Below are 72,089 nucleotides of genomic sequence, written 5' to 3'. Positions count from 1 at the left end.
CCACTGGGACCGATAAGCCCATTGTAACTTCTAATGGAAACCAAAAGGTTGGTGTTAAAAAAGCTCTGGTGTTCTACAGAGGTAATCCTCCCAAAGGGATAAAAACGAATTGGATCATGCATGAATATCGCCTTACCGACAATATTTCCACTTCAAAGCCTCAAATTGCTGATCTACCCAACAGAAAAGCTTCTTTACGGGTATGTGTTACAGTCCCATAAAACTATGTTTGTATTCATATCATTCACTGATATCAGTGAGTTTTCTTTCTTATCTCCTGTTGTTGTTTCAGCTTGATGACTGGGTTTTATGCCGGATTTACAAGAAGATAATGCACAGAAAAGGTACAACAGGGTATGGGCATGCTTGCGACACTGCCAACTCATAGCAATCAAAATCCAAGCGTTCTTACATCAAAAGCTACGGGTTACGGGTCATTTCTGCAACATGAAGATAATAATTTCTTCGAAGGGATATTATCAGACCAAGGGATGCGAAGCAGATCCAATATTTCACAGCTAGCAGCGTCGTCAAGCTCGAAGCAAAATTTTCCCATGGCGTTTACTGTTAAACGAACGCTTCCTCCGCAGTACTGGAACGAAACGAATTTAATAGCTTCAGAATCCGGCAAAAGATTCCAGCAAGATGATCTCAACTGTAATAGCAGAGGTGGCAATTGATGATACCAATTCGTTTGTTTCTTTGATCAACCAGCTACCTCAAAACACTCCGTTTTACCCTGCCACGATCGTTGGACTTGGATCCCTTGGGCAACAGTTTATACTTCCTGGTCCCTAGAATGCTTTGGAAGTGACCATATCTATAGTATATACAATTAATGTAATAATCCTCGGTACCTACTTAACGCGTGAACTGATTTAAGCAGGTGTAAGAAAATGTATTGTGTTGGAAATATACAAGCAATTATTATATAATAGAGAACAATTAATACTCTCGATGAGGGACGTAATTATTATGGCGGCTTTGTATGTTCTGTTGAAATTAGGGTAGCTTCTGCAACATTTAGCGTCACATACAAGAAAATCATACACCTTCTGATGCTAGAGAATCAAACATAAAAGGAATCTTGAATATTTATACTTCTTGTTTCAGACTAATTCGGGAAGATCGTGGTGAACGGTGACGGATTATTCGTCGTCGTCTCATCTCAATAATAGTAGTGGAACCTGGAGTTTTAAGAACTTATATCCTTCAGTTCAAATTTCAATTCCTATTAACTTCTTGATCAATATCACTTAATAATTATTAAATATGTATTATTTATATTTATAACTGTACTAAATAATTCATGAATTTCATTATATCCAAAAACAACAAAACTACTGCAACAAAAACAATAGCCTATGACATGTGTACCCAAGCCCTACAAAGGTTTTGTTTACAGAAGTATTCCTTCTATTACAGTATATATATATATATATATTTATTATATATATATATATATATATTATCATTCTATTCATTCCATTCGTTATGTTATGTTATGTTTTTTTTTCTTTAACAATTTAACAATGCAATTCAAGCGTTAATTTCAATACTCAAATTATTAAAATATAGAACAGTATGACAAAGCACGTAGCTTATCTGGTTGAAGTTGCTCTCTATCTTGTCAGGAGATTCAACATTGGTTGATGTGCTGTTTTACTTATTAATAAAATTGAATTTGAGAGGGGAATCTTCATGTAAGCTTAAGTTGAATGGTATTAAGAAAAAAGCCAAGAAAAACTAAACGAGAAATCGATGACATCAGAGATATCTGTTGGAGCCGTACTGTCCCAAATGCTCATTCGAGACCCCAAAGGTCATAATCAACCAACTCAATATACAACATGAAAAAAATGAAAGGATAAATCCTTTATGGGTTTCAAAAACATGAAATGATTTTCTTACCTCATCTCATGCTTCTAATGTTTCGACCAGGTATTGGCTTCTCATAAAGCAGTCTTCCTAGTTGTCTCCCCCACTATATACTCCCCTTGGGTCCATCGTGTCCTTTGATAATTGCTTTTCAAAAATCATAATAAACCAAGTCTTTACATTACATATCTAATCATCATGGATTCATGTTTGTACTCAGCAGGGGCGGATGCATATGGTACCATAGGGGCTGAATGCACATCCATTATTTTAGATTAGATATTAAATACAGTTTAAATATTAAGGAATAAAAAAAAAGAAATTTAGAAACAAATATTGAAGCTCCCTCTATATCATGTCGATGGAGAACTTGGAGAAATCGAGTCAGGAACACGATCAATTAACCAGAAGTACAAAGAGAATAAAGAATCGGCAACTGGTGAGGCTCCCGTTGATAGGGCTTATGTGGTAATGGGTGATGTGTCTAGATCCTCTGAGTCGGAGGCTAAGAAGATGTCTTATAGAAAAATGAAGCTAGGTAAAAGTATGATTAATGGGTACCAAGATGATGATGAGTTCGGACCCTTAGACAAGAATGATGGCTTGATCTCAGTTTCTACAAAAGAGTCTTGGCCGTGATTTGTACCTCGACAAAATTCAAAGCAAGCCTACATATTTGGTGGACCAATTGTCTCATTTTGAAACTTTTAGGGAGGTCGATCGGTTATCGGGTTCTTGACTAGCGCATTAGGAAAATGTGGATGCCTAAGGCAGAGTATGAATTAATTGATGTGAGAGATGGCCATTTCCTTGTAAAATTGAAGAGAGACCATGGATCATCTATGGTCACTATCTTACGGTTCGTAAATGGTTCCCGGAGTTTCATCCCTCAACGATGACAATCGACTCCACTACTGTTTGGGTGTGTTTCCCATGTCTTCCGGTCCAATACTACAACGACCGTGTTCTTTTTGCTATGGGCATCTCTCTAGGTCGTGCTTTAAAGGTTGACGCGAATACAAGTTTTACCTCTAAAGGGCTATTTTCATGAGTGCGCGTGGAAATAGATTTGGAAAACCTTTGATGCCGAAGATTGAGGTCGACGGTCGACGGTACCAGATCGAATACGAAGGCCTACCTTTAATATGTTTTAAGTGTGGAATGTTTGGCCACAAAGATTGTTCGTTCATATCAGCTTCTTCGAGTAAAGACCCAGCTCAGGTGGACGATGCTATGGGCTATGATACTGGAGGGGAGGCTTGTGAAACGGTTGACTATGCATCTCCTGTAGTCGCCGATGAGGCTATACTATTAGTTTTCGGGCCTTGGATGGTTGCCCAGCGACGCAAATCAATGAGAAATTCTAGTAGCAAGGGGAGAGTAATGGGAAAGTGCTTAATCAGGGAAAAATAATGGGAGCTCCAAATTTCCCCTGTCGTAATCGTTTTCGTTCGGACACGAAAATTTTACTCGGCGGAAAAAGTGATGTGAATAAATGGTTTTTAAAATGTTTTTAGAAGTCGCCATCGGTCTTTTGAGTCAGGTAGGTCGAATACCTAAAAATTATCTTTTAAAAAAAATTTTAAGAAAATATCTGTTAAAAGATAAACTGATTGCGTTTAACCAAAAATTCATTCTTTTTAGAAATAAAAAGGATTCGTGGTCGGTTACGTTTAGGGAAGGATTACACCCTACAACGCCCAAAATTGGTACTTATTAATTATAAATTGTCTCTATTGTTAGAAATAAAGAATTCAAAGATATTTAATTTATAATTCGGTTATTTCAAATTTATAATTTTAAGAAAATATATTAATTTAATAAGATATTATTTATTTAGAAATATCATAAAAGGACTTCTAGGTGCTTTAAGAGAGCCTTTCTTAATATTAAAAAAATAAATAAATATTAATAAAAAATTTCTACTAATATATATTTAAAAGTAAAATATTTATTTAAAAATATCAGAAAATAGATCCAGTTGCTTTAAGATTGTCATTTCTTAATATTTAAAAATAATAATTTTTCTAATAAACAATATGTGTTTTTGGTTTTTATAAGTAAGATATTTATTTATTTTTAAAGATTAGAATAGGACATCTAGTTTTAAGACTGCTCTTTTTTGATATTAAAAATAAATAAATATTATTATTTAAACCAAATATATATATATATATACACACATATATATTTATATAATAAAAATAATAATGAAGGTAATAATTTACATATATATTAAAAGTAATAATAAAATAACATGTAAAATAAATAAATGAAATAAAAAAACTATAGTATTAAAATATAAATTATCTAAATTAATGAACATAACTTGAAATATAATTAATAATAGTAATTTAACCCTTAATTATTAATCAATGATTAAAATATCGATTATTAAAATTAAAAGCTAATTCGAAATATTATAAAACATAAATATTAACAATGTAATTTAACCTATATAATATACGGGATTAAATAAATATTAATTAAATAATAAGGGACTAAATCAGTTATTTACCCTAAATGTATATAAATACAGTAATGGCTAAAATATTAAAAAAAATTTAAAAACTAAATTGAAATGATTAAAAGTCAATTTCAGTGACTAAATTGCAAAGTGCAAAACTTGGAGCACTACGGATGGGGTTACCCCTATGAGAAATTACAGAAACACCCTCATCAAACGATGCCGTTTTGATGAGGGTATTTTACCCTAAAACCGCCCTAAAGGCCATGATTTCTCATTTTTCCTCTTTCCTTCTCTCTCTAAACGAGAGAATGAATTTTCCCTCTGTCTTCTCTCTTCACCGGAGGGATTCCTGATTTCCGACGACACCGTGTTCCAGCCGATTGCTGCCGCCGGCCACCGCGGTGGCCGGAAATTACAAAATCCACCCCAAATCGAAGCCGATTTCCCTTGTCCTAAATCCAAGCGTTTTTCCTAATAACTCTTGATAACCCTAGATCTAAAATAAACCGAGGGTTTTTTACCTTCGATTAAACGGCAGTTTGACGATTTGGTTTCCGACGCCGCTTGGTAAGTCTCTTCACTCTTCTCTCGGTTATTTTTCGTTGCTTTCTGTCTGTGTGTCTTGCTTGTCTCCTCCTTTCTGGTTTCTGTCTCCTCTCTTCCTCTCTGTCTTTTTTTTGCAGGTTCTCTATGGTTTTATAAGCCTCGACGAGGCTCTCATCGGACCAGTCCAAAGGGGTTATCTGGTGAGTCACCAAACTATGTGGTGACTCACCCATAGCTGCGACGTGGACGGCCGACGTGGTGTTTTGGAGTCTTCGAAGAGGGTGGCTTCGTGGCTGCTGCTGAATGGATCATCTAGAATCATAGGCGACAGTTGTTTATTGTCGATCTAAGGCGACGGCGGCGCTGGATGAGGCAGTTTGGATGATAACCTAGGGTTAGGAAACCCTAGGCTTCTTTGCTGGAACCATCTGGATCGTTGGATCAAAGCCAGATCCAACGACTGTGAGCTGAGGCGGCTGGCTGCTGATGAAAAAAACCTAATTAGGTTTAGGGTTTCCTATGGGCTTCTGGATCTGGGTCGGTCACTGTTGGGTAGAGTTGGGTATGGGCATGTAAACGGGCCTCCAGTTTTGTAATTTATATAATAATATATATAATAATAATATATATAATAATAATAATAATAATAATTTTAATAAAAGTTAAAAATTAGTATCTACAGCTGCCCCTCTTTGCTCATCTTGTGTTACAAGAATAGAGCAAAAGAAAAAGACAATAATTTTTCATTCGCTTATTTAAGTTGGAAATATGAAAACATCATGAGGGCTACAGATGACCCTAAGGTTTTAAAACATCATCCGAAGGCTTTTTAACAGGCTGCTACAGATGACCCTAAGGCTTTGAAAACATCAAAAAGCTCCCGAAGGCTTTTTGGAAACATCATACACTGCAGGACTTACAGATGACCCTAAGGTTTTGAAAACATCAAAAGCTCCGAAGGCTTTTTGGAAACATCATACTGCAGGACTTAAGATGACCCTAAGGCTTGAAAACATCAAAAAGCTCCCGAAGGCTTTTGGAAACATCATGCACTGCAGGACTTACAGATGACCCTAAGGCTTTGAAAACATCAAAAGCTCCCGAAGGCTTTTTGGAAACATCATGCACTGCAGGACTTACAGATGACCCTAAGGCTTTGAAAACATCAAAAAGCTCCGAAGGCTTTTTGGAAACATCATGCACTGTAGGACTTACAGATGACCTAAGGCTTTGAAAACATCAAAAAGCTCCCGAAGGCTTTTTGGTAACATCATGCACTGTAGGACTTACAGATGACCTAAGGCTTTGAAAACATCAAAAAGCTCCCGAAGGCTTTTTGGAAACATCATGCACTGTAGGACTTACAGATGACCCTAAGGCTTTGAAAACCTCAAAAAGCTCCCGAAGGCTTTTTGGAAACATCATGCACTGTAGGACTTACAGATGACCCTAAGGCTTTGAAAACATCAAAAGCTCCCGAAGGCTTTTTGGAAACATCATGCACTGTAGGACTTACAGATGTGGCAAATAGTTTACTAAGTAAAAAACTAAGGAAATCGTTTTCTTACTTTTCAACAATTTCAATTTTAGAAAAGATTGAATGAGAAACTATGAAATCGTTTTCTCATTATTTTTCGAAGTAACATTGATTGGGTAACATGCCCCAATCTCAAGATAATGCTCATTTTGTGGATTAGTCCATCTATTCTTAGATGTTTACGTGATTCCTGTATTTGCGGTTTTGAATACCTTCTTCTTGTAAGGTATTGTTCATCATAAATCTTCTTTTCATATGAAGATCTGCAAAACCTTATGTTGAATGCAATCATATGTATCAATGTAATGCATTTTCTATTGTGTAAATGATATTCTTATGAATGCATGAATGTTGATGCAATCTTCATTTGACTTCAAAGTGTGAATTAGGTCTTCCTTTACTTCATCATTTATTTCCAGGGTCACCTCTGGATATCAGTGTAGCAACTTATGCTATCAAGCTTGCATTTCTGTAGAATCATCTGATCAATCTGTATTTTGGTTTCTTCTTTGCTTCATTTAAGTCTCAAGAAGTGTTTCATTTGTGGAACTCTTGCCGTAGTCAGAACTATGACTTTGATGCCCCATTTGTCTTGGTAACACCGCTTTCTTTGTCTGGACTTGTGTAGAAATCCAATAAAGCTTTCATCTTGAAAATAGAATCTATCATCTTTAAAAAAGAATCTATCATCTTTGAAAAGAGAATCTATCATCTTTGAAGAGTGTAGATGTAGATATGCCTGACTCAGCAGGGATTAATTAGGAGAGTAAGTTTGTTCTAATTTAACTCTTGAAACACATCACAAGGAAGATTTATTCCAATTCCTTTCATGTCTCCACATATAATCAGATCTCGAATAAGGCAACTTGGACCATATCATGTCGAGATGTAACAACCTGTCGTTCAACCTTAGTTGGCGCCACTAGTTTTTGTTGTTAAAATTCAGCTCTCATTCTGTGGAAAGAAATCTTCATGATATCTCATTTCTAATCTTGGGTTGAAGAAAACAGACTTCTTGGATCAATAGATGGAAACCATATGATCACAAATTGGTTTAAGCACCATAATTACTGGTTCGTATTTGACAGCACATTCACCCTTTCTGTGGCTTCTGCTTGGATTGCTGGTCAGAAAACTCTTTGCACTGTGTTTAAAGCTTTTGTATGATGCACAAGACCACTGAGAACAAAATGACCAAAAAGTGGTCAAATCCACAAGATATGCTAGTGTCGAATTGAATAAGAGATACCAATTGATCTTGATATCCTCTCGGCAAGGGCAAATATGATATTGATCACGTTTTCTTCTGTAATGAGCATTGCAAGAAGTAGAAAAACACCCACTATAAGAGTCATGTATGGAAAGATATCCGTAGAATTCTTGACGCTGGGGATGAAACGCACATGATAAACCAAATAGATGAAAACTCAGTTCAGTCTAGTTGGCAATGATAACCCCAGTAACATCGGGAAATGGCAATATATATGATTCTCTCTTCAATGTCATCAAGTAAACAAAACTGATGTGAAAAATAGCTTCGTAACCTCAACAGTATGGTTGAAACTAACTGACATGAATCTCAAAGAAATATTTTCAATTATCACCGACACACAAAAGGCCAAATTCAGAGTTCGAGGTCTCGAGGAATTGATCCTTGGATCAAATGGTCTACAAGGGGACCATCTTTATTCATGCAACCGTGATGCTTAACAAAGAATACACTATCATGTGACACATGGTTTAAGAAGATTGGGTATTTGAAACCATACTTGTTGAATAAATATTTATTCAACAACAGGACCCTAATGCAAGTGCCAAATGAACGAAGCAATTATGTGTAGTCATTGACTGTTATGTTTCACCATTTTCATTCTTCATATCTTTCTGTCTCATTGGAAATATCTGCTCAAGTCAATGATTTTTAACACATGATGATGTGGCTTTCATCATGCCCCAACATTTGCTTCTACAGATTCAAAATGTACCAACGTTCCTGATTCTGATTGAAAGGGGCTTTAGCATGCCCCAACATTGGTTTCTTGTTAATCTGAGTCTTCAAAATTCCCCACATGTATCTGTCTGAAGTAACTTTCAAAAACCCCAACATTTGCTGATACATATGTTAAAAGTATGCTCAACATTACTTCTTGCTGAGAAAAGCCTCCCAGCTATGAGCTTTCAAAATGCCCCACCATTCTATTTATGGTTGAAATGGGCTTTCAAGATGCCTCAATATTCTGCTTCTGATTCACTCTTAATGTCGGTTTGATGGTATCATGATCCGAACGAGGTCCAATTTTGACAATGCACTGTTGTATGTACTTGTAGCTTTTTCATGCCCCGAATATGTTTATCCTTAATACTCTCATTATGGTGTCACTAAACAACAGTGTTGTCAAGTAACTGGAGGAATTCTCTTCACGTTGTCACAAACTTAAGAAGCAATCAATCATTCTGATAGAAACGCCTCAGATATGTGCATCTGAATGAGGTGCCCATTTTTTGGATCTGGAGGGATCTAGTCAGACAGAGTAGTATAAATTGCTTGGTAATTCATTCCAGGCTGACATAGTGAACCTTGTTTTCAGTGAAGGCTATTTCTGGAATATACTTTTCTGTGGGAGAGAAACCAATTTATGTGAATAGTAATCTGATGCAATAGCAAGACTACATATACAGTGGTACAGGCTTTTGAAAATCTGCACCCATGCAACATGTTGATTCTGATAACTACTCATCTGATTATGAAGTGATCTTTCATGATGGTTTCAAAGATATTGATAGTTCTTCTGATACCGAGGAAATCCTGAATTTTGATTCTGATGAGGAGATAAACTGTTATACTTGACGAAAATGGGGTACTCAGAGGCTGAGGCTTCAATAACCATGGAGAGATGTGGTCCAGATTCATCAATTGCAGAATTGACAGATTTTATATGTGCTGATCAAATGGCTAAAGTTGCTGACGCATTTCTTCCAGTAGAAGGTAGAATTCATTATGCAATGACCCCAATTACAAGCAAAGGCGAAACCTGGGCTATGATTTTTGAAAAGGAAAAAGCAGAGGAAGCTTGAAAAGAAGCTTCTTAATAAAGACGATTATGCAGTTCATCTTTTAATTCCAATGATTGGTTATGGGGTTCCTACCGAACCAGATCAGATAACTCAAAGAACACTTCCAGAAGATGCTATTGGGCCTCCTTATTTACTATGAGAACGTGGCGCTTGCTCCAGTTGGTGTTTGGACCAAAATGTCACGGTACTTATACGATATAGAGCAGACTTTGTAGATTCAAATATTTTTGTATTACTACATGGAAAAGGGCTACATTTATAATCTGCCAATTGAGAACAGATTTCCTCTTATTCTGCTTTCTCTTGCACCATACATGATGTTTTTCCATTGACAACAAACTGGTGACCTTCCTGGGATCCAAGAACAAAGTTGAACTGTTTACAAAATGTACAGGAAGTGCCAAATTGACAGAAATATGTAAGGCTCTTGAAGTTATGACGATGAGGCACCTTCGAGTGTCCAGAAGTATGTTCTTGATGAGTGCTGAAAATGGAATCTGGTGTGGGTTGGAAGGAATAAAATTGTTCCACTTGAACCTGATGAGGTGGAAATGCTTCTAGGTTTCCCTAAAAACCATACATGAGGAGCTGTTAGAGACATTCTCCGGTGATATCAATGTCCTTTTTTTTTCTAGGATCAGTGATGCAGAGGTCGCCTTCTACTGTCTTAGCATATCTTTGAAAACAGATGTGCAAGAACTGAATGATGATGGTTGGAGCAATGAGTAGATTTTCGAATTCGACCTTGTTGTCAGTGGCATCTAGCGTAACAACCTTACTGAAGAAATAAACATCATCAGGATGAACTAGAAGATTTTTGTTGGTGCATTTTCTTGCAATGACTGCTACGACAACTGTCTCTTCTGCTGCTCCAATATATCCCACTCTTTTCGAATCATGGAACGTTTAGTTGACAGTAAAATTGGTCATCTTCAACTTTTGTAATCATGTAACCAATGTTACCCTATATAAAAGGCCTATAAGGGTAGATTCTGTTCCAATGTCTTATTCTGTGCCATAAGTCCTCAAATTCAAATTCAGCAATCTTCTGAAGGACATAATGGATATCATCTTGACAAAGAAAATGATCGACATAGAAGAAGTAGCAATGATGTATCAAGACTTGAGCCAGCATCACGGTATAACCAGAGTGCAGGTAGTGACTTGTTCATGGCTCTATGATGTAATCTTCTAGAAACATGAATTGATGGTTGGGGAAAATAATCTGGTGATGCTTATCACCCTCAGCATGAGATAAACGATAACCTTTCTTGATAAATTGCTAATGATGTCATATGAGAGCATCACAAGTTCAATTCTCCAGACTTTCTGGCTTCTTGGACCACTTACTTTCAAGAAAGTGAAATGCTTCATCATTCTGGCCTTGCTTTCTTTTTCTACAATAGAATAGAATAGGCAACAATTACTTTAAGGACATTCCTCATTTGAGTCTGTCTTGTTTGAAAATGTTTTTCTCTTTCTTCATCAAAGAATGAAAGAATTTTGTAAAATGTTGCCTATCACAGGTTCACAATAAATCAAATCATAAGCATGAATTCAAAGAATATAAAAAGAATCAATAATTCTTTAATGTTTGAGAATTATAGTTCTTTGACAAGTATCAAGATTTGGTTGGTTTCAGGATGGCTTTCCTATTTTCTATGGTTACATCTATTTAAGATGTCACTCATATATTGCTCTTTGTGAACTTTTTCACTGCCTCACTTTGAGGATTTGGTATTTTAACCGGATACGTACAAAATGACGCAACTAGGATTGCCAATTACTAGACCTTCTAGAGTCCTTCCATTTCAATTCTCTGGAATTTTTCATTTAGACTCATCTAATCAAAGTAGTGCAAAATATCGGTCTAAAAATGAAATTTTGAGTGCTTGTGTGAAGTTTACTATAACAGGTGTTTCGTAACTCCCTTAGTCCATTTGTTAACACATTTGCCATTTTGGCTAGCTAAATTCAGCTTTATTGTATATAATATTATAATCACCTTTATCAGGTTAATTAAAACTTATCCATAAAGTCGGGGTGATTAACCAATTGCTCTAGAGGGACAGTTTATTGCATAATAGTATAAATAGATTAGCTGAATATTATCCATAAAGCCGGGGCAATTAACCATTTGCTCTAGTGGGACAACTCAAGCTTTATTGTATATAATAATATAACATGGGTATTCAAATCCAATTCTTAAGCTTGTTAAGAAAACCTGTTATAGTCTAGGTGTTTGGTGGAATTCAGAAAATCTCTTCGTTAGAGTTCAATTCCCAAGCAACTTAAACTAGATTTACCTATTTGTAAAAAAAATATGTTCATCATCGAACATCATCAATAGAAAATATTCTAATTGGTTTTGTAATGTAATACATCAACGATGCCCCATGTTGTACGCTCCTATATATAATACCAAGCCTTTTTGTAATTTCTTTCAATAGGAGTAGGATATCTCATATTTGTAATAGGATAGTGTTTGGGTGTATTTCTTCTGAGGTAAGGTCAATGGTCCTTGTTTTCTGGTTTTCAATCTTGATATCCTGTCAAAGATTATAACTCTAATCATGAAGAGCTTTTTAATCCAGTTGATATTCAAAGAACTACAAGATTGCAAAATTACTCAATGCTCATAACCTTAATAAGCAACACAAATTTATTATTGCACAAAAGGCGGAGAAAGGAACAAAAACAAGTTTAAACAGGATGCTGAAAATAGAAAAATACTTCAGTGGTAGATAACAACTTCCACTTGTTTATTTAACCTACCCCATCATTCCAATAATGTTGGTGTGTAATTGGCCCAAGATTTCCTCATTTGCCCCCCATTTCTTGATCATCTTTTGTGTCAACTTCTTTGGGTAAGCCTTCAGATACATAACTCTTTACTTTATTCTGAGCAGTCTCCATCATCATTTTCTTCTCTGGCTGGTAATTGAGCTCATTTTTTGATTCAGAACAACTTTTACTAAGGATGATAGCCTTGTCCTGATTCTGAACACATATTGTGGCTGTAATTGGAGTAATATTCACCAGACTCTTTGTATCCAGACTCTTTTCACTGGTCTTCAGAAAATTTGATACATGCGTTTGAGGTTTCTTAGAGTTTCATCTTTCCCATTCATTCTTAAACCTATGGGCCATCTCGAATTACCTCTCATTTTACTTTTTTATCATTTATAATCAGAGAAGTATTGAGAATTGAACGTTTTATCTTTGCTCAAGTACTTTGTTTTCTTCATTTTCTGCGGCATGTACTTTACTTGTTTTGATACTACCAACTCCATTTGATGTTTAATTCTCGATTGTTTGACCAAAACAGACTGGTCATCCAATTCTATGATTCCCTGAACCAAAAGGTCTTGAACTCGTTGTTTGAAGCGACCACACTTTTCAATGGAGTGTCCTTGGGCTCTAGCGTGATAATCACAAGAGAGTTTTATTATACCAACTCGGGTATGGAAGCAACAAAGGCTTAGCTCGATATGGAGTAATAATCTGGGCTTTGAGTAACTCAAGATATAACTTGTTGCATGAAACTGAAGGAAACTTGGGTAGAATTTCCCCTGACATCACTGTCACATTACAATTTACTCTGATTTCTTGAAGACCTTGTGACTGTTTGCTTTGTTTAGCTTTCTTCAATGGTACTAAATTTCTTCCACGCTTCTCTTCAACTGATATTTGTCTCATTTTCTGGGGTCATACCGATTTTTGGAGATTTATCAAATTTCCATATTCCCCGACAAAGTCTTGGTCATTTGTTTCCATTGTATCAGCTACATCATTTATAATCTCATTCAAATCTTTCACAACAGGATTCTCTAAAGGTTTCTCTCTATGGATTACAATATTCAACAGGTCCATCAATTTGTCTTGTTCCTTTGAATCATTCTGGAATTTTTTCACTTGATCAGTCATCTTTTGTTGTGTCTCGATAAATTGCTCTTGTAGTTTCTATTCTACCAACCCTTGCTAAAATCTCATTCATGGCTATTATCCTTCTTTAAGAAGACCAAGTTAACTCCACTTTGATTCTGTCATGGAATTCTCCACGAATTATTCCACGTTGTCATGATTAAATGCATGTAGAATAATTTGAAATAAAATGTAATTATGCAAATATGCAAATGCAAAAATGAAAATATAAATATAAACGTAAAAATGAAAAAAAATGCTAAATGTAAATGCAAATGTAAATATGTGAATGTAAATATAAAAATGCAAATTGTGCAATACAAAAGCAAACATAAAAGTATAAATGAAAATGTAAAGATGCAAAAATGCAAATGCATGTATGAAAAGGTGTTACTCAAGAATGATCATCTTAGAACAGATTTCGTTGAACACAAAAGTTTCCTTGCATCAAACAAAATTTTACATATAGAGGACAACTTTCAATCCTAAAACCTTTACATATAGGAGATAACTTTCCTATTTTCTTCTTGAAAGCCAAGTTAGTTTATCAGCTTATGGGCCATATTGCTTGTCTGGATTGCAGCTTTTTCCACGTTATTCTCTTCATCTTTTGTATCAGTTCTTGAAGTTGCTCATTTTCCCTTGTAAGAGAACCTTTCTGTCCAAGAAGTTCTTGGATTAGATCTTCATATATGTTGCAGTTCTTTTTCAGATTGGTAACCCCTGTTATCCACTCTTCTAGGGTATCTCCTATGCCAGCATTTTGAAAGCTTGACTGATCTTTTGGAAATTTCATGCATGGTTTCCACTTCTGTGCTCAATTTCTTGTTTTGGTCATTCAAGTCCTTCAAACATGCTTGAGCTTAATAAAAACCTCCTCTACTCTGAATGCCCTGACTGATACTCTTACCATAGACTGCTTTTGGCATCAATCTGGCATGATCTTTGTGGAGTAATATAACAGGATCTCTGTATGCATTGCTTGCTTCTATCCTCGGAGTTTCCTCAGGATGTCTTTCCTTGACCGCATCATATTTTGTTTGATCATAAAACTTTTGTCCATTTACGATTTCTTTCCAATTTGATGAACAGTCTTTCAAGTCAACACCTTTTGGTTATGCCATGACATGTAATGCATGCACAAAACAAAAGAAATCAATATAAACAAGTTAAAACAAAACAAAATGTATGAAAAAAAAATAAGAAAGGAAATAAATAAATTGGTAAGTACCAATTAATGAAAGAAAATATTCTACCTATCATGGATATAATATATCTAACCTCGTGCTTTCTAGTTCCATGCTTTGTTTGGAAAAATTAACCTAACATCATGATTACTAGTTCGCAGGCATTTATTCAGAGAGAAAAATAATAAATTAAATAAATTAAAGATAGAGCTTATTCTCCTTTGTGTACACCTATAAACAGAGGTTCAGTACTGCCTTAGATCAGGTGAATTTCTAGGGTTTATTATATGCAGAGTTTCAGTTCTAGGAGTAAAGGTACTCGAATTGTCCTTGATGCCCCCTTGGGCTGTCAAATCCTCAATCCTAGTCCATTACAGACTTAACGGATCGAGTTCAATTCGAGGGGATACATTTTCTCTATGCCTGACACGGAGAATAAATTCTCACGAAGACATAGAGCATATGAACCCCGAAAGTTACTTGCTAGGTCTAACACGGAGAATAAATTCTCACGAAGACGCTTTCACTCCCACTTAAAAGGGACAAGCTTGATTAGAAGCTTATGTTATGCAATGCAAGTGTTGTGTGTGAGGAGAAATATTCAAACCTTTGACAAATAATTAAATAAAAAATTAATATCTGAAAATAAAGTAAAAATAAAAATATAAAAATATTATGAAAATCATAAAAATTTGAAAGAAAAGAATTAAAAATTAAATAAATGAATTTTAATTTCTATTAATAGAGTAATTTATAATTAATTTTAAAGTTTACAGTCCCCAGCAGAGTCGCCAAGCTGTCGTAACCGGTTTTCCCCGGGCACGAAAATTTTACTCGGCGGGAAAAGTGATGTGAATAAATGGTTTTAAAATATTTTTTGGGAGTCGCCATCGGCCTTTTTGAGTCGGTAGGTCGAATACCTAAAAATTATCTTTTAAAAAAGTTTTTAAGAAAACGTCTATTAAAAGATAAACTGATCTGCGTTTAACCAAAAATTCATTTTTTAGAAATAAAAAGGATTCGTGGTCGGTTACGTTTAGGGAATGATTAGCACCCTACAACGCCCAAAATTGGTACTTTATTAATTATAAATTGTCTCTATTGTTAGAAATTTAAGAATTCAGAATATTAATTTATAATTCGGTTATTTCAAATTTATAATTTTAAGAAAATAAGATATTATTTATTTATAAATATTAGAAAATGGCTTCTAGGTGCTTTAAGAATTTCTTAATATTAAAAAAATAAATAAATATTAACAAAACATTTCTACTAATATATATAATTGATAAAAGTAAAATATTTAAAAATATCAGAAAATGGACATCCAGTTGCTTTAAGACTGTCTTTCTTAATATTTAAAAAATAATAATTTTCTCTAATAAAACAATATGTGTTTTCTGGTTTTTATAAGTAAGATATTTATTTTTTTAAAAGATTAGAATAGGACATCTAGTTGTTTAAGACTGCCATTTTCTTTGATATTAAAATAAATAAATATTATTATTTAAACCATATATATATATATATATACATATATTTATATAAAATTAATAATGAAGGTAATAATTTACATATATATTAAAAGTAATAATAAATAACATTGTAAATAAATAAAAAATAAATGAAATAAAAAAACTATAGTATTAAAATATAAATTATCTAAATTAATGAAATAACTTGAAATATAATTAATAATAGTAATTTAACCCTTATTTAATCAATGATTAAAATATCGATTATTAAAATTAAAAGCTCCAATTCGAAATATTATAAAACATAAATATTAACAATGTAATTTAACCTATATAATTATACGGGATTAAAATAAATATTAATTAAATAATAAGGGACTAAATCGGTTATTTACCCTAAATGTATATAAATACAGTTAATGGCTAAAATATATTAAAATAAAATTTAAAAACTAAATTGAAATGATTAAAAGTTAACTTCAGTGACTAAATTGCAAAGTGCACAAACTTGGAGTACTGCGGATGGGGTTTACCCCTGTGAGAAATTACAGAAACACCCTCATCAAAACGACGCCGTTTTGATGAGGGTATTTATACCCTAAAAATCGGCCCTAAAGGCCAATGGTTCTCATTTTCCTCTTTTCCTTCTCTCTCTAAACGAGAGAAAAAATTTTCCCTCTGTCTTATCTCTTCATCGGAGGGATTCCGGTTTCCGGCCGATAACCGTGTTCCGGCCGATTGGCGCCGCCGACCACCGTTCACGGTGGCCGAAAATTACAAAATCCACTCCAAATCGAAGCCCGATTTTCCCTTGTCCTAAATCCAAGCCCCGTTTTTCCTGATAACCCTATATCTAAAATAAACCGAGGTTTTTTTACCTTCGATTAAACGGCGGTTTGACGACGTTTGGTTCCGACGCCGCTTGGTAAGTCTCTCACTCTTCTCGGTTATTTTTCGTTGCTTTCTGTCTGTGTGTCTTGCTTGTCTCCTCCTTTCTGGTTTCTATCTCCTCTCTTCCTCTCTGTCTTTTTTTTTTTTGCAGGTTCTCCATGGCTTTTATAAGCCTCGACGAGGCTCTCATCAGACCAGTCCAAAGGGGTTTATCTGGTGAGTCACCAAACTATGTGGTGACTCGCCCTGGTGACTCGCCCCATAGCTGCGACGTGGACGGTCGGCGTGGTGTTTTTGGAGTCTTCGAAGAGGGTGGCTTCGTGGCTGCTGCTGGAATGGATCATCTGGAATCATAGGTAACAGTTGTTTATTGTTCATCTAAGGCGGTGGTAGCGCTGGCTGAGGCGGTTTGGATGATAACCTAGGGTTAGGAAACCCTAGGGCTTCCTTTCCTGGAACCATCTGGGTCGTTGGATCAAAGCTAGATCCAACGACTGTGAGCTGAGGCGGCTGGCTGCTGGGATGATGAAACAAACCCTAAATTGGGTTTAGGGTTTCCTGTGGGTTTCTGGATCTGGACTGGTCACTGTTGGGCTAGAGTTGGGTCTGGGCATATAAACGGGCTCCAATTTTGTAATTTATTTATATAATAATAATAATAATAATATATATATATTAATAATAATAATAAAAATAATAATTTTAATTTTAATGAAAGTGAAAAATTAGTGTCTACATCCCCATTAGTTGATATCTTAGTAGAATGAAACAAAATAAATTTGTATCGATTCCTCAAGATTGCACCTCCCGAATGGCAAAGAGAATATTAAGGCAATGAGATAGGTCCCACATGGCAGGCGTGAAAATATCGCTGTTGGTAAAACAAAGCCCCCACTTAAATCTTCCAAAAGTCAACCTACAAAGCAAGTGGTCCCCGTTACGTCGGCTACGTTATCCATGTATGCAACTCCCTCAACAGTAAATAATGAAAATCTATGTACTGCTTGGGTAGTTGGTAGGGTCCCCCATGCTCCTTTTTCGAATGGTGATGAAGTAATGGTAGAAGTGGCCAATGTTACGTCTGCTGCCGAGGACTCCAGAATTTTAGAGCCACTTGAAACACTTCCCTCACCTCTTGGACAGCAGTGTTGAAACAAATGGGTCTTTTATTGTTGAGGGGACTCCACAGGAAATTATTTCGTCTGATGATAATGGTCGTACTCTCTCAAGTGGGCAGTTTCAACTTGAGTCTTTCTATCCCATTGCCCAATGAATATTATTGTATAGAATTACAGGGGAGCGGGGGAAAAGTCGTTTTTGTATAATGCTAAGGATGTCATTAGCATACATAAGCCGAGCATTTTTATTATGGTTGAACTGAGAATTGCAGGACGACATACGAGGGTTGTTGCTAATAACCTCCCGTTTGATAATTGTTTTATTGTGTATCTTGATGGTTTCTCTAGTTGTATCTGGATTGCTTGGGATGATTCAGTTATTTCTGTTAATGTTATATCTTCCTCCACACAACTTGTCCATTGTGTTGTGTAGGGTGTAGATATAGAACCTTTTCTTCTTCTATAGTTTATACGAGTCCAGTTCTCGAAATCAGGAGACGACTCTGGATAATCTTGAGGAATTTGCAGGCACGTCTAGCCTCCCTTGGATTATTGCAGGTGACTTTAATGATATTCTTGACTCATCGGAGAAGAGTGGTGGAAGTCCTCATTCTCTTTCTCGTTGTCACAATTTTTATGAACTAATTCGACAGTGTAATCTTATGGAATTAGGCTTTCAGGGACAGTCGTTCACTTGGTGGAATATGAGATATGGTATTGTTCGGATTCATGCTCGGTTGGATAGGGTTATGGCTAATGCAGGTTGGCGTGCTTTGTTCCCCGAAGTGCTTGTTTTGCACTTACCTAGACTCCATTCGGATCATTGCCTCTTTGTCATCCAATGTATCACAGTAATGTATCGATAGATCAAAGTGACATTTCCATTTTCAAGCGATGTTGTTAGAAAAGGAGGGTTTTGGGACCATGCCAACTTGGTTGATGTTCTTTGGGTGACGGCTTTGTTGCTAAAACAAAGGCTTTTGCTACAGATCTTATGGGATGGAATTGACGCCATTTTGGAAACTTGTTTGGCCGAAAAAGAACTTAAGAGCCCGTATTGCTGGACTTCAATGTATTCCCGTAAACCAGCGCTCTCATCAATTAGATTTACTTGAGAATAAGCTGATAAATGATTATAATGCCCTGCTTCGTCAAGAAGAAATCTTTAAGGCTAATAAATCTAGAGTACAGTGGTAGCATTATGGTGATCGTAACACTCACTTTTTATATCTTTCCACGGTGACTCGGCAACGATGAAACAAGATTGCGATGTTAAAAGATTGCAATGGGAATTGGATCTAGGATGATGGCTTGTTGCAAGGCATGGTATTTAACTACTTTCGGGAGTTGTTTCAAGATGAGTCCTCTAGCAACGTTTCTATCCCTGTGTTTAACTGTCCAAGGCTAAGTGATGAAGCTTGTTAGTTAATGTCAAGTGCGGTAATAGAGTCGGAAGTCCATCGAGCTTTGTTTATGATGAAACCTTGGAAATCCCTGGGAATTGATGGTTTCCAGGCGGTGTGTATCAAACCTTATGGACAACTTTCTGCCCGTCTTTGTGTTCAGTGGTAAATTATGTGTCAGAATCGGGCTCCTTTCCTGCAGAGCTTAATGAGACTTTTATTTGTCTAATTACGGAAGTCACTCATCCAGAATCGATAAAGTATTTTAGGCCTATTACCCTATGTAATATTGTTTACAAATTAATTACCAAAGTTTTGGTAAATCGGATTCACCTGTACTTAGACAGCTTGGTGCCTCCCTTTCAGACAAACTTTATTCCAGGTCGTCAAGTTTCGGATAACATCCTTCTTGGTCAGGAGATGATTTATAGAGTGAGAAGGTGTAAGGGGAAGAACGATCTTGTTGCGATAATATCGATCTTGAGAAGGTACGACAGAGTTTGTTGGGATTTCCTTGAGGAGACTCGTGTTCTTTGGCTTTCCACGCCTTTGGGTGGATCTTTTGTTGTTTTGTGCTCAAAGCACGAAGTTCTCGATTCTATAGAATGGCGAGAAAACTGAATTCTTTAGTCCTTCTAGAGGCCTTCTTCAGGGGGATCCTATTTCACCCTATCTATTTGTTCTTTGCATGGAACAATTGGGTCATTTGATTCAACAGGGGGTGGACATCGGGAACTGGAAACCGGTGAGGCTTGGTAAGAGTGGAACGAGAATCTCACATCTATTTTTTGCTGATGATTTATGTTTTAGAAGGCTACAGAGAGCCAAGCTCGTGTTATTAAGCAGGTTCTCGAGTATTTTTGCAGTGCTTCCAGAGCCAAAGTTAACTATGAGAAGTCCAAAATTTTAATTTATCCTAAAGCTAGAGGATTTGGGACGGATCCTTCACATGGGGTCTATGAAGGATTTGGGAAAGTATCTCGGAGTACCATTAATACATGGTCGTGTCACTAGAAACACATATCATGAAATCATTGATACAATGACTCTGAAGTTAAGCGGATGGAAATCGAAGGCTCTTAACATTGCGGGGGAAACCACTTTGATCAATTCGGTCACATCTGCTATTCTACGTATACTATGTTGACTTCTAAGCTTCCAGTGGTCACAACTGATAGCGTAGATCGATTAAATCGAAATTTTTATGGGGAGGTTCTGATGAAAAGAGAGTGTCGCATTTAGTCTCCTGGGAAATGTATTGCAAACCGAAGTGATATGGTGGATTAGGTCTCCGATCGATGAGGTTACACAACAATGTTATCCTAAAAAACCAGCTTGATGATTTTTTTCAGCAGCCTGACAGCCTTTGGGTTCGTTCTTTGAAAGCTTTATATGGAGTTGGTGATGGCCCTATTGTTTATGCTAGAAACCAAACTCGTGTGTTACCGAATTGGTCGCATACTTCAAAATCTAGCGAATCGCATGATTCGACGAAAGCTAGTCCATTCTGAATTCTTCGAGGGAAGTTTGCTTGGCCTACGCACCACCTGAACGAAAGCTAGTCCAGCAGTGACTTGTGCCATGAGAATCATCGGCGAGGGGAAAGATTAAGATGAACAATCACGGAGTGAGCAATGGCGATCATGTAATTGTTGGAGCTGGTGGAATTTTTCGAGATGCAAGAGGCCATTGGATTTTAGGGTTCTCGACGTATCTCGGATGTTGTTTGAGTGTTGCAGCTGAGCTCCATGCTATCCGAATCGGTCTTACAATTGCTTGGGAGAACGATTTTCGGGATGTTATTTGTAAACTGGATGCCCTTGTGGCTATTTATTTGATTGCAACAGGTCATGTTTCTATACATCCCTCGGGCTCTCTTATAGTAGATGTTCGTAGTCAGCGTGATCGGGAGTGGAATGTCTAATTCCAGCACCAATTTCGCGAAGGAATTTTTGTGCTGATATTATATCAAAAATGGGTTGTGAAATTGATGAAGATCTTGTTATTTTTACCCAACCGTCGGACAAGGTGAAGTTCCTCCTCGAAGTTGATTGCAGGGGTGTTCAATTCCCCAGGGGTTTCATTTTACACTAGTCATGTCTTTCTTTATTTTCCTCTTTGTAACTTTTTTTTTTTGCATACTCGTTATATAGAGAAAAAAGGAAAAAAATTTTAACTATATTTTTAAATTTTTGGATCCGTCACTTATCCTAATACATATAATTGATTTCAATAATCCTTAATTAGTTTTTTTTAATGATAGGGTTGTAAGGATATGTCGAGATGCCATTCTAATTGAACTCATGATTAAAGATAACATAAGAAAGTAAAGCATATCTCATTAATTCATTAATTAGATTGTCAAAGTCGTATGAATTAGAATCGTCACCCAGCAAATCATCTGGGCCAGTTTGATATAATTTTAAAAAAGTGACTTTTATTTATTTTTAGTAGAAACCGCTAATATTATTAAAAAATAAAATATTCGAAATTGCAATAAGAGTTTACAACTATCACCGTAAACTAAATATATAATTTGAACTTTTCCTATAACATTGAAACTAGAAACTTTAGATCATATAAGGACCATACATGAAAAATGTTAAAAACCCTAAAATATATATGAATAAATCTAATTGCATCAATAAACGAATCATAAAAGAGAATTAAACTATTGAAAGACCACCGAGAACTGCAGATCATAGTCGAGCGTCATGAGAAACTATCCACAAATGCAAAATCACATATCCAAATTCAATACAAATGTCCATAGCATGGAAGATCAACAAGATTTCGAAAAAGTGACATCTTGATAAGTCGTGGTGTCAGCAAATCCAACCCTAAAAAATATAAATAAAAGAACGAAAAAAGATCGAGAAAAAAAACGTGCCACAAAGACAAAGATAACGTGTCACAAAGATAAAGATAACGTGTCACAAAGGCAAAGATAAAAGTGCAACACATGTAGAATTATTTTTATTTAAAAAAAAAGAAAAAAATAGAGAACCGGCGGTCGACAACTATCATCAAAGCCAGTGACACCGCTGGCTAAAGAAAATCAAAGAAGAAAAAGTTGATATGATCAATAAAAAACGATACAAACTTAAAGAAAAAAAGAAAAAGAAAAAAAAGAAGACAAGGAGAGAGAGAGAGAGAGACTAAGGAAATGGTGAGTGATCAGGGTTTATCGTTCCCAACAAATTAGTAAAGATATAATAAAAAATAGAGGGAAAGAACATTGACGGTCATCGACCAATCGAAAAGTGACTTTTAAAAGTGTTATAGAAACGAATTTTTAAGAGTGTTGTACATAAGTGTAGTTTAAAATTTAATTGTTTGAGATTGTTGTTAAAAAATGAGTTTGAAAAGATAAAATGTCTTTTATAGATCTTATTGTAAATTAAAATATAGCGTTTAAATTATATTTACACTTATATATGAATTATATCAACTTAAACTATAACAAAAATATAAAATACAATAAAAATATATTTATATAATTCACTGTTAATATTTTAATATATAAATCATAAATTTTATTTTTTAAATAATTAAAATAAATTTCCAAAAGCAAAATATTCTTTAAGGATGTTAGTTAAATTAAAATAAAATATAATACATAATTGAGTATAACTCATGCAATAGTAAGGGTAAAATTATAATTATTTCTAAACGCAAAGTTGAAAATGAAAAGCTAGAAATCCTAGCTTTTGATGTTGGTTTGAAACTATGTAGAGATGGCAAACTGGTTTATTCGAATCGGGTTTATTTCGGGTCATTTCGTTTAGAATTAATTCGGGTCAGGTTTGGGTCGGATCGGGTCATTTCATGTTTCAGTTTTATTCGGGTCTATAGTAAGTCAGTCTCGAGTCATATTAGATCAGTTCATTTCGGATCAGGTCAAATCGGATCGGTTAATTTCAGGTCAATTAATATCTGATCATTTATTTTCGGTTTGGGTTAACTTTGGATCTTTAAGTTAATTCATGTTGAGTTGGGTATAAGAGTTGGGTATAAGTTAAATTAAGTATATATAATTATTTATATATTTTTGTAAGAAATTGAGTTGGGAAAATTAAATTTAGGTTAATTTGGTTCAAGTTATTTTCAGTTCGGCTGCTTTTGGTTTGGGTTACTTTTTTTGGTTTCGGTTATATTCGGGTCGTTTCGGTTCGATTAGGTTATTTTCGATTCGGGTTACTTTGGTTTGGCTGAAATTCGGGTCAATTTGGGTTTTTTGAATTTCGGGTCTATGTCGAGTCTCGTTTAGGATAATCGGATTCGCGTCAAATTTGTCAAGTCTAAAGCTACGGTTCGCACCGTAATTTTTTTTAATTTTATCTGTTTGACATTAATTTTGAGGTCAAAATGAACTTGTTAACTAAAAGTACTTTTAGAAAGCTTTACCAAACACATATTTAGTAATCCATGTAATATATTATAATTAAATTAATGCCATTAACAGTAGCAAAACTCAACAATAATTTTTTTTGGGAGTCATTTTAAAAACAATTATATATTGATCAAATATTTTTGCATCATTACTAATATAAATTATTATCATACTAATAAATTTTTTTATAAACTTTAACATTATTTGTTCATTAAAATTTAAAGAAACAAAATTCGTCTAGTCTTTTTCGTTTGCCCATAATTTCACACAACTATATATATAACCATAAAATATATTATTTTAATTTCATGATAATTTTACATAATATACAGATTTAGTAAATTTTAAATTTATATTATATAATCAAGATATTTAGAGATATATATATATATATATATATAATATTTGTGTCTAATTCTTTTTTATTTTAGAGATGAGAATTCATGAACCTACACAATAAATATATATATTTAAAATAAAATTATAAATATTAATTGAATTAAAAATATTTTAAAAAGCTACCTTCAAATGAAATGAAATAATTGATAACTTTATTGAAGTCCTCAACTCAAATAAGATTTAGAACCAAACATAAAAAAAATACAAGTAATTTCTTTCGTATCTTAAAATAAAAAATAACAAAAATATATTTTTATTTATTTTAAAATAAAATAATAATACAAAAATAGATATTAACTTTTAATAAATGATTTAGGTAATTTTTAAATTTTAAAATAATTTACATATTTTTAGAACAACCAAATTTAATAATTTATATATTTAAAAATAAAAAAAGCATATATATATATATAATATATATATATTATTTTAATATTTCAGGAGGGCTATCGCCCCGTAGTCCTAAATAAATCATTATATACTCCACAAAACAAAAGAATTTTGTAAATGTAATTCAATATTCTATTGATTTTATAATATTACAAAGGTAAAGATAAAAATTTAACCGAACACATTATTATAGATAGTGAAAATAAACAATATTAGTACTAATAATGTTCTAAATAATAATAGAATATGATAATATATTGATAAATGATTTATCAATGTTTAATATGAAATATATAGGGTGACTACGAACACCTGTCAAAATGAGTGAATTAACTGGAGTATTCAAAATAAAAAATAAATCAATAAGATAATTAAATAACTCCAATTAAAGAAGTGTTGATAATTTAAAATAGTCTTATGGTATATACATATAAAGCCCATTGGTATACTATTGGACTCGGATTTTTCTGTTATAAAATAATGGAGCATTTATGTTATTTGCATTTTATATAGCGTGGAAATCAGGTATAATTCTTCGTACCCTTAAATTCAAAAACCTTGATAGTAGTAACAATTAGTTAACCCAACTAATACACATTAAACCTAAGGGTTACTTAAAAAAAAACTAAAGGCATTTGGAGAAAGATGTGGCTTGTCCAATTATGTGTAATGGGCAGATTAATTTTGGAATGGAGCGGGCTATAACAAATAAAGGGAACATGGTTGAGTCTACAGAATGGAGCGGGCCTATTTAAATAATTGGATCAATAAAAGACGATGACGGAATGCGCGACGGTTTGGGGATTCAAGAACACGGCTTGATGATATTCCCGCAAATTTAATCGGTCGTCGCATTGATTTTCGTGCATTATGAATTGGACCACTTCAATTGTCATATGCCAACAAAAATAATATAATATTAATTGGTTAAAAAAATTTAATGTATAAAATTCAGTGAATAAATTAAAAAATTAAAAGTACAGTAAAATAAGAGAGATAGTAAAATTTATTTACCAAATGTTTAATTTACATGAAAAAAATAAATGTAGGGCCAGCTGTCAAATTTTAAAGGGTTGGGTTTATACTATAGATGAGTGTACAAGGAAAAGATACGGCCAACGTAAAACACGTTGGGGCTAATAGCAAAGGTAGTGAAGGTGTGCTGGTCTCTGTCCCATGAAAACGCATAATTTGGTCATTCAGCGTTGAATTTTGTCTATTGTCTACTTCAAAAGAAAATAATGCACCATATATCTGTGCACGTGAATAACGTTGCAAGTTGCAACAACAACCTTCATGTGCGGGAGCTTTCCTACATAAATAGATTTCCAATTGGCACCACTACTTACTCCTAATATCTCTTCTGTCTGAGAATATTACTGAATTGGATTTTAACTAAACCTAAAATGGGGCGTTCAAAGGTTTCAAATATTGAAGCTTCAGTGAAGGAGATAAAGGAAGAGATGTTATCGGACAAGGACCCATACTCTTTTGTTTCAGCTTCTGCTTATGACACTGCCTGGTTAGCCATGATTCCAATCCCTTCCGACCAGACATGTTCCATGTTTAAGGAATGCCTGGAATGGGTGGCCAATAACCAGAGTGACGAAGGGTACTGGGAGACTGTATGGGCGCCCATGGCGATCCCTCCATCGACTCTCTTCCTGCTACTCTTGCTTGCTTAATAGCACTACACAGGTGGAATGTTGGAGCAAACTAATATCAAGCGAGGATTATTATCTCTCTACTACGTACCTTAATTACATTCTTTGATTGATTTTAGTCATAATTTTGAGCAACTGTGATCAGGACTGGACTTTGTTCAAGCAAACGCTGAGAAAATCCTTGGAAAAACCTACGACGACCTTCCTCGCTGGTTTACCATTGTTTTCCCGGGGATGATTAAACTTGCACGTGAAGCTGGGATCGAGCTTGCCTTCCCTTCCCAACTAAATGGCATGTTGTTCGACATTTCCAAACGGCAAAGCCTACTTGATGCGTAATTGCACTTGATGTTTAATTAAATTTTTTTCATGTATTGAGATCTAACCAGTAGCTAGCTATATAATTATACGTGATACTTGTTGCAGCGATGGACTTGTTGGCAAATAGTATCCTCCATTGCTATCATATCTTGAAGCACTGCCTTCATCTTACGATATTTGTGAAGAAGACATAACCATGAACTTGAGTGGCGATGGTTCATTGTTCCAATCTCCCTGCTGCACGTGCTTTCATGGCTACTGGAAATCAAATGTGTCTATCCTATCTGCAAATGGTTGTGGGAAGATGTGGTAATGGAGGTCAGCCAAATTAAACTTTCAACTTTTGTCCTGCATGTGCCTAGTTCCCCAAAAGTTATTATTATTTACAAAACAGCAAGCTCAGACACCAACTATAAAAACACTCCTCAGCAAAAGAAGCATTAATAGAAAGACCACAGGAAACATCAACCCAGATAAACAACCCTCGAGAAACTCAAACCACGCTTTTAATCCCTGATTTAGAAAGAGCATCAACAAGGGAAATGACATCTCTATAAGCATGAAGAGAAGAATCGGAAGAAATCTCCTCAAGCCTCTCAATACACTCCTTAATTTGCATTTAATTTTTTAAGGATTTACATTTGGTTTATTCTAAGCTATTAAAAAAATTAAAATTAAAATTCAATTCATTTTATTTTACTTCTATCCTATGACATCACATGGATCACGATTGCTTCATAAATTATTATTTTAAAAGGAAAAAATAATTTTTTTATGCAGTTCCACCAACTTTTCCCATGGATGAAGACTAATAAGGCTTTGTTTGGTCAATCAACTACAAAGACTGGGGTTAGCTGACCATTTTACGCGTGAAATTGAAGACAATTTGGCCAAGATTTACTGGTACGTGAGAAAATTCATAAGCGTAACATAATATTCTTCTAATAAAAACCAAAGGCTCCCCACGATTAATTAACATCCTAGCCTTTGATGTCAATCTATGTTTAAAACTTTCAGGAATTACAAAACTCAAGAGTCACCAGGAAAGTCAGGCAATGGTGCGGATGTGGCAATCCAGTTGCACAAAGATTCTTTAGCATTTCGACTACTCCGCATGCATGGCTATACCATATCGCCGGGTACGATTCAATTAAAAAAAAAACTTCGTCTTGATTTCTTTCATACCATATAAGATAAATATGATTACATATTTATGTTTTGCATAACAGGTCAATTATGTTGGTTCTTGAATAATGACAAAGTTCGAGCTCATATCGAAGAAAATCAAGAATACTTCTCAATCACCATGCTCAATGTTTACAGAGCCACAGATCTTAAGTTTCTAGGAGAAGATGAGCTCGAGCAGGCGAGATCATTTTCTAGGAAAGTGTTGGAGAAAATTGCGTTGAAAGATACTAGCTTTGGATGCAGCGGGCTGAAGAAAATGGTAATCGAACCTGTCCCGCATCATATTGAACAAGCTATATAAAGAGACAATTTGTGGTATATTAATATACCTAAAATTGATTTCCTTGTTTGTGAATCGTGTACTAGATGGAAAATGACTGAGATTTCCATGGATCGCTCGACTGGATCGTCTGACCATAGAGCATGGATCGAAGACAGCATATACCAACATTTGTGGGTAGGCAAAACCTCCTCCCACAGGTATATATATATATCAGCTTAGCTTGACATCAATAAAATGATAAGAAAACGAAATGTATCTTCATGGTCAAATTATTAAACATCAAACCTTTTGAAAGCAGGTTGTCAACCCGTTAAATAAGAAGATAGTGCAACTTGCTGTGGCTGAGTACGAGTTTCGACAGTCAATATACAGAATGAGTTGGAGGATGTGACACGGTGCATCTTCTTTTATTATCATCATCTTTTTTTTAGCACAGCAATATATCACCATCATCAGAATACAAGATTAAGTATTCAATCTTAATTATAGAAAAAGAAAAGACTAGCCAGCCAAATAACTCTGTATAAATTATATATACAGGTGGTCCAAGAGCAGGGGTATGAGCGACATGGGGTTTGGCGAGAAAGAACTGCGTACTGTTACTTTGCCATTGCTTCAAGCATCCCGTTGCCGTATGACTCTGAAGTTAGGATTATAATAACAAAAAGTGCCGTTGTGATAACCGTTGCTGATGATTTTATGATACTGAAGCTTCTTCGATGAAACTGAACAGCCTCACCGCTGCAATTGCAAGGTAAGTTTCAATCACAGACTAACAGGCTAATTTTCAATCCACTGATATGCAATTGAAACGCATTGCAGATGGGATGCTAAGGGATTGAGTGGGTCACAGTAAGACCATCTTTAATGCCCTTGATGATCTCGTCACTGAAATTGTAGCTAAAGTTCAGCATCAGAAAGGAATAGATATCACATGTTTTCTTCAGCAGATTGTAAGTTTAAACAATTCGGCGGTTCACTAATTTCTTTCCCTGAGCTAAACAAAAACTAAACTTTTGTTTTTTTTACTATGAAGTGGTATGAACCTTTAATTCATGGCTTGCGGAGGCGAGGCAAAGTGGAGCATGGGTGGATTTGTTCCATCAACGGAAGAATACCTTGTAACTGGAATGGTATCCATTGCTCTACACACCATTGTTTTCCAGCTTCATAGCTATTGAATCCAAGCCCAACAGCCACCAAAGTTAGGGCAGGGGAATACCAGACTGTTACCAAATTGTCAATGCTTATACCTCGTTTACTCAACGATATACAGAGCTATCAGGTGAAAATTATTGAACCTACCAGATGTTCTTCCTTTATGTTTAATCAAGATCATTGATAAAATCAACCGGGTAATGACAGAAAGAACAAGAAGAGGGGAAAATGAACTATGTTTTACTGTACATGAGAGAGAACCCGGAGCAGACATCGAAGATTCGACAACCTATGTTCGAGAAATTCTTGAGAACAAGTGGGGAGAGTTTCTCCAAAATGTTCTGGTGGATGATGGATTGGGAGAATTGCCAAAAGCCTCCAAGTTTCTCCACTTATCTTGCGTCAAGGTGTTCCAGATGTTCTTCCATTCCACAAACAGATATGATTCCAATACAGATATGCTTCAAGACATCCAAAAGGCTATATATATCCCTCTGGATATTGGATTCAACTCAAAGTGATAAGCTTTATTGAGATAACAATCAATTGCCCCACTGGTCCATCCCCTTAAAATATGAAATAGCCTACTATGTCTATAAGTTAGGTAAGTTTTATCTGGTTGAAGTTGCTCTCTATCTTGTCAGGAGATTCAAGATGGTTGATGTGCTGTTTTACTTATTAATAAAATTGAATTTGAGAGGGGGAAAAATCTTCATGTAAGCTTAAGTTGAATGGTATTAAGAAAAAATGTGGAAAGCCAAGAAAAACTAAACGAGAAATCGATCTGATGATATCAGAGATATCTGTTGGAGCCGTACTGTCCACAAATGCTCATTCGAGACCCCAAAGGTCATAATCAAGCAACTCAATATACAACATGAAAAAAATGAAAGGATAAAATCCTTTATGGGTTTCAAAAACATGAAATGATTTTCTTACCTCATCTCGTGCTTCTAATGTTTCGACCAGGTATTGGTTTCTCATAAAAGGTTTCTCATAAAAGCAGTCTTCCTAGTTGTCTCCCCCACTGTCATTACTCCCAACTTGGGTCCATCGCGTCCTTTGATTATTGCTTTCCAAAAATCATAATAAACCAAGTCTTTACATTACAATATCTAATCATCATGGATTCATCTTTGGTCCTAAGACATATAATTGATTTGGGTTTCAATAATCCTTAATTAGTTTTTTAATGATTGGGTTGTAAGGATATGTCAAGGTGTTATTTTCGTTGAGCTCATGATCAGAGATAACATAAGAAAGTAAATCTTATCTCATTAATTCTTTAGTTCGATTGTCAAAAGTCGTGTGAGCTAGAATTGTCATCCAGAAATCATCTCGCCACTATAGTTTTTAAAAATTGATTTTTAAAAGTGTCGTAAAAATAAATTTTTAAAAAAGTTGTATAAGAGTGTATTTAAAATTTAATTGTTTGAAATTGTTGTCAAAAATGAGTTTGAAAAAATAAATGTCCCTTATAAATATCATGTTGTAAATTAAAAACTATAGGATTTAAATTATAATAAATTCAAACAAATATTATTATATATGAATTATATCAATTTTACCTATAATAAAAATATAAAAATACAAATAAAAACTATAATTATAATAAAAATATATTTTATATAACTCAATATTAATATTTTAATATATAAATCATAAAATTTTTTATTTTTAAATAATTAAAATAAAATTATCAAAATTAATAAATTATTCTTTAAGGATGTTTGTATTAAATTATTAAAATTAAATATAAATGCATAATTGAGTAGAGTCTATGCATTAACAAGGGTAAAATTATAATTTGCTTTCAAACGTAAAGTTGAAAAATGAAAAAAACTAGAAATCCTAAATTTTGCGGTTGGTTTGAAATTATGATTCCCACCGATTTTTTTAATCCGTTTGACATTTACTTTGCGGTTATAATGAACTTTTTAAAATTACTTTTATAAAGCTTTACCAAATGTATCCTTATTAATCCATGTAATCTCTTATAATTAAATTAATTCCATTAACAGCGGCAAAACTCAACATTAATTTTTTGGGGGGTCATTTTAAAAAAAATTATTAATCAAATATTTTAGCATCTTTACTAATATAAATTATATATCAAAATATCATACTAATGAAAAAATTTATAAACTTAAAAATTTATTTATTCACATAAAAATTTAAAGAAACAAAATTCATCTAGTCTTTTTAATTTGCCCATGATTTCACACAACTTATAACATATAACCATCAAAATATATTGATTTAATATCATAGTAATTTTACATAATATATAAATTTAATAAATTTTAAATTTATATTTATATTTATATAACCAATATATTTTGAGATATTTTAAATATATATATTTTTAATATATATATATAAAATTTTGTTTCTAAATTATTTTTTATTTTAGAGATGAGAATTCATGAACCTACACAATATATATATATATATATATATATATATATTATTAAAATAAAATTATAAATATTAATTGAATTGAAAATATTTTAAAAAAAATTACCTTCAAATGAAATAAAATACTTGATAATTTTATTGAAGTTCTCAACTCAAATGAGATGTAGAACCAAAACATAAAAAATAAAAATATTTGTTTTGTATCTTAAAATAAAAATAACAAAAAATATATTTTTATTTATTTAAAAATAAAATAATAATACTAAAATAGATATAAACTCTTTTAATAAATGATATTTAAGTAGATATTAAATTTTAAAATAATTTACATATTTTTTGGAACAACCAAACTTAATAATTTATTATATATTTTTATTATAAAAATAAAAATAAATAATTACATATATTATTTTTTAATATTTTAGGGGGGACATGCCCCTCTTGTCCTAAATAAATCATTTATATACTCCACCAAAAATTTTAATTGGTCGTTGCATTGATTTTCGTGCCGTATGAATTGGACCACTTCAATTGTCTCATCCATGTCTATCCAAGCACGCATACTTTTCCGTGTGATTTGGCAGTTTCCGAAACTATGAGCCACATAAACGTACTGCCCCACTACGAGGGCTGATGTCACACCTGAACGGGGCTGCTACGTGTTATGTTAAAGTGGGACCTCTGCCGGTGACTAAAACCTGAAAGTCAGTGAGATGACTGACTTTGTTTGGCGATAGATATAATATTAACACAAAATCATATAAAATCTATCTTTTGAGTGAAGTACGTAAATGGTTTTTATCTGTGGGGTATTGTTTGATTAATTCTTTTAAGTATTAAAATTTAAAAAAGAGTTATTTAATTATGAGATGTTATTTTATTAAGTTTATCGACTATTAAAAGTTATAAAATGGTTTATTAAGTTTTAAATTCATAATTTTTCGTTAAAAATTTGACAATCGTCTGAGTTGAAGATTAACATACTAACTAATATATGATTGTCATTAGAGTTTGTAAGATTATATTTTATTATATTCTAGTAAACATGTTAACGTTCATCTCATATTATCGTCAATTATTTAATAAATAATGAAAAGTTTGAAACATAATAAATAGTTGAATGATCGTTTTGTAACTTTTAATAATCCAGAAATTTAACAAAGCAACACCCAACAATCGAGAGATCATTTTTTAATTTTTAATAATTAAAAGACTCAACAAAATAATATTCTATAATTAAATTACCACTTATATACTTTACCCTAAAATCCACGATGATAAATTTATAATACTAATTAAATAATTTTAATAATAAAAAAATCTTTCATGTCTTCGATTTGATGCCATCCTCTTTCGTGACTCTGCACTCAACTAAAAGAAAAAACAAGGGTAAATTATACGCTTGGTAAATGAACTTTGCTGGTTTTCTTATTACACACACTATACATTCAAATTTTATTTTATCTTAATGTCAATTTGTTTCACTGAAAACATTTTTCGAAAAATATTTTTTCGTAAAATGACTTATATTTTTTGAAAATGTTTTACCGTGTTTGAAAGAGACTGAGTAAACCATTCTCCACTAGTAGATGAAGTTTTTAGAAATTATTTATTATAAATATTAAACTCAATTAATAATGTATTTTATTATAAAAAATTATTATTATTTTTAAAAATATTAGAATAATTTATTCATTACTATTAAAAAATATTTTTATAATTTTATAAATAAAATATTAAGATTAGAACATTCTATTGAAATAAAAATATTATGAATTATATTAATTATTTATTAAAGAGTATTATATTATATTTTGAAAATTATTAATTAATATATTTTAAACATATTTATTAAAATATTATTAGATTATTATATTAATATTAAATATATAAATAATATTATTCATTATTATTAATTTATTATATATTATTGAAATAAAAATATAATATCTTATATTATTATAATATAATTGAGTATATTATATTATTAAAAATATTTTAATATCATTTAAATTAAAATTATATTAAAATATTATATTAATATTAAATACACAAAATAAAATTATTTTGAGTATTTATTTTTTGAAGTGAAAAGTTCGAGAAATGATTTACAGAAAATCAGACCGTAAGTCATTTTCCAAAAAATGCAAAGGAAATTCTATTAACCAGAAAAATGTTTTATATTGACCAACCAGTTTTCCTCCACTGAAAATGTATTACGTGAAACAAACATACCCTTACTCACTAAACTTTATACATTGAGTTTTTTTGTCACTTAATTGTTAAGTTTTTAATTGTGTTATGATGTGTCAAAATTAAATATTTAAAAAATGTAATTTCATGATAGAAAAAAAGTTAAAATAGGATAAATAATAAATGGGTAAATTACACATTCCCCACTGAACTATACTGTTTTCTATTTTACTCAATATATTTTCAATTTTTCTAATTTAATCACCAAACTTTCGAAATGCTTCTGTTTTAAAAGCATGTTGTCAACCCTGTTGAATGAGAAGCTAGTGCAACTTGCCGTGGCAGAGTACGAGTTTTGATAGTCAATATACAGGAATGAGTTGGAGGAAGTGGCACGGTGCATCTTCTTTTATATCATCTTTTTTTTAGCACATCAATATATCATCATCGTCAGAATAAAAGATTTAGTATTCAATCTTAATTTTATAGGGAAAAAATAACCAGCCAAATAACTCTGTATAAATTATATATACAGGTGGTCCAAGAGCAGGGGTATGAGCGACATTGGATTTGGCCGAGATAGAACTACGTACTGTTACTTTGCCATTGCTTCAAGCAACCCGTTGCCGTATGACTCTGAAGTTAGGATGATAATAACAAAAAGTACCGCTATGATAAGCGTTGCCGACGACTTTTATGATACTGAAGCTTCTTTCGATGAACTGAACAGCCTCACCGCTGCAATTGCAAGGTAAGTTTCAGTCACAGAACTAACAGGCTAATTTTCAATCCACTGACATGCAATTGAAACGCATTGCAGATGGGATGCTAACGGATTGAGTGGTCACAGTAAGACCATCTTTAATGCCCTTGATGATCTCGTCACGGAAATTGTAGCTAAAGTTCAGCATCAGAAAGGAATAGATATCACATGTTTTCTTCAGCAAATTGTAAGTTTAAATCATACATATATATATATAACTATAAATTATACTTATAAGTATATAATATAAGTATATATATATAATTGTAAAGTATAATATATAAGTAAATGTATACATAAGTATATATGTATGATGTATCAAATCTTATTACGTTGGAAAGTGATGCATATACTTGCTCTGAATTACCATTTACTATGATGTGTGTGTGTCTCAGGGTTGGCGTTTATACGAGCAAACGCAGAGAAGCTCCTAGGAGGATACCGACGTCAGTTTCCTCGTTGGTTTGCCATTGTTTTCCCCGGAATGATTGAACTTGCTCGTAAAACTGGCCTAGACCTTGACTTCCCCGACCATTCGCAACAGTTGGTGATGGATGTATTCATTGAACGACATCGAATCCTCCAAAAGTAATTTCAAATACCTAAATCGACTGATTGATGAGCATCATAAATTAACTGCAAAATTCATCAATTATATATATTTCCTGTTTTTTCATGTTGGTATATAGTAAAACGGACGGTGGTCCATATCCTCCATTATTATCATACCTCGAAGCGATGCCTTCATTTTATGCCATCAATGAAGAAGAGATAAGCGTAAACTTAAAAACTGACGGTTCGTTATTCCAATCCCCTTCTGCGACAGCACGTGCATTCATGGCTACTGGCAATAAAGACTGCTTAGCTTACTTACAATTCCTAGTTGAAACATGTTCCAATAATGGAGGTAAATTGATTATTTTATATATGTTTTGGGTCCGGGATTGATTATCTCTTATGACAATGACAATGTCAATGTCAATGTCAATGTCAATGTCAATGTCAATGAATTCTCTATTTAGGAATACAACATATTTTAGCACCACGCGCTATATTTTATTTTTCTATATTTTTAATATTAATTTTACCGATCATGCTACGCTTAGATTCTAACCATTCATATACTCTCTCTTTTTTGTAGTTCCACCGACATATCCAACGGATGAAGAGCTAGTAAACCTTGGTTTGGCTAATCAACTGCAAAGGTTGGGGTTGGCTGAACATTTTATCTGGCAGATTGAAGAGATATTGACCCAAGTTTATAAGTAATAGCTTAAAAGTTGATGCACGACTTGATTTATTTCATTCCGACACACGTATTTAATTTTTTTTTACAAATGATTATAATTGACAGGAATTATGAAAAGGAATATTCACCGTCAGAAAAAAGCTTTAGTGTTACTTCAGTTGCAACCCAGCTATAGAAAGATTCTTTGGCATTTCGACTCCTTCGCATGCATGGTTATAACGTATCCCCATGTAAGGATTAGATTTTAAACAATTTTTATGCGATATATTGGCATGCACTTGTGGTTTTTCAAACTCTAAATCAATGTATTTTTTTTCATATGCATGGAGCTTGTGTTGGTTCTTGAAGGGTGAATTCACGAGATAATGTTCTCGAATTTTTTTTTTCACGATATGGTGCACATCCCAGATTAATTGCTGGAATGTGGTGAATTCGACAGTGATCGCCATAGGACGCCATGCAATCCAGGCGACCTTGGAGGTCGCCATGCAATCCAGGCGACCTTGGAGGTCGCCATGCAATCCGGGCGACCTCCAAGGTGGATTGCATGGCGCCCTGTGCGTATTTTGCAAAAATCATGGGCCGTGGGAATGCATGGGGGAGGGGATGCATGCTGTGCATGGGACGTGGGAACTGTGCATGGCCATGCACGTCGAACGGTGTAGGTCACGGCGGCGTGGTCGGTAGGTCGCCATGGAGTCTCGGCGACCAAGGTCTGGTCTGTAGCTGCTGTAGCTGCATGCATGCGTTGCATCATAGCTGAGATTCCTGCACCCGTAGCTGTATGTGTTATTGCAGCGTTAATTTAGCTGTCAGCCTTTCAATGCTCAATAGTTAGACGACAATGCTAATATTATTTGCTTCAACAATCAAATTTAATGATTCTGTCCAACGCTCAGTTGCTTTATATAAAGGATATGGTGTTTAGGGTAGAAGCACAAGCAGAACCGGCACATATAAACTTTGCCGAGAGAAAGAAAAGGAAGAAGAAGAAAAGAAGATTTCGTGAGGTAATTTTTTTATTGTTTAATTTAGTTTATTATATGAAATTATTAGTTTGTTAGTTTCGGGTTTAGGGTAAAATTAAAAATCTAGTTAATTAGTTTGTTAGTATAAATTATTAGTTTGTTAGTTTAAGTTATATTATATTAGTTTATTAGTTTAAGTTATATATTATATTATATAAAAAATTAGTTAATTAGTTTCTTAGTTTAAGTTATTAAATATAAAAAATATTAATTAATTTGTTAGTGTCTTTAAACGTATATTAGGTTGTTCGTTGAAGTTGAAGTTATATTATAAAAAAATTAATTAGTGCTTAATTAGTTTGTTATTTTAACTAAGTTATATTATAATAAAGAAATAGTTTATTAGTTTAAGGTATTATAATATATTAGATTATATAAAATTAATTTGTGGGAGCTATTGTTGTTTAAATAAATATTTTGTTTACACATACATGACATTATTTCACAATATTTGCCCACGTACAGATTGATTCGAAGAAAGAAACAAGGCAGGAAAAAAAAAAGTAAAGGAAGAAGGCATAAAGACGTGAGTAATTTATTATTTTTTGTTGTCCATTTTTTGTTGTTGTGTATGTGTAAATTAGTTAGTTAGTAAGTTTATATTAGATTATATAAACTAATTTGTGCGAGATAATTTCCGTTTTAAAAAATATTGTGTTTAAAAATATTTAGTGTTGTTTTAAAAATAATTTGTTTAATTTACATTGTATGTGTATATTAGTAAGAAGTAAAAATTAATTGAATGAAATAATCCGGACAACGCATTATCTCGCGAAATAATTATTTCGAGAACAGTATATCGACAGTTTTGCCTAACAAATTTGTTTGATATTTTTAAAAAATAAAAAATATTATCAAACTAATCATTATTATTAGTAATAATTACTAAATGATTAGTATCAAATCAAAATCATTAAATATTTATAATAAATAATTATTAGTGATTATGACTAAATCATATTATTATTAATCATTAATATCAAATCATTAGATTAATAGTAATTATCAAATCATTATTAGGTTTATTAGTAAGCAATCAATCAAGTTAAATAATAAATTTTATTTGATCATTAATATAATAGTATATTATATTATATTTAATAATTTATGAAATTATCTTATCTAATTTTTTAATCTAAATTAATTTTTTTTATTTGTAGAGAAAATGAGCAGCAACTTTTTCACGATTGTCCATTATAATGGACAGATTATGGAAAATGAGGTCGGAGTAGTTTTTCAGTCTGAAAAACCAATAAATATGATGTTCAAAAAAGACATCACATTTATAGAAATGAAGCATAAGATAGAAAGAAAAATTCGAGCTGCAGTTGATGGTTTGAGGTATAGGTTTATGATATGCTCTAACCCAGTCAGATATGCTCCAGTTCCACTTGAAGAGGATGATGATATTGGAACCATGGTTGGATTACATGAGTCAACCAATATAGCAGTTATTGAATTATTTGTTGATGTGCGTAACATATGTGATGTTGCTGGGTCATCAAGAGGTGTGGCTCAAAATCCATCTGAAATGGCTTTATATAGTCAGTTTGAGGAGCCGACATACAGGTTCCCGAACAGTTTTATGGCACTATTGGAAAGTGTAAATGAAGTCGGGGGGACATCTACAGCAGCAGAGTATGAGACGAGAAACATACCGGAATTGGTTGTTGATAATGACGCTGAAAATCGATGGGGAGAAATTCATGATGATTCAAGCGAAGATGAAGAAACTGAAGAACCCGTTTTGGGCGGCGACGAAAATATTTTTGGTGGAGGTGCAATTGATGAAGTTCCGACACCGTATGAAGCTACTCCTCACATGTACGAGATAGATTATGATGCAATGAGGGCACCTGAATTCCCAGACATGCCACATTTACCTCCGTACCAAATGACTGAATCATTCGATAATTCTGGTGAATTTTCAGTTGGGGTGCAATTCAGAGGAAAAAATGAAGCTACGCTGGCGATTAAAGAGTACTGCATCAAATGCCATGTTGATGTCCATGTTGCAGAGTCCAACCAGAAAACCCTATACGCAAAGTGTGTAAAATATGGCCCAGAGTGCAAGTGGAAGATCAGAGTGTCGAAAAATCAAAGGCACGATGTTTGGGTCATCACGAGGTACAATGGTTCGCACACATGTTTGCGAAACTCCATCGAACAAGACCACCGACTATTGGACTCCGATGTAATATGTGAATACGTGAAGGCGATGGTTGAAAAGGATCCAAGGATATCTTGTTCAGTGTTAGCTGCATCTATTCGAAGCCAATTTGGATATCAAGTAAAATATGGCAAGGTGTGGAATGCGAAAATGAAGGCAATGAAGTTGACGTATGGAGATTGGGATACATCGTACAATGAGCTACCACATTTGCTACAAGCAATGAAGCGATTTATCCCAGGAACTATAGTGAAGTCTCAAACCATGCCCGCATATGACGAAGAAGGTCAACTTCTGCCAGGGAAGAAATATTTCATAGACTATTTTGGGCATTCAAGGCATGTATTGAAGGATTTCCATTTTGCAAACGTATGATCCAAGTAGATGGTACGTGGTTGTATGGTCAATATAGGCATGTACTTTTGATGGCAGTTGCTCAAGATGGTGAGCGAAATATCTTCCCAATTGCATTCGCCATTGTTGAGGGAGAGACAACAGAGGCTTGGGATTTCTTTCTGACCAATCTACGTCAATATGTCGTTCGTGAAGATGGAGTTTGCTTGATATCCGATAGAGGAACGGGTATTTTGGCGGCAATTGAACGACCAGGAAGTCGTTGGATACCTCCGTATGCATATCCGACATTTTGTATCCGTCATATTGGCAAGAATAGTATCGACCAGTTTCATAACGCACATATTCGTAGCGAGATAGTCAGCATGGGTAAGTTTTATTTTCAATATTTGTGTATTTTTTACGTGGTTTTTTTAAGAGCGGTTTAACACAATATATTATGGAACAGGATACGAACTACGTCGACCAAATTTTGACAAGAGATTGGAGAATTTGAAGGTATTTTACGATGATCAGCGTGTTTGGAAGTGGGCTTCAAAAATACCGCGGGAAAAATGGTCGCAAGCATACGATGAAGGTCGGAGATATAGACATATGACCACAAACCTTGTTGAGGCCATTAATTCGGTACTAAAAGGTACACGCCATCTCCCAATAGCGAGTGTGGTGAAAGAGACGTACTTTAGACTGGGTAAAGTTTGGTCGGACAAAGGCAAGGAAATTGAGAGTCTCATAAATAGAGGTAAAACTTGGGCTCCTACAGTGGTGGAATCAATGGAAGCAAATGAGCGATTGGCAACATCAATGGTTGTTCATAATTTCGACCGAGTTGTTCATACTTTTGTCGTGTCGTGCATACGTCGTAACGTCGGAGGAGAAGACCAAACATTTAGAGTTGATTTACGACACAAATGGTGTGATTGTGGTCGTTTTCAGGCATGGAAATATCCATGTGCTCATGCAGTCGCTGCATGTATGTATGCTGGTGTAAGCGCATACACTTATGTTGATGAATGCTTCCACCTACGTAGGATATTAAATGTCTACAGCTATGTGTTCAGACAGATCCCGAATGAATCATATTGGCCCAAAAAGGATCATGATGAATGGCTACCAAATCCAATGCTTCGCAGAAGTCCAAAGGGTCGACCTGAGTCCACTCGAATTCATACCAGTATGGATTTTCATGCTATAGAGAGAGGTCAAGCAAAGAGATGCGGATTATGTAGGGGTGAAGGCCATTCAAAAACAATTGTCCTAATTTACCAGATATAGGCCTCATCATTAGTAATCATATATGTATTTCTATGTATTATTAATCATTATAAAAATGATTTAATAATGATTTAAATATTTAATGATTTGATGATTTAGTAATGATTTGATAATAATCATTATAGTAATGATTTGATAATAATCATTATAATAATGATTTAGTAATAATCATTATAAAAATGATTTAATAATGATTTAAATATTTAATGATTTGATGATTTAGTAATGATTTGATAATAATCATTATAGTAATGATTTGATAATAATCATTATAATAATAATTAGTAATAATCATTATAAAAATGATTTAATAATGATTTAAATATTTAATGATTTGATGATTTAGTAATGATTTGATAATAATCATTATAATAATGATTTTATAATAATTATTTAGTTATTATTTAGTAATTATTTATAATAATGATTTATAATAATGATTTAATACTAACAAATGAGTGTACAAGTGTGGATTACTGAGTTTAAATTTATACATAGTCGAATTTATTAATGATTTAAAATAGTTGATTTACTAAATATTTAATTATTTGATACTAGTAATGATTTGATACTAAAAATCATTGTTAAGGTTAAAAAAAGTAGTCTAATTTCAATAAATAATTTGTAATAAATAGCAAACGAGTTTACAATTGTTGTCGATGTCGGGGTGTTGTTGAATGATAATGTCGGGGCGGACGTCTGATACGTTGTGGCCGTTGTGGCTCAGGAGTATTGTACCCATCCCCCTCATTCATTAGGGGTATTTGAACTGTCATGTGTTCAAAGTCATACGTCGACGAAAACGTAGGAGAATAGATGGGTGCCTCAGGTTGCACAAACTCTGGTATGTATGCCGGGCCAGTAGAATCATCAACTGCGTGATGCAACGATTGTGGTGCGCTATTATCCACATCGGTCATTTCCGCTTCAGTTTGTAGAGATGAACTCCCACTCCCACTCAGTAGAGAGTATTCAGCTTTACCAAATCTTTTCTTAAACCTCAAAAATTGTCGCCTCTCTACTATTGTTGTGAGGAACGACTTTCCATTATCCAAAAAATAAGCAAGGTAAGCCGAAGTCTCAAAATTAAAGTCGTCGTCTTGAATGGCGTCAAGAGTTGGCATGAATGAAGCCCTATTGTTCCAAGCATTAATGTAGGTTACATGCTTCTCAACCCAATTAACGCTTTCTTTACGACGACCATCAAATCTGTGCAGGTCGTCATGCGTCTCAACCCAATTCACTGGACGACGACCATCTAAGTTTTGGAGGAGGTCATGAGCCCATGGACTCCGCGGAATAGGTTGGTGGAAGTGGAATTGCCTCAACACTCTATCCCCAAATTGGATCTAAACAAAAGCAAAATTGATCAATGGTGTAACAGCACACCAATATTGAAACCCATCTAAAATATCGTGCGGTATCAACGCAAATAATTCTTCATTCATGTATGGTCTCCAATTAAACTGTAAAATTACAAAAACAATAAAATTATTTAAATCAAATAATATAGTTAATTTAAATAATAATTAAAAAAAATACAAATTATGCATACCTCCTTTTTGGCCTTAATGTCGATCTTCAACCTGAACTCTTTAATGTTGTTGTGCACCAACCCTGTGCCTTCAATTTTATGCCTCCATCTGTATATCAATCAAAACAAAAATAGAGACATTTTGTTCAATAATTTTAATCAAAATAAATATTTTTTAATTAATATTTTATATTAAAATAGAGGATTCATATTACCTTCCGGCAAGTGGAAAGTCAACCGCAGTCCGACTAATCGGTGTCAAAAACGGAAGTCTATGCCAAGCCCATGATTGTAGCAGCAACAGACATCCACCGATTTCTACTGTATTATTATCATTCACGACTAATGACGCCTTGCACATCTCACGATACAAGAACGCCAATATCGCCGAACCCCAGCTATATTGCCTACAATTCTCAAAATTTGTTAAAAAAGAAGATACTGAGTGTGAACATAACTACCGGATTTATCAGGCATCAAAATTCCCCCAATCAATTGTAATATATATGCTCGTGTTGCATATATAATTTCGTGCTCCGTACTATTTGATTGAAGTTGAAATTCATTCTTCAACCATGACAACCTCACCCGCCACCCTTTACACTCTGGTGGTACGGGCGCTTTCCCAAGAAACAAGTTGCAAAGTTGTTCCACCTTATTAAACTCATGTGACATTACCACCGGCATCCCATTAGTTTGGACCCGAGTTGCATTGCCACATCCTCCAAAGTTATCGTGCATTCGCCACACGGCAAATGAAACGTGTGCGTTTCTGGTCTCCAACGTTCAATCAACGCACTGATCAAACCTGGGACCAACTTGTAATCTCGCACAAATGTTATATACCAAAATCCAGCCTCTTGCAAATTTCTTCTATTAGTGGGTGTGGCTTGGGCACTTTATGTAGTCGAAGACGAAGGACTCGCTGCTCGTCCTCCTACAATTAAATATTTCAAAAAAATTATCACAATCATAAAATAATATTCAAATATTTATTAATTATAATTCATTAAACAAATATTTTATTCACCATTATTCCCAAATGACTTGAAATATGTTCATTGTCAAGCCTCAACAGTGGAATTTGGTCAGCCATTAGAATGAATCTGTAAAAAAAATTAAACAACAATATTTAAAAAATCATTTAATATAATCTAAATAAACTAACTAACTAATTTACAACACTAAACTTTAATATAATAACTTATAATATAATAAACTAATAAACTAACAAACTAAACTTTTAAAATATAAGTTAAACGTAAACGCTAAACCCTTAAACAACTAATAAATATTCTTTTATATAACTAAAACTAACTAATAAACTATTTTTTCATTATATATACTACTAATAAACTTACTAACTAATTTTTATATAATAAATTCAACAAACAAATATAACTTAACTATTTAACTAACACAAACTAATTAAATAATTTTTTTATATAACTAACTATTAACAATACAAACTAATTAATTATTTTTTAACTATATAACTATCAAACATATACTAATTAAATAATTTTTAATTTATGTATACTATAACTTAAACTAACAATCATATAACCCTAAACTAACAAACTAATTAACTGCTTTTTGTTTAACCCTAAACCCTAAACTAACAAATTAAACATTTATAATAATAAACTAATTTAAATATAAAAAAATTTACCTTATCTCCCTTTCTTCTTCTTACTTTCCTTTCTCCCTTTCTTTCTTTCCTTTCTCCCTTTCTTTCTTTCTTTCTCGGCTGCAATCTCTTCTCCCTTTCTTCTGCAATCTCTTCTCCCTTTCTTTCTTTCTTTTATAACCGGCTGAGGCCTCAATTATTTCACCAATTGTACAATTGCAGCTATGATATCATCAGCTGATTTCACGCGTTCAATTATTGTACCAATAATCAAATGGTTCACATGCCTCAAATGGTTCACATGCATGCATTGGGAGGTGTAGGCATGCAGCGGGGAGCACGTGAATTGGGAGGTGTAGGCATGCAGCGGGGAGCACGTGAAGGAATCTATGTGGCTGTGCATGTGCATGGATGATGGGAATGGCGCCGGGACTACATGGCGACCTACAAGGTCGCCGGGACTACATGGCGACCTACAAGGTCGCCGAGACTACATGGCGACCTACAAGGTCGCCTAGGCTGCATGGCGACCTCTCTATTCCTGCATGCTCCCATTGGCTCGTATGGCTCGTATATGGCTCGTTGCATGCTCCCCATTGGCTCTCTATTCCTGCATGCTCCCCATTGGCTCGTATATGGCTCGTTGCATGCTCCCCATGGCTCGTATATGGCTCGTTGCATGCTCCCCATTGGCTCTCTATTCCTGCATGCTCCCCATTGGCTCGTATGGCTCGTTGCATCCTCCCCATTGGCTCGTATGACTCGTATATGGCTCGTATGTCACCCTCGTATGTCACCCCGTATGTCGCCTGGATTGCATGGCGTCCTCCAAGGTCGCCTGGATTGCATGGCGTCCTATGGCAATCACTGTTGAATTCACCCCATTCCAGCAATTAATCTAGGATGTGCACCATATCGTGAAAAAAAAAATTCGAGAACATTATCTCGTGAATTCACCCGGTTCTTGAATGATCATGAAATTCTAGATCATATTGAAAAAAATCACGATCTTTTCTATAGCGTAATGCTTAATGTTTATAGAGCCACGGATCTCATATTTCCCGGAGAATATGAACTTGAAGAAGCAAGATCATCTTCTAGGAAAGTGTTGGAGAAAGTTGGAAGTAAGGGAACTGGATCAGATAATGACCCTTTTACAAAATGGTATTCAATTTTATTACCAGCTGTTATAATGAAATTATAATTGAACTATGTGGCACAGAGGCAATTACATAATATTTGTAATCTTTTGGCTCAATTAGATCAAGCACGAGCTGAGCCTTCCATGGGTGGCGCGCCTGGATCACTTGGAAAATAGAGCGTGGATTGAAGAGAATGAAATGATTGCTTTGTGGCCTGGAAAGACCTCTTTTCATAGGTACGAGGACTAAAAGCTTTTGCTGAACTTTCAAGTGAAAGTTGATAATTTAATGTTATATATCTAAAATATTATATAATCATAAATTAAAATAATAATAAGATTATATTTTCAAAAGAATTTCTTACTTATTCTCTCACGTGCTATAATATTCATTTATCCGTATAACATTAAATTAATTCTTTGGAAGCAGGTTATCAAGCGCTAAAAATGAAAAGTTCGTGCAACTTGCTGTGGCAGATTATAAGTATAGGCAGTCAATTCACAAGAAAGAAATGGCTGAATTGAAAAGGTAAGGAAACTGAAGCCTTCTTCAACATTATGCTAATTACGGGTCTGTTTTCTAAATGGCACACTTGTTCGTTTCATTGCAATAGTTGGTGCCTTAAAATTAGTGATATGGGATTTGGTCGAGAGAAAACTATGTATTGCTACTTTGCCATATCTGCCAGCGTTTCCCTGCCTTGACTCCGATATTCGAACGGTGGTAGCAAAAATTGCCATATTGATCACAGTTGCTGATGACTTTTTTGACATGGAAGGTTCTCTAGAAGAGCTCAACATCCTCACTGATGCAGTTAGAAGGTAATCTCCAAAAGCAAAAGAAAATTAATGCTGATTAGTGATTCTGTTTAATGGTTTATTAGAAACTTATTATTTTTGGTTTTGAATGGAAACAACAGATGGGATGCTAGAAGATTAAGAGGTCACAGTAAGGCTCCGACTAAATTTAGTCGGATCTTACGTTTCTATCTTTTTAAATAGCAGAGTTTGGTGTCATGTCCCACAGAGTCCTACCACATGCCCATCGAAGCATTCTCATTTCTGCGGCCTCCATCCTCCTTACGTGATCCTTCTTGATTGCCCAACATTTTGATCCATACAGCAACGCTGGTCTTATTTCCATTCTATAAAATTTTCCCTTAAGTTTTAGAGGTACCTTTTTGTCACACAAAACTCCAGTAGCAGCCCTCTACTTTAGCCATCCCGCCTTTATACGGTGTGTAACGTCATCATCTATACCCCGTCTTTATGTATCATAGACCCTAGGAACTTGAAACAATCCTTTGAGGGTAGGACGTGTCCCTCTATGCATACTTCTACATCTTCATCGTTTTGGTTCCCACTGAAGTTTGAACATAAATACTCTGTCTTTTCAATATTGATCCTTAGACTTTTTTCTTCCAAAGCAGTATTCCAGGTAGCCAGTTTACTATTCAACTCAGTTTTTGTTTCAGCAACTAGGACAATGTCATCAGCGAAAAGCATACACCATGGAACACCGTCAGGTGTCGCACAATAGATGTCGTCCATAATCAAGGCGAAGATGTAAGGGATAAGATCTGACCCCTGGTGGAGTCTGATTTCCACCGGGAATGCCTCGGTCTCTCCAACTGTAGTCCTGACGTATGTAGTAGATCTACAGTACATATCACGAATCGCCTGGATATAAGCAGTTGGGATCCGTCTTGTTTCCAAGGTCTTCCAAATTGTATCACGGGGAACAGTATCATACGCCTTCTCAAGGTCAATGAACGCCATGTGAAGATCTCTATTTCCCCCTATATTTCTCCATAAGCCGTCGAAGTAGATGAATCACCTCCGTAGTAGACCTGTTTGGCATAAATCCAATTTGGTTTTTTGAAACCCTAGTAATCTGTCTCAACCTAGCCTCTATCACCCTTTCCCATAGCTTCATGGTATGACTGAGTAGTTTAATACCTATGTAGTTGCCACAATGTTGGGGATCTCCTTTATTCTTATAGATTGGTATCACCGTAGACTCTCTCCACTCCTCTGGCATCTTGGCAGTCTCTAAAATAATATTAAAGATGTTGGTCAACCACTTAACTCCCTCTTCTCCTAAGGCCAACCACACAGTGATAGGAATTTGACCTGGACCGACAGTTTTGTCCCTCCCCATCTTTCTAAGACATTTTGACTTCCTTGAACCCAATCCTACTTGTAGGGTAGTCATTGGTCGTAATATGATGGTCGGCTGACCCATCAACGATACTATCTCTACAGGGAGAGGCACCATCATTAAATAAGCAAAAAATAGTAACTACCCCAAACCCTTTTAATATCATGATCATTCAATAAAAGAACACCATTGTTGTCCTTAATAAACCTAATGCTACCTAGATCATTTTTCCTATTTTTCCTGGATTTTGCAAGCCTGAAAATGTCGTTTTATCCTTCCTTGGTAACTAATCTCTTGTACATTTCCTCGTATGCCTTATCCTTTGCTTTAGCCACTGTTTTCTTGGCTTCCCGCTTTGTCTCCTTGTATCTTTGTTTAGCACTCGATCTTTCTTCGTCATCATTGCATTGTAGAAACTCCTTGAAGCAAGTTTGCTTTGTCTTCACCTTAGTTTGGACTTCGTCGTTCCACTACCATGATTCTTTATGTTCCTAGACCTTCCCTATCGACAACCCAAGGGTGTTTTTTCCCACCTCTTTGATGAAATTTGCCATAATTTTCCATAACATATTTGCATTATTTGAGTTTGTAGTTCCAAAACATGTATTAGACAAAACCTTACTCCTAAAGTCATCAGTTGTCACTCCATGTAAGTTCTTCCAAAGGATCTTAGGTTTATCAAGTTTAGCCCTCCTATGAGTGCTCCGCCCGTGACGTACGCAGAACACCAAAACCAACAATTTGTGTTGTGATGCACATGTCTCTTCAGAGAACACATTACAGTCAATGCAAGCCTATCGATCCTGACTTCGAACCATGATGTAGTCGATTTGGGTACAATGTCCACCGCTATGGAATGTAATCAAGTTAACATCTATCTTGTTAAAGAAGGAGTTAGTGACCACCATATCGTGTGCAGTAGCAAATTCAAGCAACTTACGCCCCTCCTCGTTCCTACTACCAAAACCGAAACCCCCATGAACGCCGTCATACTTGTCAGTTGCACTACCTATATGGCCATTGAAGTCTCCCCCTATGAAAACTCTTTGGTCCCCCGGAATGCTCCTAAGTACATCATCTAACTTGTAACATCCTCAAGACCGGGTTAGTGACTAAATTGTAAAGTTTCAGAATTTGGTGATTTAAAGTATAATAATTGATTAGTGCAAGGACTTATATGAAATGTTGTGTAGGATCAAATTATAAAGAAGAAAGAATAGAAGGATAGAATGGTCTTTTGCAAGGAAAATAATTAAATAAGGGATTTATATATATTAGCTCCACGTGGAAGAGAAGAAAGAAAAATCAAGGTTCCAGAGTTCTCTTCTTCTCTTATTTTCTCTCAAACGTGAAGACTTATAGCAAATGTGAGATTTTTCATAAGCTAATTGTTTGTTGAAATTTAAGTTTGGTTTTTCTCTTTAGATGTTAATTAAGCTTAAGAAAAACTTAATTTGCTTTAAAACAACAAGATAAAGAGTGTAGGAAGAATTAAAGAATAGGAGTGCTTGAATGGAATTTTGAAAAAGAGTTCATATTTGGAATCGGAGGTTGAATTTGAATTGTTATCGACTTAATTAAGACATACGAAATGTTAGAATTAGATTTAGAACATGTTGGAATTTGAGGGAGATTCTTGAAATCTATGTGGAGGATTGAATGTTTAAGTATAAGAGATATTGAATGGGTATTAATTAGTTTAAGTAGATGTATGCAAGTTAAGGAGATAAAAAGATGGGAAATATAAAGTGTTGAGAGGATTATGAAGAGATTTTCGTGCTAAAATAACATTTCTGGGTTGTGTGCATCGATGTACATTCAATGTGTACCGATGTATCAAGGGTAAAATCCCATAAATTGTTCAAGGTGTATCGATGCACATGAGGTGTATCAATGCACTCCTTTAAAATAAAAACATCGAATGTCATTAGTGTATCGATGCACAAGTAGTGCATCGATGCACCCCCTTAAAATACAAACATCGAATAGGATTTATGTATCGATGCACCCGTCAAGGGATGCATCGATACATGGTGTAGTGCATCGATACATACCTTCATTAAAAGATGAAAATAACTTTATTTTTAGCCTAAGGAGTGATAGTTTAGAATATATTAATTAGTATACTGATTAGTATCATTGTATTACTATGTAGATATAAAACGTAATTTCGTTCCGTAACAAACAAAGGATTAGGATCAAGTCAAAATAAGCAAGGCCAAGGTGAGTGCATATCCTAGATGAAATGGAATTGAGACAATACTTGCGATAAGTCTATCTCTTATCATTGAATTTATGATTTTATATTCATGCACATGCATACATATATATGTGTTAACGTTATAGTGATTTCATGCATTTTTCATTCATGATTAACATGGTAATATATGAATGAATGTCATTATCAGAGAATTCTTCCAGATATATGAAATAATGAAAATGATCATATGAAGTGACTTATGTGTTCACATGGACAGTGATGAAAGAGATATGAAATGAGAAATATATTTATAATTAAGCCCATGTTATTTAATATGAGAGCTATAGGTATAATTGACATGCCAAGAGTCGAGGGATTATCAGTGGTCCTTCGGGACATAGTGGTTCTTTGGAACAATCAGTGGTCCTTCGGGACATAGTGGTCCTTCGGGACAAATATTCACTGCCCCTTGAGGGAATTATACGATCTATGGTGACAGCATAGTGCACAACCTCTATGTACTCACATACCTTTGTTCTCCATAATATACATGGGCAATTCAAAGATAAGTTAAAGTGGAATTAGCATAAGAATATATATTTTACATGTGCAGGTTACCGTCATATATGTTATAGTGAAATAGATGCATACAAATAAAGATGTCATGATCAGATGGTAAGAATGCATGTTCATGAATGTATTGTTATATATATATATATATATATATTTATATTATGTCTCACTAAGCCTATGACTTAGTGTGTAAGTGATTTACACGTAGGTACCAAGAATCAAGAGGAGCAGTAATAGAGGCGGCAAGGACAACATCACTACTAAAAGATCATATCAGAAGTAATTGACAAAGTAGGTATTTTGGTTGTGTATAGAGTGTTGGCATGTAATAAGTGGTTAATTACGAATGCTCTGATCGATTTTGTATTTTGTGGTCTTTTTTATGTAAATTAATGTATTTGATTTTAATGAAAATTTAAAATTTCCCATTTTTTCTTTAAGTGTCTCGAACCTATATTCAGGTCGGATATGGGTTAAGGGTGTTACATAACTGATCCCAGAAGCAACGTTTCTCCCCCTCCCCCTAGGCCAACATGTGGGGCGTACACTGAAAGGACATTCACCACTTCCGCTTCTATAATAACCTTAATCATCATGATCCTATCCCGATATCTACAAACTTCAACTACATTTTCCTTGAGCCTAGAGGATACCAAGATACCCACTCCATTTCTAGCGTTATCTACGTCTGAATACCACAACTTGTACCCATTACACTCTCTGGCGCGAGCCCCTTTTCACCTAGTCTCCTGAATACATGCAAAATCTATTTTCCTATTACTAAGTACGTCTGTCAGCTCCAGCAACCTAACATTTAATGTGCATATATTCAACGAACAAACTCTAAGTCTAGTCTCCTTGACGCCACTCTATCGAGCCCTCCCCCTATACGCCTTATGGGATCTAAAAGAATGACATGACCTCAAGTAATCATCTATAGTTGAAGCTATGAGGAACTATGAAAAAGGAATCCAAAGTAGAAAAGAGAAGTTACAATAAAGAGAAAGAAAATGCTAGAGATAGATTTTACAACAGCGTTTCTACCGTTGTTGTAAAACACTCCAGCTGATCATTAGCGAGAAAAAACGTCAAAAACAGATTATAGTATAAATGCTTTCAACAAAAAAAAACAAGATTCTATCTTATGGTTTTCTTTTCAGTCACTTTCTCAGTAACGAAACGGACTTTAAACAAAGGTAACTATAAAACAAAGTTTTAAATTCAGAATCAAAGAAAAATTACAATTCGTAAAAACTCAAACTATATACTATTTCTTTACGGAAAAAGAATCAGCATTCACGTTTAAAGCGGAAAATGCAAGCTAAAAACTAAAACAAACACAACAATATGATTATGAATATTTTAGGTTAATAAAAAAGAACAAATAAAACGAGAAAATTAGATGAAAATAGATCTACTTTGTTAAAGGAGACAATGAAAACTATACATACAGAAGCTAGAATGTGAAAAATGCGAAGAAGGAAAAAGTCGAAGAGATAGAGATAGAGAGAGAGAGAAAATATCTGAATCGGTAGTGAAATGCTAAAACAACCTTTGCAATGAACTAAATCTACTTGTTAAGAACAAAACAAAAAGAACCCAAGTCACTCAAGAACCTAGCAACAAGTTCAAGACTTTAGAGATCTGGGTTTATGGATCTTGACACTCAAAAAGCGGCAAGCAATTTAAGAACTTGACTTACCTTGTGAAGAATATGACCCAAAGAAATTGATTAAAATAAATATTGTAGTAATATACCAACGGGATCGTATTGTCCTTGTGCAAATACAAGATCAAACGGCGACCAAGAAATGACCGGAACAAATTGTTGCAATTTTGTGGGATTCTCCGTCGGCAGAACGTGGAAGAAATGGTATTTTACGTGAAAAAACTCCTAAATAATATAAGATAAAAACCACGGGCAATGGTAGAAGAATTTTACTATGAGAAAATAGGAATTACAACTTCTCTCGATCTAACAAGGAGAAAACAATGACAATTCTCCCTTGATAAAAAATGAGAAAACAACTCTTAAGAAAACTCTCTAAATTCTCTAGTATTGTGAGAAAACTAGAATGATTTGGGATGATTTTAAAGCTAAATGGGTTAGGGTATTTATAGTTGAAGCTTAAGGACTAATCTTGTAAATATCCTAAAGTGTAGGGCCTAAATTTAGTAATTTTCCCTTACCAAATTCAATAAAACTGATGCCTACTTGAAGAAGAAAATCAACCGCCCCATTTGCTTGGACCAAATCAGTTGTGTATTTTGACAGTTGACTTTCAACAATCTCCCACTTGAAGATTTGATTGGAACAATCATATCTTCACAACATTCTTTCGACCTTGTACTTCTTTGTTGTATTCTAATGCTCTTTGTCTGGATTCGCCATGTACCTACTAACCACTCCCACTGCTTGTGCAATGTCTAGTCTTGTGCATATCATAACGAACATTAAACTTCCCATTGCCGATGCATACGACACTCGAGACATCTCCATCATCTCTTCTTCACTGCTAGGACTCATACTAGAGGATACTTTGAAGTTAATAGGAAGAGCGGTAGAAATTGCCTTACAATCTTGTATGTTTAATCGTGACAAGATCTTCTTCAAGTAATTATTTTGTGAAATCCAAATTTTCATATTATTTCTGTCTCGGTGAATTTGCATCCCTAGAATCTTGTTTATTGATCCCAAGTCCTTCATTTCAAATTCCCTAGCCAGTTGTGCCTTCAATTCTTAAATATGATATTTGTTAGGTCCTGGAACCAACATGTCATTCCACATACAACAACAATATAACAAAATCGTTATCACCAAACCTCTTGAAATAAGCACAAGGGTCTGTATTAAGCATGTTATATCCAAGGCACTTAATGAAGGAATCAAATCTATTATACCAACATCTTGGCACCCGCTTTAGACCGTACAAAGATTTGTTCAACCTGCAAACCAAGTTCTTCTTTTCTTTTTCTTCAAAACCTTCAGGCTGGAGCATGTAAATCTCTTCTTTAAGATTTTCATGAAGAAAAGATGTTTTAACATCTAGATGCTCTAGATGTAAGTTCAATGTAGCACACATTGCCAAGACTACTCAAATTATTGTTAGTCGAACCACAGGAGAAAAGATTTCATTAAAATCAATACATTTTTTTAGCATATCCTTTGACCAAAAGTCTTGCATGATACCTCTCCTCTTGATCGTTACCATTTTGCTTGATTTTGAAGACCCATTTGTTACCAATTGGCTTCCATCCTTGTGGTAGTGGCACAAGGTCCCATGTATTATTTTTATGAAGGGCTTCAGTTTCTTCTTGCATCGCCATCTTCCACAGTGAAGCATCCAAGATCTGATTGACGAGTTGTTGGAGCTTCAGAACTCTCTTGTTCAAACTCCTTGTTCAAACTCCTTTTCTACATGTATATGTGTAGTCTCTGACTTTTCAGCGCTACTATCTTCTTCTTTTCTTTGTAGTTTATCTTCTACAAAGATAACATCCCTGTTGATGATTACTTTGCGGGTAGTGGGATCCCACAAGCGATACCCCTTTACACCATCAACATACCCCAAGAATTTGCATTTCTTGGATTTTGGATCCAACTTTGAAATTTATTGGGAGTTGTACATCACGTACACAATACTTCCAAATACATGGAGGTTTGAATAATCAGCTGGTTTACCAGTCCACATCTCCATTGGTGTCTTCAACTCTATTGCAGTTGATGGATCTCGATTCACCAAATAACATGCATTATTGACTGCTTCTGCCCAAAATGATTTTTCTAGGCCTGCAGCCCTCAATATTACTCTTGCTCTTTCTAAAGAGGTTTTGTTCGTCCACTCTGCCACTTCATTTTGTTGAGGAGTGTTTGCCACTGTGAACTATCTTTTGATTCCTTCTTTCCTGCAAATGTCATCAAATTCTTCACTTGTGTATTCTCCTCCATTATCTATTCTGAAGCACTTGATCTTATTTCTAGAATCAATTTCTACCCGCACTTTGAAGTTTTTGAAAGTTGAAAAAAGTATCCGACTTCTTCTTAATAGGGTACAACTAACATCTCCTAGAGTAGTAATCAATAAATGAGACAAAGTATTTTGTTTCGCCTAGGGATGTAACTGGTGCTTGTCATACGTCAGAATGAACCAATTCTAGAACACTTTTGCTTCTAGAATTTGATATGTTGAATTTCAACCAGTGCTGCTTACTTGTTATACAATGCTCACACAAAATAAGTGATACATTTGTTAAGCCTAGAAGTAGCTTTTTCTTCACAAAGACTTTCATTCCTTGTTCTGACATGTGTCCAAGTTTCTGATGTCATAGAATTGTAGAATCTGAACTACATGAGGCAATAGAGGCTTCTCTCCCTTCAGCATGTACAAGTTTGTTGCTATCTTTTCGCCTTTTATCACCACAAGCACTCCATAGAACACCTTCATAATTCATTTTCGTATTTCAATTGCTTGCATTATTATCCAACAATCCGTAGGATAATAAATTTTTCTTTATGCCTTTCACGTGCTACATCTCAAACAACTTTAATTGTTCTATCATACATTTTCAATTTGATGGTTCCCACGCCAACGATCTCTAAGGCATGATCATTGCAACTATACACAGATCCTCCTGAGAAAGGATCATAATGATGGAACCATTCTCTTCTTGAGGTCATGTGATATGTTGCTCTCGAATCAATGAGTCATATATCTGCAAATCTCTTTCTACCTTCCACGGTGGTTGACGCTTCACAACATAGAGCATCTTCATCATCTGAAGTGTTTGCGGTATTACCTTGTGGATTAGAGTTTTTACCTAGACTCCAACAATTCTTCTTCAAGTGACCCTTCTTTCCGTAGTTGTAGCACTTTAAATTCTTCTTGCTTTTTGACTTTGATCTACCATGTTTGTGACTGCTGCTTTGGCCACGTTCTGTTGATCTCCCTCTCATCGCTGTAAACGCTTCTGCTTGTTGTAGATTTACTTGTCTGTCTTCTTTATTCTTGCGCCTATTTTCTTCTTGTAGAACAGCAGCTGCAACGTCATCGAAGACTAGACTGGTGACATTACTGTTTGTCAAGTTGATGATGAGTTGATCATACGAATCAGGTAGACTTTGAAGTAAAAGCTCAGCACGTTCTTGTTCTCCTATTGTACGTCTGAAAGATGTAAGCTGAGAAAATAAAGTGTTCAGTGTGTTTAAGTGCTCCGTCACTGAAGTAGATTCTGGTATCCGGAGAGTGTACAATTTCCTCTTAAGGAAAATTTTATTGTGCAACGATGTGTCATCATACAGTTTTGTGAGATGATCACATATCTCCTTAACTGTCTTCTTCTCCTCGATGCTTGACAATACTTCATATGCTAATGCTAGATGAAAGTTTACCATAGCATTCCAGTCCATTTCGATCCATTTGTTATCTGTGAAATCTATCGGCCTTTCACTGATAGCTGCTAGACAACCGTCTTTCTTCATGACGACCTTCATCTTCAATTTCCATAATGAGAAATTTCTCCCATTGATCTTTTCAATATCAAATTTCGTTGCCATAGCTTCTATTACGGATAGCTCACACTATTTCACTATCGTGAATAGTTCTCTGGAACCTTCAAAGAATGGGTAATACCTTCTTACTTTCTTATGTTGGAGGATCCATCTTTTGGTGGAAACCACAAAGACAATAAGTAGATATTACACACTCAAATCTGGCTCTTAATACCAATTGTTGTGGAATACGACTATCGGATAGAGCAAAATAGCAACCGATAATTTGAGAAAATAAAAATAAGATAAAGAAGACATAAATATTTACGTGGAAAATTCCTAAATAATATAGAGTAAAAACTACGAGCAATGATAGAAGAATTTTACTATGAAAAAATAGGAATTACAACTTCTCTCAATCTAATAAGGAGAAAACAAAACTCTCTAATTTCTCTAGTATTGAGAGAAAGCTATAATGATTTGGGATGATTTTGAAGCTAAATGGGTTATGATATTTATAGTTGAAGCTAAATGGGTTATGATATTTATAGTTGAAGCTTAAAGACTAATCTTGTAAATACCCTAAAGTGCAGGGACTAAATTTAATAATTTTCTCTTACCAAATTCAACAAAAACTGCTGCCTAAGAAAAAAATCAGTCGCCCCATTTGCTTGGACCAAATTAGCCGTATATTTTGACATTTGACTTTCAACACTAAGTATTGGACTTGTCCAACAAAAATTGAGGATAGTCCTCAGGGCTAATACTAATGAAAATCGTAAATTTGATGCAGTGGTGTGAAACATTCGATTCATTGCTTGTGGAAGCCAAATGGAGCAAAAGTGGATCATTACCATCAACTGATGAGTACCTTCGGAATGACATGACATCGATTGCTGCACATACGTTGGTTCTTCCAGCTTCGTGCCTCTTGAAATCAAGCTTAAGGAATGCCGATATCAGCCCGTTCACCGAATACGAGACCGTTACCAAACTGACCATGCTTATACGTCGTCTGTTGAATGACATTCAAAGCTACCAGGTGATTGTAAAACTATTTCTATCATAACGTTTCCTTTGTTTCGTATGAAAAAAACTCTTTGTATTCATATGGAAGCAAATGGTGACAGAAGGAGATGGAAGATGGGAAAATGAACTACGTATTGCTATACATGAAAGAAAACCCAGACGCAGACATCGATGATTCGATCGCCTTTATCAGGGACTTGCTGGACAAGAGGAAAGAGTTAATGAAACATGCTTTGATGGAATCAAGGCAACTCCACTTATCATGCATGAAAGTGTTTCAAATGTTCTTCAACTCCAGCAACCGATACGATTCGAATACGGAGATGATTCAAGATATCCAAAAGGCAATATACGTTCCTGTAGATGTTGGAACATGGCAGCCATTGGATCCTCTTCCTTCGCAGTCCGGGACGAAGAAGGAATTTCAAACAATAGGTTCTCATCAGCTTGTTCAACGACCTTTCAAATATCAGAACAAAAGAATCGTAGGATACCAAGCTTCTTTGCCCATTGCAAGGCGTGGATATGCTAATATATTTACCATGCCAAGCTTTAGATTGTCTTTCGCCTAGTCAAATCAGTCTTGACTGTCCATACCTTTGAGGATAATAATGTATAATACAAGTGAAATAAATGTGTGGAGGTAGATTCCTGCTGGTTTCGTTGAATTCAAATAAATATGTATTAAATGAATGTTTGTGGTGGGGCATCCAATAGTTGTTGTTAGATATTATTTAATACAATTTCCCTGGGTCATATTAATGCAGTAAAATGTTAACCAACATGTTTTTTTTCTAGGCAACAAGTTGAAATTATAATTAAAAAAAACTTACTTTTCAACCATGTAATTTATAATGCCAATAATTCCTAAAAATCAGACTCATTAAAGTTATGTTTAACTCTTAAAATTGAAAGCATAAACAGAAGGGTGGAAATCAGAAGAGATGACAGCTTTCTTTTCAACCATCTAATTTAAAATGCGATTAATTCAAAAAATTAGATTAAAATCATGAGTCAATCCTTTTGATAATTGATTTGATTTCACTCTTTTAAGAATTTTAAGTTGATTTAATTTAAAGCTTAAAAGTTAATTTGAGAATTAGCTAATAGCTATCTCAATACGTAAATATTTTACCTTTGTTAATATGATGTTAAAATCAGTAAAGAATCTATGAATAAATTGATGATGAGTTTTCCAGTTACCGAGGGTTGTGTTGGTATCCGATCGCACGAAAATTGTTCATCTTCTGTTTTGTTATTGGTTTTCCATATGTAAATGGTTTCGTCTTCCTTATTGTGGATGACTGTGCAATGAGGAAATATTGAGGATGCAATTGGGAAATTTAACGATTTAAATCCTGCCATAGGAAGTGCAAAAAAACAAGGAAAAGAAAACAGAGGATGAAAATGCAAATTATTGACATTGAAAATGTTTTCCAAACTACTACACCAAAAACCATAGCCAGCTCTACCTCAGAACTCCTTTACGATTTGAGCCGTAGAACATAAACCCATATAATGTCACTCTGGTACTCCCAACTCTCCTGAAATCCAGCACATTCGAACCAACACCCGAATGGCAATAACCATCGTCAAAATTAAGAGAATAACTTGAAGGATCATACCGGAACTTTGACGCCAGACAGAATAGTGATTATCCTGCAAGCGCTCCAACAAATGATTCACAAGAGAAAATTCGCCCAAAAAAACCAGAGAGAAAAATGTCTCTAGGGTTTAATAAAATATTATAAATTCAAAACCATCCAAAATCAGTCCACAAGCCAGACTGTTATAGCAAAAAATCGTCTTTATTCGAATTTTGCCAAAAATAGCAAAATCCCGAAAATCACTCTAAATTGAAATTTGAAATAAAATAAGCAATCTCCAAAAAATCCGGCCTAAATCGGATTTAAATTGACTTCCTAATTGATAATCGAATATTACCATAAATAGTAAAAAATATCTAAATCTAGTGATTCGGAGGGGAAAATGGCAGAATTTGAGGTTGAAAAAAGGCCACATGGAGCATAGCTCATGTGGAGAGCGTGCGTGTCGAAAAGAGCTTTCCGGATTGGGGTCTTATGCGCGATTCTAACACTTGTAACCAAAGTTATGGCCAAAAGACTGAAATATACTCAAAACGACCCCAATGAGGAACATGTCACAATCAATTCCCGCCTTTGCGTTGATCTGCCAATTCATGGTATCTCAGCGCCATCAAGGTGCAATCTGACAGCTCAGCTCATCTGTCTCGGATCCCCCTGCATCAGTCACCCCGTGTTGGAAATAACTCGTCCTCGAGTTCAGAGTAGTGTCATCAGAATCCACAAAACAATGACTCAGGTGTTTCACATTAAAGACATCAGAAGTCTTCAAGTGGCTGGGAAGGCGCAACCTGTAAGCATTATCATTGATCTTCTGCACGACCTCACAAGGTCCAATCTTCCGATCCTTAAGCTTATTATACTCACCAACAGGAAAACGATCACGAGTTAATACAGCCCAAACAAAATCACCAACATCAAAAAGTACCTGACGACGATGATTGTCGACCCGAGTCTTGTACTTGGTATTGCTCTCATGAATGGTTTGTTTCACCTGCTCATGGATACCCCGAAGATACTTTGCCATCTCATCTGCTTTAGGACTGAAATGACCTATACGTGGAATTGGGGCTAAGTCCAGCACCCCGGATGGGTTCTGACTATCGACAATCTCAAATAGGCTTAAACCTGTGGTTCTGTTTTTTGATCTGTTGTAGGCAAATTCTGCCTGAGGCAATGCCAAATCCCACTACTTCGGCTTCGTTCCTGCCAAACACCTCAAGAGGTTTCCCAAACTTCGGTTCACCACCTCGGTCTGGCCATCCGTCTGGGGTTGGTAGGCGCTACTGAAATTCAATTGTGTTCCCAGTTTCCCCCACAGGCTCTTCCAGAAATGACTGATGAACTTAGTATCACGATCTGAAGTGATGGATCGAGGAACACCATGTAAATGCACAATCTCCTTGAAATAGAGATGAGCAATCCGGTCAGCATCCATAGTCTTTCTGCAAGCTACAAAATGAGCCATCTTGGAAAACCTGTCAACCACAACAAAGATAGAATCTGAGGCCCTTTGGGTGCGGGGTAAGCCTAGTACAAAATCCATGCTGACATCGAACCAAGGAGCTTCAAGAACAGGTAAGGGAGTGTACAAGCCCGCATTGGTGAGAACTCCCTTAGACCGCTGGCACACATAACAACGGTCCACATAATGGGCCACATCACTAGTCAACTTGGGCCAATAAAAGTCAGAAGAGATAAGGGCCAAGGTCTTATCTCGGCCAAAGTGTCCCTCATTATGGAGTTCACTTATAATTTGCTGCTTTAATGAACAATCTGGAATGCACAACTATAATCCACGAAACAGATACCCATTATGCAAAACAAAATCATGACGGTGACCCTCAGTTACCTCTTGAAATATCCTTCCAAAGGAAGGATCAGCTGCATACATATCTGTGAACGTCTCAAAGCCTGCAACTTTAGTACTCATGGTGGTGAGAAGTAAGGTACGACGGCTCAGGGCATCTGCGACGCGGTTCAAACTCCCTGCTTGGTGCCTCAGCGTAAAAGTGAATTCTTGCAAGTATGCCATCCACTTGGCATGGCATCTACTCAGCTTGTGTTGTCCATTGATGTACTTCAAGGCCTCATGATCGGTAAACAGAATAAACTCCTTCTGTACTAGGTAGTGACGCCAATGCTTCAGGGACTGAACTATGGCATAAAACTCCATATCATAAGTGGAATAATTTTTCTTTGATCCCGATAGTTTTTCACTGAAAAAAGCAACCGGACGACCTGCCTGACTCAGAACACCACCAATGCCAACGCCAGATGCATCACATTTACCTCAAACACTTTGTCAAAATCTGGAAGTGCCAAAACTGGAGCCTCGGTCATCTTCTGCTTGACCAGTTGAAAACTGGCCTCTGCCTCCTTGGACCACTGAAAATCACGCCCCTTGAGGCACTCTGTGATAGGGGCGATCAGAGTACTGAAATTTCTAATGAATCGGCGGTAAAAAGACACCAAGCCATGGAAACTTCGGATGTCATGTAAGGTCTTTGGTCTGGGCCACTCCAAGACTGCATCTACCTTTGACTGATCTGCATGAACACCATCAGTAGACACAACAAAACCAAGAAAAGTCACAGAAGTAGTGAAGAAATAACACTTCTTTTGATTGACAAACAAGCACTCCGTTTTCAACATCTCAAAAACAGCACGGAGGTGATCGAAGTGTGAAGTCCATGTCGGACTATAAACGAGGATATCATCGAAGTAAACTACAATAAATTTCCCCATAAAAGGCCGCAAGACCTGATGTATAAATCTCATGAACGTATTGGGCGCATTGGATAGCCCGAAAGGCATGACCATCCACTCATACAACCCTTGTGGCGTTTTAAACGCCGTCTTCCACTCATCTCCAGGTCTTATTCTGATTTGGTGGTAACCGCTCTTAAGGTCAATTTTTGAGAAGACCTTAGAACCAGATAGTTGATCCAACATATCATCTAGACGGGGAATTGGAAACCGGTACTTAACTGTAATTCTGTTGATAGCTCGGCTGTCAACACACATACGCCAAGAACCATCTTTCTTTGGCACTAGCAGAGCAGTGACTGCACATGGGCTCATACTCTCTCGGATATAACCCCTCTCCAACAACTCTTCCACCTGTCGCTGCAACTCTTCAGCCTCCTTGGGACTGAGGCGATATGCTGGTCGATTTGGCAAACTTGACCCAGGAACAAGGTCAATTTGATGCTGAATATCCCTTATAGGTGGTAGCCCAGGAGGAAGATCCTCTGGCATCAAGTTAGAGAATTCTGCTAGCAGTCGCTGCACTTCTACTGGTAAATCTGCATCCACATCTACTGCATTGTTCTCGCAAGGTAGTAAGGCATAGACCACGTCGCCATGATCAATCTCATCTAAAAACCTGGACATAGAAAGCAGAGTAGTATTATGGGTTACTGGGGTAGGAGTGAGTCCTTCCCGCCGGGGTGCCAACACAATCTTTTTTCCCTTGATGCTAAGGGAATATGTATTCTTCCATCCATCATGAATGACACTGCGATCATACTGCCAGGGTTGACCCAACAATATATGACACGTATCCATTGACACAACATCACACCAGGCATTATCAAAATATTTTCTAGCAATTGAAAAAGACACGAGGCATCATCAACTGTTACCTCACTGCCTTTATTTAGCCATGACAACTTGTATGGCTTAGGATGGCGGTCCGTCTTCAACTGCAATTTCTGGACAACCTCCTCGGACACTACATTCTCACAACTGCCGCTGTCAATGATCATTTTGCAGACTTTATCTGCAACTGTGCAAGTCGTATGGAAAATATTGGTTCTCAACCAATCGTCCCCTGAATCGCCCTTGGGAGTAAGTAGACTCTTGCGAACGACCAGAGTCTTATGACCATCTCCATACAGCACATCATCAGTCTCATCATCATCATACACGGGTTCGCCAATCTCCTCAGTCTCGTCTTCCGCGTTTTCCTCAATCAACAAATTTTTGCCCTTTTGACTAGCAGGCTTCCTGCAATCAGACGCCATATGCCCTTGTTCACCACAACGAAAACATCTAATATTAGGGTTAGAATTACCCTGCGGTGGCTGTTGAGCAGGACGGGATTCCTGAGGACGAACTGGTCGACTGTTGTGATCGTTCCTAATCACTGGTCTCCTGTTTTGCTATTTTTCAACAGCGAGTGCACGCTGGTAAGCTTCTGAAACACTCCACAGTGAATGAAGGCTGAGAACATCTTGTAAGGGCTGGCGTAAACCCCCCAAATACCGCGCCACCATTTGCTCATCTGTCTCAGATAAATCGTTCTGGGCGACCAATTGGTAAAACTCCTCCGTGTAATCATCGACTGATCGTGCGCCCTGCCTCAACGCATGAAGTCGCTAAAACAAGGTTTGCGTGTAGCCGAAGGGAAGGAAGTGACCCTTCATCTTCTTCATCATCTTATCCCAATCAATGATCTTGGCCTTGCCCTGTCTTTCTCGTGAACGTCGCAACTGTTCCCACCACGCAGATGCTCTGCCCTTGAGTTTGATGGTGATCAGTTTCACTTTCACACGATCGGGGACTTCCTTATATTCAAAAATACGCTCTACTTCATTAATCCAATCCACGAATCCCTCGGCCTGTAATGTACCAGAAAACTTAGGGAGATCGACCCGAAAACTGAGGTCTCCATGACGCTCTTCCCGACCACGGTGTTCCTGGAATAGAGCACGATTGTGATATGGGTTTTCGAAAGCGGAATTGGTATCGTGATCAGAGGCCTCACGATCCTCGAAATCCTGTGCCGCCAGGCGCTGGGTTAATTCTGCGACTTGCCTCTGTAAATCCGCAATCATCACATCCTGAACGTTGCGATCACGGCGTTGGGCTTCCTCATTCAGAACCTGCTCACGACGACTATGACCACGACCTCCAGCCATTGAAACTGGTGAAATTTCCCAGGAAGATGTTGAAGCTCTGACACCAACTGACGCCAGACAGAATAGTGATTATCCTGCAAGCGCTCCAACAAATGATTCACAAGAGAAAATTCGCCCAAAAAAACCAGAGAAAAAAAGTCTCTAGGGTTTAATAAAATATTATAAATTCAAAACCATCCAAAATCAGTCCACAAGCCGGACTGTTATAGCCAAAAATCGTCTTTATTCGAATTTTGCCAAAAATAGCAAAATCCTAAAATCACTCTAAATTGAAATTTGAAATAAAATAAGCAATCTCCAAAAAATCCGGCCTAAATCGGATTTAAATTGACTTCCTAATTGATAATCGAAATATTACCATAAATAGTAAAAAATATCTAAATCTAGTGATTCGGAGGGGAAAACGGCAGAATTTGAGGTTGAAAAAAAGGTCACATGAAGCATAGCTCATGTGGAGAGCGTGCGCGTCGAAAAGAGCTTTCCGGATTGGGGTCTTATGCGCGATTCTGATACCTGTAGCCAAAGTTATGGCCAAAAGACTGAAACATACTCAAAACGACCCCAATGAGGAACATGTCACAATCAATTCCCGTCTTTGCGCTGATCTGCCAATTCATGGTATCTCAGCGCCATCAAGGTGCAATCTGACAGCTCAGCATCATCTGTCTCGGATCCCCCTGCATCAAAACTTGAACCGCCTTTTGCTTCTACTCTTCACAGCTTTCCTCATAGCTGCTTTCGCTCTCCAAAACACACCTCTGCATTGCTTCTTACTATAACTATTCACCTGTTCTAACCTTCCCATCAAATCCATATAGCCTCCCATTTTTTGTCTTTTTAGAAGCAAAACTCAATGACCCTTTAAACAAATGAAAGGAGGGTTTTTATATAAGGGATGTGATTTGAAATCAAGAAAACGAGAGTAGAGATAAAAATATAAATGGAAGTTGGAGGTCTGTTTTTCGCTTTTCAAAGAAGCTGAGCGGCTACACTTTCGGGGATTTGTCTAAAGCAAGGTGGACTAATATACGGTTAAGAAACGATTTGACCGGAAATTTAATAAAATAATTAACAAATTAGGTAAAACGTTACCTGAAATGATGATAGGCTTATAATATTGTACGTGAAAAACATGAAAAATTATTAAAAAATTTGGTAAGCGGTAAAATTTGGTTATCGATAGGTATCGATAGATATATATATAAGTATACATACTTATTTCAGTGTGGAAAATATTTATTTAGGGTTATATTTTGAGTGAGTTTTAATATATTAATTTAGTAATTATAAGCATCTAATGACTTATTTTTATGTTACGATATATATTATTATTAAATTTAAAAATAATAAACATAGATATTACATAATTATTATATTTAGTTAAAATTGTTAAATTTAAATTCTAAATAATATTTTATAAAAAAATCTAAATAATAAAATAATTTTTTGTGTAAATGAAATTATCAAATTAATGTTGTAAGTAGAAAACACGAAGAACTTTAAAAAAATTTTGAAACATAAATTGCATAGCTTCTCTATCCATACTTACTCTAAAAGTATAGATATTATTTTGACAATAAATTATATCCAACTATTGTCCTGAAAAAGTATACATACATATATTGTATGTATCGATACTTATATTTTAAAACTTAACCTGTTAAAATAAAATATGCGCTAACTATTATGTTAAGCTACCTACCGATTTGTTTGAAGGTTATTAATAATGTAAATGGTAAAATAAAATAGACGCTACATATTATGTTAAACTACCTACCGGTTTATTTAAAGGTTACTAATAATGCAAACGGTAAAATAAAATAAGCATTACCTATTACGTTAAACTACCTATCGGTTTGTTTAAAGGTTACTAATAATGCAAATGGTAAAATAAAATAGATGAAAAATTAATAATAATGTAAACGGTAAAATAAAATAGGCGTTACCTATTATGTTAAATTGACACTACCTATTTTGTTAAATAAGTGATACCTATTACGTTAAATAAGTGATACCTATTACGTTAAACTAACTATTGATTTGCTTAAAGATTAATAATAATATAAATGGTAAAATATATACAACTTAATTATTTAAAATATTTTTTTTAAAATTAAAAATATAGATAATTACTCTAAAATTATCGATAGTCTAAAAGTTAATAATAATAATTTATCCATACTTACTCTTACGTATCCTTATCTCTTGTTGTCTTCACCTTGAAAGCCATTTTGCTTTTATTTATTCTCAGTAAAAACCCCTTTTGTCTCATTTAACAATTTCACCCATGAATTCAATGCTTTATCCTGTTGGTTTCCACTGCTTGCCCGTTGTGGAAATGGCTGGTCCCGTGTCGGATGATAAGTCATTCTTAAACCACTAAGGCAATCTTTGTCCAGAGTTTTGGCACCAATCCCCTCTAGAAACAAACAATTCCATTTCTTGTTGGAGTTTTAAGGGATCACATGGATTGATGTTCAAGTTTGGTCCTTGTTAGTTGCCAACTGGGAATTTGTGCTTTTGTTAGGCCCATACCCCGGATGACTGGTTATTACTTGGTTAATTTTTATTTTGATTCACGAAATATAATATTATCTTTAAGAATAAAATTATTGGAATGTAACTTTATTATAAAAATATTGTATTACTTTACTTAGTTTGTTTAGTAGTAATGTAATATTATAATATTTGAGTAGAGAAATAATAGATTACTTTAGATATATATTTTACTAAATTATCTTAGTGATATATGTTATTTCAACAAGTTAAACCTTAATAATTAATATTTGAATGAAAATTCATTGAATATTTTAATTGCTACACTATCTAACTTTTGAGAAAAAAACTACATTTAATATATAGTTAATATAATTAGTATATTAAATTTATATTTTTAAATAATTTGTATAAGTATTATATTTATTTATATAAAATATAATATAATATAAAAAATAATATTATGCTCTTTGTAGACACCAAATTTTGACCGATTAACAATATTATATTGTATAATTACAAATTATATTATATAATAATGTTTATGTTTATTTTGTTTTTTATACTACAAATTATATTATATAATTTTACTAATATAATATAATTTACATTCATTTTACAGGTTCAGACCCAAACCCCGTGGCCTACAACAGTGACCCATTACACCACAGCAGAAACCCACATAACCCATCTGTAGTGGCCCGTCTTCGGTAGCCCAAATGGTCCAGCAAAACCAAAAAAGCGACCCAAATGAAAGGTAACCTGGATCCAGCGAATCGATTTAAACTTGAGGATCAGGGTTTCTAGAAACCCTAGCGCCACATGCCCTATCTCTCCTCCACAGCGCCGCGCAGCAGCCTTAATAGCTCGAGTCCACCACCGATTTTTTCGGCCTCCAACGTCGTGCTTCAACGGGACTCACCAACAACCCACGAAGACAACAAACAAGAGCAACCAACATCAGTGTTTTATTCAGACTTAAATGCTAAAAATAGCCATTCTTTGGGTTATAAATATTATGTAAATTACACACGTATTGGACACAGAGATTACTAAGATTTACGCATGAGCAATACCCGAGAGAAATAAAAAGAGAAAACACAAAAAATCGAAGCATTTTTGTAATATTTCGAAAAGCAATAAAGAGGTATTTTACCTATTCAGCTTCTATTTGCACTTGCATGTTGTTTGTTTCTCATTTTAAAGCCTTCGACCGAGGACTTTGGGTGGAGTTTTTCAAAACTTCGAAGCTAGATCTACCCCCGATGCCTATTTTTTCAAGAAAATATTTTGGTTTTCGTAATGTGGAAGGGATGGGATTTTTAAAAATGAATTTTTTTTAATATTCGTCGTCGATGACCTTTTGGCCGGCACCGATCAACGGCGGTGGCGAGGCGACGAGGGGCGGCCAATGGCCGGTTTCTGGAAATAGTAGCATGTGTTCTTCGTTTATGAGTGTGAGGAAGAGAAATGAGAATTTTAAAACGTTTATTGGGCTTTATACCAACCCGTTTGCACCGTGACCCGACCCGTCTTACCCCCAAGATCCGCGCATTTTTTGAGCAGAAATGGTGAAACCACGCATTTAGTCCCTTGCACGCTTTAAAGATTCTGGTCCCAAAATCAATTTTTAAACCCCAATTCTCTCTTAATTTAGCCCTCTAATCTTGATTTCTTTCCAAATTAATCCTCCGATTAGTAATATAATATATATTTCATTTATTTTTTGATTTATTCTTCCTTCATCCTTTGTTTTTTAATATTTTTTTATTATTAATATTTTTTTATTTATTATTTATTTACTTATTTTTCTATATATATATATATATATATATCTATTTTACCATTTTATTATTATTGTTATCATTATTATTTTTGGCTTAATATATGTATTGTATATTTTTGTACTTATTTTTACTTTATTCTTTTTATTTTCTTTTATTTTCTTATTTGTGTTTTTTATTTAATTTAATTTCTTTTGTTTTATTTTCGTTTCATATTTGTTTTATTTTTTTCCATTTATTATTATTTGTTTTTTTTGTTATCATTTTATTTATGTTGTTTATTTTTGTTTTTTTTACTTATTTTATCCTTTTTTTGTGTTTTGTTTATTATTTCTGTCTTAATTCGATTATGTATTTCACTACAAATCTAACGTCTTTCTCTTTTAAAAGGGTACATTTTCAATCAAGATGTAAGTTTTGTGATCGTTATTTTACCTTTTTAATTAAACTTGCAACTTTCTTAATTTAAGATAGTTGAAAATTACATAGTACCGAAAGGGCAGTTCAAAGGTGCTAACCCTTCCTTGACTGTAATCGAATCCCGAACCCGACACATCTTTGGTAAGACGCATATCAGGTAAGAAGTAAGGTATCAAATCAACCCATTTTTCATAAAATAAATGATCGGTGGCGACTCCTAATCCATTTTCCTAAGTCGAAGCCCAAGTCCGGGCCCAACCGAAAGACGGTTCCGACAGCTTGGCGACTCTACTAGGGACATGTAAGTGAGTTAGGCTAAGGTAATTTACAGTTATTATTTTAATGAAAAGGGTAAGTTTAAATTTTAAGGTAACTTTTCGATCCTTATTACTTACTTTTGATTATTTCATGTTTTTCAAATAAATAGTTTTATTGATTGTTTCTTTCAATGATTTCAGCCTTCAAAGTATTTTTCCACCTAAGGCTCTAAACCCGAGCTCCAAACCCGTTTTAAGTGGGGGTAAAAGCGACGCTCTCGTGAGAATTTATTCACTGTATGGGCCTAGCAAGTAATCTTCGGGATTCATATACCTTATGCTTTCGTGTGAATTTATTCTCCATATGGGCATAAGGGAATGTTTCCTCTCGAGTTTAACTTAGTCCACACAAGCTTGTAATGGGATTAGGACCAAGGGTCTGACAAGCCCAAGGGGGCACCAGCAAGGAGAACTCGGGTACCGTTTTTAGAACCTAAATCGGGAGACTATGGAGAATTAGAGCCTACCCCGAAACCCTATTTAAAAACCTAGGATATTTTTTACCCTAACCATGCTGCTTGTTTTTTCTTTTTACCTTTTCTACTTTCATTACTATTTTTTATATTTTACTAACTTTTTGTTTTCATGTTTGTTTTTTTATCATTCACATCATTCAAAAGAGGTGTTGATCCACAAAAATCGTGTTTTTTAAACGTAAATAATCTGCATTAATGGACAAAGGGGTTATAATACAAGAGATGAAAAGCTCAGAAGCCCAACTATGGTCAGAAAAGACGCGAAATGGACCAAGATTACACCAAGCGCGTCAAATTTAACTTATCCAAAACGGGATGACAAAAGTTGCAGGGGCAAGACAAGAAAAATGTTACTAGCCTGAAGAGTCATTCCAAAGACTACGAGAATAAGATGATGATGAAACCCTAGCTGAGCTGGAGGCCATTTTTGACAAATTCAAGAAGCAAGCTTCGGATAGTTCCTATCGATGGAGGGCTCCAATAACACTTTGGTTAGGAACAAGCTCAGCAGAGAGTGAAAACGGGAGATGCAGTCATCCGAGACTTTTTGGGGCAAGCAGCTCGTCACTTGCACAACTTATCCTGAGAAGCCAAAACAGTTCGACAGGGCATTCAACCGATGATAAAGGCGGAAAACAAATCAACAAGTCTGAAGCTGTTCGGGGTCTATACCTTTAAAATGTTTTTTGTCTCTTACGACGTAACACTTTTTCCCCAATAAAGATTATTTATAATAACAGATACATTTTTGGATCAATGCCTCGAACATTTCATGCATCATGCATTTAGACATATTTTGCATTTTGTTATTTTCATTTCTGGGCATTCGCATTAACTAACAAGAGATGTCTCATAACAAAGGAACAAACAAGCTTTGAAAGCAAATTGAAGGTTACCTAAAGCGTGTCTGAAGATCCACAGCGATGAATGAGATACTAGCGCGTGTTAGTAAGATCGAGAAAATTCAAGAGCAACTCATAAAAACCCAACAAGAGATGATTGATCAAGCGAGAAGATTTCAGGATGAATCCCAGAGAACAGATGACCAAGTTAATAGATATGATAAATGTTGTAATCCATGGAGAGAAGCCATTAGTGGATCCCATTCTGGATGGGACTATGAATGCTGGCGCAGAAACTGAAACGATAATGACCAGAGGACCTATTAAAGAGCCAGATATTTCAGGTCTGCCCCAAAAACCAAATGGGGTTATAGAAGGTTCCACTGGGCCAACCAGGGAGGAGGAGCTTCACTCAAAGAAGAGGGTCATAGAATATGACCGAATGTTGACCAAGAAAGCCAAGAATGATCAACCTCTCATGATTAGAGGTTCTACCCCTTTTCAATCATCAAGACAGGACACTCAAGTTTTATCTATAAAGTCATGGGGAATAAATGAAAAGAAAAAAAAAGTGCGGGGTTTTCAGTTCCCTCCCTTCCACTTTTCGCTTGAAAAATTATGTTCAGGAATGCTCACAGCCGGATTGAGTACACCGGGATATATCCAACCACAATGGCCCCCGAATAAAAAATTGACATACACGGAGATTCTTTGGGTAAACCAGGATAAAACCCCAAATTATTCAGCTAAGGTTCCTGGAAACCCTGAGGATCCTTTAGAACAAGTAATCCAGGAGTGCAAGGTAGAAGAGAAGAGATGAAGGTCCAAAACTCAGAAGTCATCAATTCAACGGAGAATGCCTTCGAAGAACATAAGAGGTAAAAGAATGAAAAAGTAAATTTAAAAAGAAGGGCCTCAGTGAATGTAATCCGAGATTGACCTGTGGGTTTGAGAATGGATGGGGCGAATGTAGCCAAGAAGACACCTCAAACTACTTCAACATAGGATTATTGCAAAAAATCTAAGGCGTAAAAGGATCGGAAATGAAATCTAAATAAAAGATCTTCTATGGATGTAGTCTGAGACTAGCCCGTGGGTTTAAGAATCAGTGGGACAGATATAGCTTCAACACCTATATCAGATTTTCTAAAGGAAAGAGGGATTATGGGCAGCTCAGGAGGCTTGACGAATATTACGCCAATCACAACTGTAATATGCGTTCAAGATCCGACCAAAACTATCACCACCGAGGAAAATCATTTATGATCTAAATTTGGCCCAATTTCCAGCAACCAGGAAAGAAAATGCTGATAAATCACAAGGAAGTAAGATCTTCCCAAAAAGCTGCTCCGGAGGAAGTAGAAATTGATGCGTATGAGGGTACATCAAAAGGAGCGCCGACCAGTGAAACAAATGAGGGAGGGGGAGCCAGTGTAGATAAAAGCCCTAATTTAACTAGTGGGGCACCTAAATGAGGCCTTATTCCATTTGATGGCATCCTGTTTGAATTTGTTTTTTTCTCATATTTCTTTTTACTTTATTTTGAACTTTTTTTATGAGGATATTTAAATGAATTTGTGTTGAGCATTTAATCAAATTTACAGCTGGGAATTCTTTGAATATCAACTTAATTCAAAAACTTTGTAAATGATCGGAGTTACAAATCTTTGACATTATGACATGACTAAAAAATAATGACATTTTTACCCCAAAGACACACTCAAACACCATACCCTTTTCTTGCAAATAACCAATACAACATTCTCTTTTAATGAGAGAATAAAAAAGAGGCTTGATATTTAGATGTGCATAAGTGCGGACAACATGGGGCATCTTTTGCATATGACATTTCTATACTTTTTGTTTAAAATGTTCGGTGATGATAATAATCTTCACAGATGGAATAGTCGAGTAGGCAAATCTAGTTTAGGTTAGTTACTTGGAAATTGAACTCTAAAAATGAGGTTCATTGACTTTCAAAAACACCTAGACTATAACAGGTTCTTCTTGACAAACTTAAGAATTTGGATTTGAATACCCAGATTATAATATTATATATATCCAATAAAGCTTGAGTTGTCCCTCTAGAGCAATTGGTTAAACGCCCTGGTTTTATAGATAATATTCAACTAGCCTGATAAAGGTTATTATACTATACAATAAAGCTTGAGCTATCCCTCTAAGGCAATAGGTTAAATGCCCCGACTTTATGGATAAGATTCAGCTAACATAATAAATGTGTTTACATGTTGAGCTATCCCTATAAAGCAATTGGTTAAACGCCCCGGATTTATGGATTAAGCTAGCCAGACAATGACAAATTAAATTTATTTAAATAAGGAGTTTCGGTAAAAATTGACTAAGGGAGTTAAGGAACACCTGTTATAGTCAAATTCACACGAGCACCCAAAAATTTTATTTTTAGACCGATATTTCTGTACTACCTTTGTTATAAGAGCTTACAAAACTTGAACAAATGGAAGATTTCAGAGAACTAAAATAGAAGATCTAGTAATTGATCATGATAGTTGCGTCATTTTGTCCGCATCCAATTAAAATGCCAAGCCAAAAAAGGGACATGTTGCAACGACCAAGAAAAAATGACATTTTTTTATGGCTGAAACCTTAGAAAATAGAAAGCCAGCCTAAAACCAACTCATCAATTTGAACATTTTTCAAAGAGCTATAACTCTGAAATCGATAAAGAACTATTGATTCC

General features: G+C 35.0%; 2 protein-coding genes, 2 long non-coding RNA genes and 2 pseudogenes across 4 annotated transcripts; 5 read left to right on the top strand and 1 right to left on the bottom strand.

Annotated features, from left to right (window-relative positions):
- Positions 1-798, top strand: part of LOC120131796 — a 1,153-nt pseudogene extending 355 nt beyond the window's left edge.
- A 14,516-nt stretch (positions 799-15,314) lies between these two features.
- On the bottom strand, positions 15,315-26,206 carry LOC120131410. Its single transcript, XR_005516915.1, has 3 exons — positions 26,088-26,206; positions 20,653-20,659; positions 15,315-15,352 (listed from the first exon to the last, which is right to left on the bottom strand). It is a non-coding gene; the product is annotated as an uncharacterized LOC120131410 (long non-coding RNA).
- Positions 26,054-29,998, top strand: LOC120131409 (annotated as a pseudogene).
- A 5,065-nt stretch (positions 29,999-35,063) lies between these two features.
- On the top strand, positions 35,064-36,258 carry LOC120131640 (S-linalool synthase-like). The gene is made up of 4 exons (XM_039148592.1): positions 35,064-35,262; positions 35,364-35,581; positions 35,816-35,939; positions 36,029-36,258. The coding sequence occupies exons 1-4, from the start codon at positions 35,159-35,161 to the stop codon at positions 36,096-36,098; spliced, it is 516 nt and encodes a 171-aa protein (XP_039004523.1). The 5' UTR covers positions 35,064-35,158; the 3' UTR covers positions 36,099-36,258.
- Positions 36,259-45,071: 8,813 nt separating this feature from the next.
- On the top strand, positions 45,072-46,016 carry LOC120131641. The gene is made up of 4 exons (XR_005516936.1): positions 45,072-45,292; positions 45,486-45,584; positions 45,670-45,877; positions 45,976-46,016. It is a non-coding gene; the product is annotated as an uncharacterized LOC120131641 (long non-coding RNA).
- A 10,230-nt stretch (positions 46,017-56,246) lies between these two features.
- On the top strand, positions 56,247-57,102 carry LOC120131794 ((E,E)-geranyllinalool synthase-like). The gene is made up of 2 exons (XM_039148704.1): positions 56,247-56,519; positions 56,608-57,102. Exons 1-2 carry the CDS (start codon positions 56,247-56,249, stop codon positions 57,076-57,078), a joined length of 744 nt encoding a protein of 247 aa, XP_039004635.1. The 3' UTR covers positions 57,079-57,102.
- Positions 57,103-72,089: the final 14,987 nt, after the last annotated feature.

Source organism: Hibiscus syriacus, unplaced genomic scaffold, assembly GCF_006381635.1.
Source record: "Hibiscus syriacus cultivar Baekdansim isolate YM2019G1 unplaced genomic scaffold, ASM638163v2 tig00110556_pilon, whole genome shotgun sequence".
Lineage (NCBI taxonomy): Eukaryota > Viridiplantae > Streptophyta > Magnoliopsida > Malvales > Malvaceae > Hibiscus > Hibiscus syriacus.
The sequence above is the reverse complement of the archived record's forward strand: the minus strand, read 5'-3'. Positions and strand labels throughout refer to the sequence as shown.

Excerpts from the sequence above, each read along its gene's own strand:
- LOC120131640 (XM_039148592.1), top strand. The coding sequence starts at position 35,159 with ATGATTGAACTTGCTCGTAAAACTGGCCTAGACCTTGACTTCCCCGAC. Across the intron at positions 35,263-35,363 it reads CGACATCGAATCCTCCAAAA|TAAAACGGACGGTGGTCCAT; the intron begins GTAATTTCAAAT and ends GTTGGTATATAG. Across the intron at positions 35,940-36,028 it reads ATATTGACCCAAGTTTATAA|GAATTATGAAAAGGAATATT; the intron begins GTAATAGCTTAA and ends TATAATTGACAG.
- LOC120131794 (XM_039148704.1), top strand. The coding sequence starts at position 56,247 with ATGAAAATCGTAAATTTGATGCAGTGGTGTGAAACATTCGATTCATTG. Across the intron at positions 56,520-56,607 it reads ATGACATTCAAAGCTACCAG|AAGGAGATGGAAGATGGGAA; the intron begins GTGATTGTAAAA and ends AAATGGTGACAG.